This window comes from Coffea arabica, chromosome 4e, assembly GCF_036785885.1.
Source record: "Coffea arabica cultivar ET-39 chromosome 4e, Coffea Arabica ET-39 HiFi, whole genome shotgun sequence".
Classification (NCBI taxonomy): domain Eukaryota; kingdom Viridiplantae; phylum Streptophyta; class Magnoliopsida; order Gentianales; family Rubiaceae; genus Coffea; species Coffea arabica.
Window position 1 is genome coordinate 38,441,909 of NC_092317.1, and position 72,089 is coordinate 38,513,997.

At 38.5% G+C, this 72,089-nt stretch overlaps 2 protein-coding genes across 2 annotated transcripts; both read right to left on the minus strand.

Moving 5' to 3' along the window:
- Positions 1 to 31,555: 31,555 nt before the first annotated feature.
- LOC140006110 (PLASMODESMATA CALLOSE-BINDING PROTEIN 2-like) lies at positions 31,556 to 36,206 on the minus strand. The gene is made up of 4 exons (XM_072047851.1): positions 36,017 to 36,206; positions 35,187 to 35,426; positions 35,052 to 35,085; positions 31,556 to 32,072 (listed from the first exon to the last, which is right to left on the minus strand). The coding sequence occupies exons 1-4, from the start codon at positions 36,066 to 36,068 to the stop codon at positions 31,781 to 31,783; spliced, it is 618 nt and encodes a 205-aa protein (XP_071903952.1). The 5' UTR covers positions 36,069 to 36,206; the 3' UTR covers positions 31,556 to 31,780.
- A 7,459-nt stretch (positions 36,207 to 43,665) lies between these two features.
- On the minus strand, positions 43,666 to 44,292 carry LOC140005607 (uncharacterized). The gene is made up of 2 exons (XM_072046617.1): positions 43,956 to 44,292; positions 43,666 to 43,901 (listed from the first exon to the last, which is right to left on the minus strand). Exons 1-2 carry the CDS (start codon positions 44,290 to 44,292, stop codon positions 43,666 to 43,668), a joined length of 573 nt encoding a protein of 190 aa, XP_071902718.1.
- Between the last annotated feature and the right edge of the window lie 27,797 nt (positions 44,293 to 72,089).

The following is a 72,089-nucleotide window of genomic DNA, read 5'->3' on the forward strand; positions in this document are numbered from 1 at the left end:
TGTTGGAATTTTGTATTAAGTGATATTATTTTACAATGTGTTAAGATATTTGTATTGGAGAGACAAAAAGATAAGATTAAAACCCTAAAGGACCATTTGTCACAAAACCATTGGACCTTGACTTTTGACCAAGACTTTTCTAACTTTACTAAAACCAATTTGGACCCAATTTCTCTCCATTTTAGCTTGTCTTGGACGAAATTTTGAGAGAAAAAGAGAGAGAAAATCCATCATCTTGCACTTCAATTTCTTGTCCAAATCTTGAGTTCCAACCGATTAAATTGCAAATCACTCCATAAAACTTGCTAGCTAAGGAAGATTGAAGCTCTTGGTGGAGTTGTTTTGGAAGAAAAATCCCTAAGTCATCACCTTTCTTGATATTTGAAGGTATCATGTCTAGCCATCCTTTCTTTGTTCTTGATTATGCTAAATTAGAGACTTGTGATGGCTAAAGAGATGGTTTGATGGATTATATTTTGAGTTGTGGTTGGATGGATGAACTTTTATTATTTTTGGGGATTTTTCTGTTTTAATATGAGTATGATTATGTGGTTATGTATGATGATTGGAAATGATGTCTAATGATTCTAGAAGGTGGAAAAAGTGGAAGATTGCAAGTAAATTCTGTTTTGGAAGAAATCTGGAAAATTAGGGTTCTTGGTTCTCCATTCTGTCCGAAATTTTAGGTCCTAGATAGAGGCCGAATTGGCCTTTCCTTAAAACATGAAAGTTGTATGGAATGACATTTTAAAGGTGCCTACAAAATTTCAGGTCAATCGGAGTAGCGTAGTGTGAGAAAAGTCAAAATTACTATTGCTGTTCTGGTTTACCCGAAATTGGGATTTGCGACTGTAATTGGTTGTTTTGGCTGGAATTGCTTCCGAATTGGTTGTTGAGGCCTTCTGATGAAATTTGTCCCTGTTTCTTAGCTTTTATCTGGTTTTGGAATTTCTGGATTTGGACTTGGATAGCCTGCTTTAAGATGTTTCCGCTAGAATGCGTTCTGTGAATCTATTTTTGTGATTCTGGTATGGTATCTTGCATTTTTGACCTGGTTACACTCGAAACTGGGTTGAGTGACCTTCTGTAATGTTGTCGCCCTGTCTTTTAGCTTCGAAACAGTGGGTCTTGTACCTTCATCCGACAATCGTAGCGCCTTTGGTACCATTACCGCAAAATGACGTCAAAACTATTTTTCTGGTTTTGAGCTTAACTTTCATTTCCGGACTTTTCCCTAGCTTTACTTGGAGTTCGCTGAATGGCTATTGGATGAACTTGTTGTTGTGTGTGTACCTTTGGGTTGGAATGAGGAAATAATGAAGCCATGATGGCTGGAAAAGTTAGCAAATTCAGGGGAAGTGCTGTCCGAACTTTGAAGGGATTTGTTTGCATTGAGTTTGTGATCTAAGACTTGGATTTGAGCAAGGCAATGATATTTGATGGATGATTTCTGAGCCATGGAGGTGAGTGACCCTAAACTATTTCCAAAGTACTTGTGAAATGTTTCTTGCATTATGTACTCGATTGCATCTCATGCGTGCTTGCATGTGAATTCATGACATGATTTGGCTTCAATGAGTTCTGGGAAAGTCTTGTGCTGGACACCAACGTCTCCACCATTTTCGTGAGTTCGTGATATGACGGAGCAAATGGCTCCGGAGCTCAAAAAGGGGCTCCCTCCTAATATTAATGTTAATGTTAAATGATCTATTTGAGCGTTGGGTGTTCAAGTGCTGTGATTTCACCGGCTCACGAGAGCACTAAACGTACATTTGATCTCTGAATCATGACATCATCAAAATGATCGAAATGCAACATTGTGAAATATATTTGTTTAATGATTTTCCTGGTTACTCGATGAGCTTCTAGCTCACCCCAAAAATATTTTATTCCCCTCCACAGGGCTCAAAGCGAAGGAAAGACTTGTTGTGCTTATTCACATGTCTGGATGGCCTATATCTTGTACAGTTTGGATTTGAAAATCATTTTTATGTATAGTTGAGAATTGTTTCCGCTTCGCTTATGACATGTAATTTTTGGAGAATTTGATGTATTTTGGAGATTTATATTGTAATATTTGAGGTTTATTCTTGTAATTCATTTGAGAACTGTAGTGAACGACTGAGTCCCGACGAGAGCTGGGCAGGCGGCCCGCCGTACCCTCTGGTTCGCCTTAGGGGGAGGTGGGGCTGTCACAGTTGGTATCAGAGCTTAGGCTTCAGATCTCTGTAGTGTATCCTAGGTTTGAAGTTTAGGATGTCGGACTGTGGGTTTGATTTGACTCTTAGTGTTTACTTGGAATGCTTGAGTGATTCTTGCGGGATGTCTGGGATGTCTTGACATGATTGGTACAAGATGGAATGTCGAGGACGACATTCTTTTAAGGAGGGGAGTTTGTGACGCCCTGAAAAGTACGAGTGTGAGAATCCGAAAAATTTTCTAATTTTCTAGGGTTATTTTATTTAATCGCCCGCCTTTTCTGCATTTTCTTTATTAGAAAATTTCCCCAGATAAAGTTTATGAGCAAAGATAGTTTTAAAATGATTTTTCTAGTATCGGTTAGTTTTTGAGAAATTAAGAGCGTATTTTGAACGTGGGACCCGCAAGTGCGGTAAATGCATTATATTTTTGACAACTTGTTGGAATTTTGTATTAAGTGATATTATTTTACAATGTGTTAAGATATTTGTATTGGAGAGACAAAAAAGATAAGATTAAAACCCTAAAGGACCATTTGTCACAAAACCATTGGACCTTGACTTTTGACCAAGACTTTTCTAACTTTACTAAAACCAATTTGGACCCAATTTCTCTCCATTTTAGCTTGTCTTGGACGAAATTTTGAGAGAAAAAAAGAGAGAAAATCCATCATCTTGCACTTCAATTTCTTGTCCAAATCTTGAGTTCCAACCGATTAAATTGCAAATCACTCCATAAAACTTGCTAGCTAAGGGAGATTGAAGCTCTTGGTGGAGTTGTTTTGGAAGAAAAATCCCTAAGTCATCACCTTTCTTGATATTTGAAGGTATCATGTCTAGCCATCCTTTCTTTGTTCTTGATTATGCTAAATTAGAGACTTGTGATGGCTAAAGAGATGGTTTGATGGATTATATTTTGAGTTGTGGTTGGATGGATGAACTTTTATTATTTTTGGGGATTTTTCTGTTTTGATATGAGTATGATTATGTGGTTATGTATGATGATTGGAAATGATGTTTAATGATTCTAGAAGGTGGAAAAAGTGGAAGATTGCAAGTAAATTCTGTTTTGGAATAAATCTGGAAAATTAGGGTTCTTGGTTCTTCATTCTGTCCGAAATTTTAGGTCCTAGATAGAGGCTGAATTGGCCTTTCCTTAAAACATGAAAGTTGTATGGAATGACATTTTAAAGGTGCCTACAAAATTTCAGGTCAATCGGAGTAGCGTAGAGTGAGAAAAGTCAAAATTACTATTGCTGTTCTGGTTTACCCGAAATTGGGATTTGCGACTGTAATTGGTTGTTTTGGCTGGAATTGCTTCCGAATTGGTTGTTGAGGCCTTCTGATGAAATTTGTCCCTGTTTCTTAGCTTTTATCTGGTTTTGGAATTTCTGGATTTGGACTTGGATAGCCTGCTTTAAGATGTTTCCGCTAGAATGCGTTCTGTGAATCTGTTTTTGTGATTCTGGTATGGTATCTTGCATTTTTGACTTGGTTACACTCGAAACTGGGTTGAGTGACCTTCTGTAATGTTGTAGCCCTGTCTTTTAGCTTCGAAACGGTGGGTCTTGCACCTTCATCCGACAATCATAGCGCCTTTGGTGCTATTACCGCAAAGTAAAGTCAAAACCTGTTTTTTTTCAGGGCCAAAGTTAATTGCATATCCGAAATTTCTGGTTTTCTTTAATGTTTGTATATGTTTATGGAACCCTATTGGGGTCATACTTGCCATTGGTTTATGACTCGTTATCGAGTCTCCTTGTACTTGTTTGCATGTTTTAGGGCTTGCTTTCATTCCGGTCATTTCCTAGCTAACTTTTGTACTTGTACTACTTTGAGCCTCGTGAACGGCTTTTGGAAAATAAGATGACTTTTGTGTGAGATGTTGGGATTGATTTGAGGAAATAATGAAGCCTTAATGGCTGGAAAAGTTAGCAACTTCAGGGGAAGTGCTGTCCGAACTTTGAAGGGATTTGTTTGCATTGAGTTTGTGATCTAAGACTTGGATTTGAGCAAAGCAATGATATTTGATGGATGATTTCTGAGCTATGGAGGTGAGTGACCCTAAACTATTTCCAAAGTACTTGTGAAATGTTTCTTGCATTATGTACTCGATTACATCTCATGCGTGCTTGCCTGTGAATTCATGACATGATTTGGCTTCAATGAGTTCTGCGAAAGTCTTGTGCTGGACACCAACGTCTCCACCATTTTCGTGAGTTCGTGACATGACGGAGCAAATGGCTCCGGAGCTCAAAAAGGGGCTCCCTCCTAATGTTAATGTTAATGTTAAATGATCTATTTGAGCGTTGGGGTGTTCAAGTGCTGTGATTTCACCGGCTCACGAGAGCACTAAACGTACATTTGATCTCTGAATCATGACGTCATCAAAATGATCGAAATGCAACATTGTGAAATATATTTGTTTAATGATTTTCCTGGTTACTCGCTGAGCTTCTAGCTCACCCCAAAAATGTTTTATTCCCCTCCACAGGGCTCAAAGCGAAGGAAGGACTTGTTGTGCTTATTAACATGTCTGGATGGCCAATATCTTGTACAGTTTGGATTTGAAAATCATTTTTATGTATAGTTGAGAATTGTTTCCGCTTCGCTTATGACATGTAATTTTTGGAGAATTTGATGTATATTGGAGATTTATATTGTAATATTTGAGGTTTATTCTTGTAATTCAATTGAGGACTGTAGTGAACGACTGAGTCCCGGCGAGAGCTGGGCAGGCGGCCCGCCGAACCCTCTGGTTCGCCTTAGGGGGAGGTGGGGCTGTCACAGTTGGTATCAGAGCTTAGGCTTCAGATCTCTGTAGTGTATCCTAGGCTTAAAGTTTAGGATGCCGGACTGTGGGTTTGATTTGACTCTTAGTGTTTACTTGGAATGCTTGAGTGATTCTTGCGGGATGTCTGGGATGTCTTGACATGATTGGTACAAGATGGAATGTCGAGGATGACATTCTTTTAAGGAGGGGAGTTTGTGACGCCCTGAAAAGTACGAGTGTGAGAACCCGAAAATTTTCTAATTTTCTAGGGTTATTTTATTTAATCGCCCGCCTTTTCTGCATTTTCTTTATTAGAAAATTTCCCCAGATAAAGTTTATGAGCAAAGATAGTTTTAAAATGATTTTTCTAGTATCGGTTAGTTTTTGAGAAATTAAGAGCGTATTTTGAACGTGGGACCCGCAAGTGCGGTAAATGCATTATATTTTTGACAACTTGTTGGAATTTTGTATTAAGTGATATTATTTTACAATGTGTTAAGATATTTGTATTGGAGAGACAAAAAGATAAGATTAAAACCCTAAAGGACCATTTGTCACAAAACCATTGGACCTTGACTTTTGACCAAGACTTTTCTAACTTTACTAAAACCAATTTGGACCCAATTTCTCTCCATTTTAGCTTGTCTTGGACGAAATTTTGAGAGAAAAAAAGAGAGAAAGTCCATCATCTTGCACTTCAATTTCTTGTCCAAATCTTGAGTTCCAACCGATTAAATTGCAAATCACTCCATAAAACTTGCTAGCTAAGGAAGATTGAAACTCTTGGTGGAGTTGTTTTGGAAGAAAAATCCCTAAGTCATCACCTTTCTTGATATTTGAAGGTATCATGTCTAGCCATCCTTTCTTTGTTCTTGATTATGCTAAATTAGAGACTTGTGATGGCTAAAGAGATGGTTTGATGGATTATATTTTGAGTTGTGGTTGGATGGATGAACTTTTATTATTTTTGGGGATTTTTCTGTTTTAATATGAGTATGATTATGTGGTTATCTATGATGATTGGAAATGATGTTTAATGATTCTAGAAGGTGGAAAAAGTGGAAGATTGCAAGTAAATTCTGTTTTGGAAGAAATCTGGAAAATTAGGGTTCTTGGTTCTTCATTCTGTCCGAAATTTTAGGTCCTAGATAGAGGCCGAATTGGCCTTTGCTTAAAACATGAAAGTTGTATGGAATGATATTTTAAAGGTGCCTACAAAATTTCAGGTCAATCGGAGTAGCGTAGAGTGAGAAAAGTCAAAATTACTATTGCTATTCTGGTTTACCCGAAATTGGGATTTGCGACTGTAATTGGTTGTTTTGGCTGGAATTGCTTCCGAATTGGTTGTTGAGGCCTTCTGATGAAATTTGACCCTGTTTCTTAGATTTTATCTGGTTTTGGAATTTCTGGATTTGGACTTGGATAGCCTGCTTTATGATGTTTCCGCTAGAATGCGTTCTGTGAATCTGTTTTTGTGATTCTGGTATGGTATCTTGCATTTTTGACTTGGTTACACTCGAAACTGGGTTGAGTGACCTTCTGTAATGTTGTAGCCCTGTCTTTTAGCTTCGAAATGGTGGGTCTTGCACCTTCATCCGACAATCGTAGGTCCTTTGGTGCTATTACCGCAAAGTAAAGTCAAAACCTATTTTTTTTCAGGGCCAAAATTAATTGCATATCCGAAATTTCTGGTTTTCTTTAATGTTTGTATATGTTTATGGAACCCTATTGGGGTCATACTTGCCATTGGTTTATGACTTGTTATCGAGTCTCCTTGTACTTGTTTGCATGTTTTAGGGCTTGCTTTCATTCCGGTCATTTCCTAGCTAACTTTTGTACTTGTACTACTTTGAGCCTCGTGAACGGCTTTTGGGAAATGAGATGACTTTTGTGTGAGAAGTTGGGACTGATTTGAGGAAATAATGAAGCCTTAATGGCAGGAAAAGTTAGCAACTTCAGGGGAAGTGCTGTCCGAACTTTGAAGGGATTTGTTTGCATTGAGTTTGTGATCTAAGACTTGGATTTGAGCAAGGCAATGATATTTGATGGATGATTTCTGAGCCATGGAGGTGAGTGACCCTAAACTATTTCCAAAGTACTTGTGAAATGTTTCTTGCATTATGTACTCGATTACATCTCATGCGTGCTTGCATGTGAATTCATGACATGATTTGGCTTCAATGAGTTCTGGGAAAGTCTTGTGCTGGACACCAACGTCTCCACCATTTTCGTGAGTTCGTGACATGACGGAGCAAATGGCTCCGGAGCTCAAAAAGGGGCTCCCTCCTAATGTTAATGTTAATGTTAAATGATCTAATTGAGCGTTGGGTCTTCAAGTGCTGTGATTTCACCGGCTCACGAGAGCACTAAACGTACATTTGATCTCTGAATCATGACATCATCGAAATGATCGAAATGCAACATTGTGAAATATATTTGTTTAATGATTTTCCTGGTTACTCGCTGAGCTTCTAGCTCACCCCAAAAATATTTTATTCCCCTCCACAGGGCTCAAAGCGAAGGAAAGACTTGTTGTGCTTATTCACATGTCTGGATGGCCTATATCTTGTACAGTTTGGATTTGAAAATCATTTTTATGTATAGTTGAGAATTGTTTCCGCTTCGCTTATGACATGTAATTTTTGGAGAATTTGATGTATATTGGAGATTTATATTGTAATATTTGAGGTTTATTCTTGTAATTCATTTGAGGACTGTAGTGAACGACTGAGTCCCGGCGAGAGCTGGGCAGGCGGCCCGCCGAACCCTCTGGTTCGCCTTAGGGGTAGGTGGGACTGTCACAGTTGGTATCAGAGCTTAGGCTTCAGATCTCTGTACTGTATCCTAGGTTTGAAGTTTAGGATGTCGGACTGTGGGTTTGATTTGACTCTTAGTGTTTACTTGGAATGCTTGAGTGATTCTTGCGGGATGTCTGGGATGTCTTGATATGATTGGTACAAGATGGAATGTCGAGGACGACATGCTTTTAAGGAGGGGAGTTTGTGACGCCCTGAAAAGTACGAGTGTGAGAACCCGAAAAATTTTCTAATTTTCTAGGGTTATTTTATTTAATCGCCCGCCTTTTCTACATTTTCTTTATTAGAAAATTTCCCCAGATAAAGTTTATGAGCAAAGATAGTTTTAAAATGATTTTTCTAGTATCGGTTAGTTTTTGAGAAATTAAGAGCGTATTTTGAACGTGGGACCCGCAAGTGCGGTAAATGCATTATATTTTTGACAACTTGTTGGAATTTTGTATTAAGTGATATTATTTTACAATGTGTTAAGATATTTGTATTGGAGAGACAAAAAGATAAGATTAAAACCCTAAAGGACCATTTGTCACAAAACCATTGGACCTTGACTTTTGACCAAGACTTTTCTAACTTTACTAAAACCAATTTGGACCCAATTTCTCTCCATTTTAGCTTGTCTTGGACGAAATTTTGAGAGAAAAAGAGAGAGAAAATCCATCATCTTGCACTTCAATTTCTTGTCCAAATCTTGAGTTCCAACCGATTAAATTGCAAATCACTCCATAAAACTTGCTAGCTAAGGAAGATTGAAGCTCTTGGTGGAGTTGTTTTGGAAGAAAAATCCCTAAGTCATCACCTTTCTTGATATTTGAAGGTATCATGTCTAGCCATCCTTTCTTTGTTCTTGATTATGCTAAATTAGAGACTTGTGATGGCTAAAGAGATGGTTTGATGGATTATATTTTGAGTTGTGGTTGGATGGATGAACTTTTATTATTTTTGGGGATTTTTCTGTTTTAATATGAGTATGATTATGTGGTTATGTATGATGATTGGAAATGATGTTTAATGATTCTAGAAGGTGGAAAAAGTGGAAGATTGCAAGTAAATTCTGTTTTGGAAGAAATCTGGAAAATTAGGGTTCTTGGTTCTCCATTCTGTCCGAAATTTTAGGTCCTAGATAGAGGCTGAATTGGCCTTTCCTTAAAACATGAAAGTTGTATGGAATGACATTTTAAAGCTGCCTACAAATTTTCAGGTCAATCGGAGTAGCGTAGAGTGAGAAAAGTCGAAATTACTATTGCTGTTCTGGTTTACCCGAAATTGGGATTTGCGACTGTAATTGGTTGTTTTGGCTGGAATTGCTTCCGAATTGGTTGTTGAGGCCTTCTGATGAAATTTGGCCCTGTTTCTTAGCTTTTATCTGGTTTTGGAATTTCTGTATTTGGACTTGGATAGCCTGCTTTATGATGTTTCCGCTAGAATGCGTTCTGTGAATCTGTTTTTGTGATTCTGGTATGGTATCTTGCATTTTTGACTTGGTTACACTCGAAACTAGGTTGAGTGACCTTCTGTAATGTTGTAGCCCTGTCTTTTAGCTTCGAAAGGGTGGGTCTTGCACCTTCATCCGACAATCGTAGCGCCTTTGGTGCTATTACCGCAAAGTAAAGTCAAAACCTATTTTTTTTCAGGGCCAAAGTTAATTGCATATCCGAAATTTCTGGTTTTCTTTAATGTTTGTATATGTTTATGGAACCCTATTGGGGTCATACTTGCCATTGGTTTATGACTCGTTATCGAGTCTCCTTGTACTTGTTTGCATGTTTTAGGGCTTGCTTTCATTCCGGTCATTTCCTAGCTAACTTTTGTACTTGTACTACTTTGAGCCTCGTGAACGGCTTTTGGGAAATGAGATGACTTTTGTGTGAGATGTTGGGACTGATTTGAGGAAATAATGAAGCCTTAATGGCTGGAAAAGTTAGCAACTTCAGGGGAAGTGCTGTCCGAACTTTGAAGGGATTTGTTTGCATTGAGTTTGTGATCTAAGACTTGGATTTGAGCAAGGCAATGATATTTGATGGATGATTTCTGAGCCATGGAGGTGAGTGACCCTAAACTATTTCCAAAGTACTTGTGAAATGTTTCTTGCATTATGTACTCGATTGCATCTCATGCGTGCTTGCATGTGAATTCATGACATGATTTGGCTTCAATGAGTTCTAGGAAAGTCTTGTGCTGGACACCAACGTCTCCACCATTTTCGTGAGTTCGTGACATGACGGAGCAAATGGCTCCGGAGCTAAAAAATGGGCTCCCTCCTAATGTTAATGTTAATGTTAAATGATCTATTTGAGCGTTGGGTGTTCAAGTGCTGTGATTTCACCGGCTCACGAGAGCACTAAACGTACATTTGATCTCTGAATCATGACATCATCAAAATGATCGAAATGCAACATTGTGAAATATATTTGTTTAATGATTTTCCTGGTTACTCGCTGAGCTTCTAGCTCACCCCAAAAATATTTTATTCCCCTCCACAGGGCTCAAAGCGAAGGAAGGACTTGTTGTGCTTATTCACATTTCTGGATGGCCTATATCTTGTACAGTTTGGATTTGAAAATCATTTTTATGTATAGTTGAGAATTGTTTCCGCTTCGCTTATGACATGTAATTTTTGGAGAATTTGATGTATATTGGAGATTTATATTGTAATATTTGAGGTTTATTCTTGTAATTCATTTGAGGACTGTAGTGAACGACTGAGTCCCGGTGAGAGCTGGGCAGGCGGCCCGCCGAACCCTCTGGTTCGCCTTAGGGGTAGGTGAGACTGTCACAGTTGGTATCAGAGCTTAGGCTTCAGATCTCTGTAGTGTATCCTAGGTTTGAAGTTTAGGATGCCGGACTGTGGGTTTGATTTGACTCTCAGTGTTTACTTGGAATGCTTGAGTGATTCTTGCGGGAAGTCTGGGATGTCTTGACATGATTGGTACAAGATGGAATGTCGAGGACGACATGCTTTTAAGGAGGGGAGTTTGTGACGCCCTGAAAAGTACGAGTGTGAGAACCCGAAAAATTTTCTAATTTTCTTGGGTTATTTTATTTAATCGCCCGCCTTTTCTACATTTTCTTTATTAGAAAATTTCCCCAGATAAAGTTTATGAGCAAAGATAGTTTTAAAATGATTTTTCTAGTATCGGTTAGTTTTTGAGAAATTAAGAGCGTATTTTGAACGTGGGACCCGCAAGTGCGGTAAATGCATTATATTTTTGACAACTTGTTGGAATTTTGTATTAAGTGATATTATTTTACAATGTGTTAAGATATTTGTATTGGAGAGACAAAAAGATAAGATTAAAACCCTAAAGGACCATTTGTCACAAAACCATTGGACCTTGACTTTTGACCAAGACTTTTCTAACTTTACTAAAACCAATTTGGACCCAATTTCTCTCCATTTTAGCTTGTCTTGGACGAAATTTTGAGAGAAAAAGAGAGAGAAAATCCATCATCTTGCACTTCAATTTCTTGTCCAAATCTTGAGTTCCAACCGATTAAATTGCAAATCACTCCATAAAACTTGCTAGCTAAGGAAGATTGAAGCTCTTGGTGGAGTTGTTTTGGAAGAAAAATCCCTAAGTCATCACCTTTCTTGATATTTGAAGGTATCATGTCTAGCCATCCTTTCTTTGTTCTTGATTATGCTAAATTAGAGACTTGTGATGGCTAAAGAGATGGTTTGATGGATTATATTTTGAGTTGTGGTTGGATGGATGAACTTTTATTATTTTTGGGGATTTTTCTGTTTTAATATGAGTATGATTATGTGGTTATGTATGATGATTGGAAATGATGTTTAATGATTCTAGAAGGTGGAAAAAGTGGAAGATTGCAAGTAAATTCTGTTTTGGAAGAAATCTGGAAAATTAGGGTTCTTGGTTCTCCATTCTGTCCGAAATTTTAGGTCCTAGATAGAGGCTGAATTGGCCTTTCCTTAAAACATGAAAGTTGTATGGAATGACATTTTAAAGCTGCCTACAAATTTTCAGGTCAATCGGAGTAGCGTAGAGTGAGAAAAGTCGAAATTACTATTGCTGTTCTGGTTTACCCGAAATTGGGATTTGCGACTGTAATTGGTTGTTTTGGCTGGAATTGCTTCCGAATTGGTTGTTGAGGCCTTCTGATGAAATTTGGCCCTGTTTCTTAGCTTTTATCTGGTTTTGGAATTTCTGTATTTGGACTTGGATAGCCTGCTTTATGATGTTTCCGCTAGAATGCGTTCTGTGAATCTGTTTTTGTGATTCTGGTATGGTATCTTGCATTTTTGACTTGGTTACACTCGAAACTAGGTTGAGTGACCTTCTGTAATGTTGTAGCCCTGTCTTTTAGCTTCGAAAGGGTGGGTCTTGCACCTTCATCCGACAATCGTAGCGCCTTTGGTGCTATTACCGCAAAGTAAAGTCAAAACCTATTTTTTTTCAGGGCCAAAGTTAATTGCATATCCGAAATTTCTGGTTTTCTTTAATGTTTGTATATGTTTATGGAACCCTATTGGGGTCATACTTGCCATTGGTTTATGACTCGTTATCGAGTCTCCTTGTACTTGTTTGCATGTTTTAGGGCTTGCTTTCATTCCGGTCATTTCCTAGCTAACTTTTGTACTTGTACTACTTTGAGCCTCGTGAACGGCTTTTGGGAAATGAGATGACTTTTGTGTGAGATGTTGGGACTGATTTGAGGAAATAATGAAGCCTTAATGGCTGGAAAAGTTAGCAACTTCAGGGGAAGTGCTGTCCGAACTTTGAAGGGATTTGTTTGCATTGAGTTTGTGATCTAAGACTTGGATTTGAGCAAGGCAATGATATTTGATGGATGATTTCTGAGCCATGGAGGTGAGTGACCCTAAACTATTTCCAAAGTACTTGTGAAATGTTTCTTGCATTATGTACTCGATTGCATCTCATGCGTGCTTGCATGTGAATTCATGACATGATTTGGCTTCAATGAGTTCTAGGAAAGTCTTGTGCTGGACACCAACGTCTCCACCATTTTCGTGAGTTCGTGACATGACGGAGCAAATGGCTCCGGAGCTAAAAAATGGGCTCCCTCCTAATGTTAATGTTAATGTTAAATGATCTATTTGAGCGTTGGGTGTTCAAGTGCTGTGATTTCACCGGCTCACGAGAGCACTAAACGTACATTTGATCTCTGAATCATGACATCATCAAAATGATCGAAATGCAACATTGTGAAATATATTTGTTTAATGATTTTCCTGGTTACTCGCTGAGCTTCTAGCTCACCCCAAAAATATTTTATTCCCCTCCACAGGGCTCAAAGCGAAGGAAGGACTTGTTGTGCTTATTCACATTTCTGGATGGCCTATATCTTGTACAGTTTGGATTTGAAAATCATTTTTATGTATAGTTGAGAATTGTTTCCGCTTCGCTTATGACATGTAATTTTTGGAGAATTTGATGTATATTGGAGATTTATATTGTAATATTTGAGGTTTATTCTTGTAATTCATTTGAGGACTGTAGTGAACGACTGAGTCCCGGTGAGAGCTGGGCAGGCGGCCCGCCGAACCCTCTGGTTCGCCTTAGGGGTAGGTGAGACTGTCACAGTTGGTATCAGAGCTTAGGCTTCAGATCTCTGTAGTGTATCCTAGGTTTGAAGTTTAGGATGCCGGACTGTGGGTTTGATTTGACTCTCAGTGTTTACTTGGAATGCTTGAGTGATTCTTGCGGGAAGTCTGGGATGTCTTGACATGATTGGTACAAGATGGAATGTCGAGGACGACATGCTTTTAAGGAGGGGAGTTTGTGACGCCCTGAAAAGTACGAGTGTGAGAACCCGAAAAATTTTCTAATTTTCTTGGGTTATTTTATTTAATCGCCCGCCTTTTCTACATTTTCTTTATTAGAAAATTTCCCCAGATAAAGTTTATGAGCAAAGATAGTTTTAAAATGATTTTTCTAGTATCGGTTAGTTTTTGAGAAATTAAGAGCGTATTTTGAACGTGGGACCCGCAAGTGCGGTAAATGCATTATATTTTTGACAACTTGTTGGAATTTTGTATTAAGTGATATTATTTTACAATGTGTTAAGATATTTGTATTGGAGAGACAAAAAGATAAGATTAAAACCCTAAAGGACCATTTGTCACAAAACCATTGGACCTTGACTTTTGACCAAGACTTTTCTAACTTTACTAAAACCAATTTGGACCCAATTTCTCTCCATTTTAGCTTGTCTTGGACGAAATTTTGAGAGAAAAAGAGAGAGAAAATCCATCATCTTGCACTTCAATTTCTTGTCCAAATCTTGAGTTCCAACCGATTAAATTGCAAATCACTCCATAAAACTTGCTAGCTAAGGAAGATTGAAGCTCTTGGTGGAGTTGTTTTGGAAGAAAAATCCCTAAGTCATCACCTTTCTTGATATTTGAAGGTATCATGTCTAGCCATCCTTTCTTTGTTCTTGATTATGCTAAATTAGAGACTTGTGATGGCTAAAGAGATGGTTTGATGGATTATATTTTGAGTTGTGGTTGGATGGATGAACTTTTATTATTTTTGGGGATTTTTCTGTTTTAATATGAGTATGATTATGTGGTTATGTATGATGATTGGAAATGATGTTTAATGATTCTAGAAGGTGGAAAAAGTGGAAGATTGCAAGTAAATTCTGTTTTGGAAGAAATCTGGAAAATTAGGGTTCTTGGTTCTCCATTCTGTCCGAAATTTTAGGTCCTAGATAGAGGCTGAATTGGCCTTTCCTTAAAACATGAAAGTTGTATGGAATGACATTTTAAAGCTGCCTACAAATTTTCAGGTCAATCGGAGTAGCGTAGAGTGAGAAAAGTCGAAATTACTATTGCTGTTCTGGTTTACCCGAAATTGGGATTTGCGACTGTAATTGGTTGTTTTGGCTGGAATTGCTTCCGAATTGGTTGTTGAGGCCTTCTGATGAAATTTGGCCCTGTTTCTTAGCTTTTATCTGGTTTTGGAATTTCTGTATTTGGACTTGGATAGCCTGCTTTATGATGTTTCCGCTAGAATGCGTTCTGTGAATCTGTTTTTGTGATTCTGGTATGGTATCTTGCATTTTTGACTTGGTTACACTCGAAACTAGGTTGAGTGACCTTCTGTAATGTTGTAGCCCTGTCTTTTAGCTTCGAAAGGGTGGGTCTTGCACCTTCATCCGACAATCGTAGCGCCTTTGGTGCTATTACCGCAAAGTAAAGTCAAAACCTATTTTTTTTCAGGGCCAAAGTTAATTGCATATCCGAAATTTCTGGTTTTCTTTAATGTTTGTATATGTTTATGGAACCCTATTGGGGTCATACTTGCCATTGGTTTATGACTCGTTATCGAGTCTCCTTGTACTTGTTTGCATGTTTTAGGGCTTGCTTTCATTCCGGTCATTTCCTAGCTAACTTTTGTACTTGTACTACTTTGAGCCTCGTGAACGGCTTTTGGGAAATGAGATGACTTTTGTGTGAGATGTTGGGACTGATTTGAGGAAATAATGAAGCCTTAATGGCTGGAAAAGTTAGCAACTTCAGGGGAAGTGCTGTCCGAACTTTGAAGGGATTTGTTTGCATTGAGTTTGTGATCTAAGACTTGGATTTGAGCAAGGCAATGATATTTGATGGATGATTTCTGAGCCATGGAGGTGAGTGACCCTAAACTATTTCCAAAGTACTTGTGAAATGTTTCTTGCATTATGTACTCGATTGCATCTCATGCGTGCTTGCATGTGAATTCATGACATGATTTGGCTTCAATGAGTTCTGGGAAAGTCTTGTGCTGGACACCAACGTCTCCACCATTTTCGTGAGTTCGTGACATGACGGAGCAAATGGCTCCGGAGCTCAAAAAGGGGCTCCCTCCTAATGTTAATGTTAATGTTAAATGATCTATTTGAGCGTTGGGTGTTCAAGTGCTGTGATTTCACCGGCTCACGAGAGCACTAAACGTACATTTGATCTCTGAATCATGAAATCATCGAAATGATCGAAATGCAACATTGTGAAATATATTTGTTTAATGATTTTTCTGGTTACTCGCTGAGCTTCTAGCTCACCCCAAAAATATTTTATTCCCCTCCACAGGGCTCAAAGCGAAGGAAGGACTTGTTGTGCTTATTCACATGTCTGGATGGCCTATATCTTGTACAGTTTGGATTTGGAAATCATTTTTATGTATAGTTGAGAATTGTTTCCGCTTCGCTTATGACATGTAATTTTTGGAGAATTTGATGTATATTGGAGATTTATATTGTAATATTTGAGGTTTATTCTTGTAATTCATTTGAGGACTGTAGTGAACGACTGAGTCCCGGCGAGAGCTGGGCAGGCGGCCCGCCGAACTCTCTGGTTCGCCTTAGGGGGAGGTGGGGCTGTCACAGTTGGTATCAGAGCTTAGGCTTCAGATCTCTGTAGTGTATCCTAGGTTTGAAGTTTAGGATGCCGGACTGTGGGTTTGATTTGACTCTCAGTGTTTACTTGGAATGCTTGAGTGATTCTTGCGGGAAGTCTGGGATGTCTTGACATGATTGGTACAAGATGGAATGTCGAGGACGACATGCTTTTAAGGAGGGGAGTTTGTGACGCCCTGAAAAGTACGAGTGTGAGAACCCGAAAAATTTTCTAATTTTCTTGGGTTATTTTATTTAATCGCCCGCCTTTTCTACATTTTCTTTATTAGAAAATTTCCCCAGATAAAGTTTATGAGCAAAGATAGTTTTAAAATGATTTTTCTAGTATCGGTTAGTTTTTGAGAAATTAAGAGCGTATTTTGAACGTGGGACCCGCAAGTGCGGTAAATGCATTATATTTTTGACAACTTGTTGGAATTTTGTATTAAGTGATATTATTTTACAATGTGTTAAGATATTTGTATTGGAGAGACAAAAAGATAAGATTAAAACCCTAAAGGACCATTTGTCACAAAACCATTGGACCTTGACTTTTGACCAAGACTTTTCTAACTTTACTAAAACCAATTTGGACCCAATTTCTCTCCATTTTAGCTTGTCTTGGACGAAATTTTGAGAGAAAAAGAGAGAGAAAATCCATCATCTTGCACTTCAATTTCTTGTCCAAATCTTGAGTTCCAACCGATTAAATTGCAAATCACTCCATAAAACTTGCTAGCTAAGGAAGATTGAAGCTCTTGGTGGAGTTGTTTTGGAAGAAAAATCCCTAAGTCATCACCTTTCTTGATATTTGAAGGTATCATGTCTAGCCATCCTTTCTTTGTTCTTGATTATGCTAAATTAGAGACTTGTGATGGCTAAAGAGATGGTTTGATGGATTATATTTTGAGTTGTGGTTGGATGGATGAACTTTTATTATTTTTGGGGATTTTTCTGTTTTAATATGAGTATGATTATGTGGTTATGTATGATGATTGGAAATGATGTTTAATGATTCTAGAAGGTGGAAAAAGTGGAAGATTGCAAGTAAATTCTGTTTTGGAAGAAATCTGGAAAATTAGGGTTCTTGGTTCTCCATTCTGTCCGAAATTTTAGGTCCTAGATAGAGGCTGAATTGGCCTTTCCTTAAAACATGAAAGTTGTATGGAATGACATTTTAAAGCTGCCTACAAATTTTCAGGTCAATCGGAGTAGCGTAGAGTGAGAAAAGTCGAAATTACTATTGCTGTTCTGGTTTACCCGAAATTGGGATTTGCGACTGTAATTGGTTGTTTTGGCTGGAATTGCTTCCGAATTGGTTGTTGAGGCCTTCTGATGAAATTTGGCCCTGTTTCTTAGCTTTTATCTGGTTTTGGAATTTCTGTATTTGGACTTGGATAGCCTGCTTTATGATGTTTCCGCTAGAATGCGTTCTGTGAATCTGTTTTTGTGATTCTGGTATGGTATCTTGCATTTTTGACTTGGTTACACTCGAAACTAGGTTGAGTGACCTTCTGTAATGTTGTAGCCCTGTCTTTTAGCTTCGAAAGGGTGGGTCTTGCACCTTCATCCGACAATCGTAGCGCCTTTGGTGCTATTACCGCAAAGTAAAGTCAAAACCTATTTTTTTTCAGGGCCAAAGTTAATTGCATATCCGAAATTTCTGGTTTTCTTTAATGTTTGTATATGTTTATGGAACCCTATTGGGGTCATACTTGCCATTGGTTTATGACTCGTTATCGAGTCTCCTTGTACTTGTTTGCATGTTTTAGGGCTTGCTTTCATTCCGGTCATTTCCTAGCTAACTTTTGTACTTGTACTACTTTGAGCCTCGTGAACGGCTTTTGGGAAATGAGATGACTTTTGTGTGAGATGTTGGGACTGATTTGAGGAAATAATGAAGCCTTAATGGCTGGAAAAGTTAGCAACTTCAGGGGAAGTGCTGTCCGAACTTTGAAGGGATTTGTTTGCATTGAGTTTGTGATCTAAGACTTGGATTTGAGCAAGGCAATGATATTTGATGGATGATTTCTGAGCCATGGAGGTGAGTGACCCTAAACTATTTCCAAAGTACTTGTGAAATGTTTCTTGCATTATGTACTCGATTGCATCTCATGCGTGCTTGCATGTGAATTCATGACATGATTTGGCTTCAATGAGTTCTGGGAAAGTCTTGTGCTGGACACCAACGTCTCCACCATTTTCGTGAGTTCGTGACATGACGGAGCAAATGGCTCCGGAGCTCAAAAAGGGGCTCCCTCCTAATGTTAATGTTAATGTTAAATGATCTATTTGAGCGTTGGGTGTTCAAGTGCTGTGATTTCACCGGCTCACGAGAGCACTAAACGTACATTTGATCTCTGAATCATGAAATCATCGAAATGATCGAAATGCAACATTGTGAAATATATTTGTTTAATGATTTTTCTGGTTACTCGCTGAGCTTCTAGCTCACCCCAAAAATATTTTATTCCCCTCCACAGGGCTCAAAGCGAAGGAAGGACTTGTTGTGCTTATTCACATGTCTGGATGGCCTATATCTTGTACAGTTTGGATTTGGAAATCATTTTTATGTATAGTTGAGAATTGTTTCCGCTTCGCTTATGACATGTAATTTTTGGAGAATTTGATGTATATTGGAGATTTATATTGTAATATTTGAGGTTTATTCTTGTAATTCATTTGAGGACTGTAGTGAACGACTGAGTCCCGGCGAGAGCTGGGCAGGCGGCCCGCCGAACTCTCTGGTTCGCCTTAGGGGGAGGTGGGGCTGTCACAGTTGGTATCAGAGCTTAGGCTTCAGATCTCTGTAGTGTATCCTAGGTTTGAAGTTTAGGATGCCGGACTGTGGGTTTGATTTGACTCTTAGTGTTTACTTGGAATGCTTGAGTGATTCTTGCGGGATGTCTGGGATGTCTTGACATAATTGGTACAAGATGGAATGTCGAGGACGACATTCTTTTAAGGAGGGGAGTTTGTGACGCCCTGAAAAGTACGAGTGTGAGAACCCGAAAAATTTTCTAATTTTCTAGGGTTATTTTATTTAAGAGCAAATTATCCGGTTGGCCATTAAACTTTTGTGATCGTCGAGTTTTGGTCACTCAACTTTTAAAGGTCTGGTTTTGGCCACTAAACTGTATAAAGATGAGACGCGAGACCATTCTGTTACATTTAGCCGTTAAGTACTTTGATCTGTCCGTTAGCGTGGTTTCTAAGACAAAAGACAGGGTCTTTTTAGGAAGTTCAAAATAGCACTTCTTCTTCTTTTTGCATAAACCTAAAGAAGGCAAATTCACCCGAGAAACTACAAGAGAGAAGGAAATGGAAGAAGCCTAGCTTGGAGCGCTGAACTCCGGCGATCTGGTCCTGGCGATTGACATAATGCAGTATAACATTTGGAGCTCAAGGCCCATGAACTCGTTCGCATCTGCTACAAGGACTACTTCTCTAGCTTTCACTTTTTTTTTCCTTTTCCAACCACTCGATTCGACCTTTCCATATAGACAGGTCATTGGTCCATTAGCATGGTGGAGAAACCGAGAAATCATTTTTATCCCTGGAAGATGCTATTGCAACCCAAGATGCAGTTTAATCAGAATTGATCGGAAAGGTTCGGAAAAATTCTATTCAGAATTAGATCAAAAAGGTTAAAAGACAAAAATAATTCTAATTCTGGCCAAATCCTTCATGTCTATTCTTCCTGAATTATCCTAATTTTCGACAAGCATTTTCCAGATAGGAAACTGATTTCAAGCTTTATCCACGCCCATCCTTGCACCGGCAGCCACATCCAAAGTCCAGATGGAAGAAACAGAGCGGAAAAAGCAGATGCAGAAACTTAACTTTGAAACTTGTACACATTTTTTTCCCAGCCCACAGTAAAAAGGTACAGGTGTATGCCGTAATAATCCAAGTGGACACCGCTCAATCTTCAGATCTATCTGCCATTGTAGATTATGCTGCAAAGCTCCCATAACAATTTGATTTAAATGATGGGTCACCCCACAAAGGTTTTGACGCAGGGTATAAAATTACCCCACTGGCTTTCAAAGTAGAACGACTTCTCCGGGATGGCGGGCATTTGCAGGTGCAGTGAAGAATTTGACGCTCGGAAATCCACTGGTGGCGTTGGAGGAGTGATGCCTGCGGTGGATGAAAAGGGTCTGACGAAGATTTGAGGAGGGGGAGGAAGAAAAGCGACAATTTTTGAGAGAAGCGTTGAATGCTACCATGAACTTCCTAAAAAGACCCTGTCTTTTGTCTTGGAAACCACGCTAACGGACAGATCAAAGAACTTAATGGCTAAATGTAACAGAATGGTCTCGCGTCTCATCTTTATACAGTTTAGTGGCCAAAACCAGAACTTTAAAAGTTGAGTGATCAAAACTCGACGATCGCAAAAGCTTAATGGCCAACCGGATAATTTGCTCTTTATTTAATCGCCCGCCTTTTCTACATTTTCTTTATTAGAAAATTTCTCCAGATAAAGTTTATGAGCAAAGATAGTTTTAAAATGATTTTTCTAGTATCGGTTAGTTTTTAAAAAATTAAGAGCGTATTTTGAACGTGGGACCCGCAAGTGCGGTAAATGCATTATATTTTTGACAACTTGTTGGAATTTTGTATTAAGTGATATTATTTTACAATGTGTTAAGATATTTGTATTGGAGAGACAAAAAGATAAGATTAAAACCCTAAAGGACCATTTGTCACAAAACCATTGGACCTTGACTTTTGACCAAGACTTTTCTAACTTTACTAAAACCAATTTGGACCCAATTTCTCTCCATTTTAGCTTGTCTTGGACGAAATTTTGAGAGAAAAAGAGAGAGAAAATCCATCATCTTGCACTTCAATTTCTTGTCCAAATCTTGAGTTCCAACCGATTAAATTGCAAATCACTCCATAAAACTTGCTAGCTAAGGAAGATTGAAGCTCTTGGTGGAGTTGTTTTGGAAGAAAAATCCCTAAGTCATCACCTTTCTTGATATTTGAAGGTATCATGTCTAGCCATCCTTTCTTTGTTCTTGATTATGCTAAATTAGAGACTTGTGATGGCTAAAGAGATGGTTTGATGGATTATATTTTGAGTTGTGGTTGGATGGATGAACTTTTATTATTTTTGGGGATTTTTCTATTTTAATATGAGTATGATTATGTGGTTATGTATGATAATTGGAAATGATGTTTAATTATTCTAGAAGGTGGAAAAAGTGGAAGATAGCAAGTAAATTCTGTTTTGGAAGAAATCTGGAAAATTAGGGTTCTTGGTTCTCCATTCTGTCCGAAATTTTAGGTCCTCGATAGAGGCCGAATTGGCCTTTACTTAAAACATGAAAGTTGTATGGAATGACATTTTAAAGGTGCCTACAAAATTTCAGATCAATCGGAGTAGCGTAGAGTGATAAAAGTCGAAATTACTATTGCTGTTCTGGTTTACCCGAAATTGGGATTTGCGACTGTAATTGGTTGTTTTGGCTGGAATTGCTTCCGAATTGGTTGTTGAGGCCTTCTGATGAAATTTGGACCTGTTTCTTATCTTTTATCTGGTTTTGGAATTTCTGGATTTGGACTTGGATAGCCTGCTTTATGATGTTTCCGCTAGAATGCGTTCTGTGAATCTGTTTTTCTGATTCTGGTATAGTATCTTGCATTTTTGACCTGGTTACACTCGAAACTGGGTTGAGTGACCTTCTGTAATGTTGTAGCCCTGTCTTTTAGCTTCGAAACGGTGGGTCTTGCACCTTCATCCGACAATCGTAGCGCCTTTGGTGCTATTACCGCAAAGTAAAGTCAAAACCTATTTTTTTTCAGGGCCAAAGTTAATTGCATGTCCGAAATTTCTGGTTTTCTTTAATGTTTGTATATGTTTATGGAACCCTATTGGGGTCATACTTGGCATTGGTTTATGACTCGTTATCGAGTCTCCTTGTACTTGTTTGCATGTTTTAGGGCTTGCTTTCATTCCGGTCATTTCCTAGCTAACTTTTGTACTTGTACTACTTTGAGCCTCGTGAACGGCTTTTGGGAAATGAGATGACTTTTGTGTGAGATGTTGGGACTGATTTGAGGAAATAATGAGCCTTAATGGCTGGAAAAGTTAGCAACTTCAGGGGAAGTGCTGTCCGAACTTTGAAGGGATTTGTTTGCGTTGAGTTTGTGATCTAAGACTTGGATTTGAGCAAGGCAATGATATTTGATGGATGATTTCTGTGCCATGGAGGTGAGTGACCCTAAACTATTTCCAAAGTACTTGTGAAATGTTTCTTGCATTATGTACTCGATTGCATCTCATGCGTGCTTGCATGTGAATTCATGACATGATTTGGCTTCAATGAGTTCTGGGAAAGTCTTGTGCTGGACACCAACGTCTCCACCATTTTCGTGAGTTCGTGACATGACGGAGCAAATGGCTCCGGAGCTCAAAAAGGGGCTCCCTCCTAATATTAATGTTAATGTTAAATGATCTATTTGAGCATTGGGTGTTCAAGTGCTGTGATTTCACCGGCTCACGAGAGCACTAAACGTACATTTGATCTCTGAATCATGACATCATCGAAATGATCGAAATGCAACATTGTGAAATATATTTGTTTAATGATTTTCCTGGTTACTCGATGAGCTTCTAGCTCACCCCAAAAATATTTTACTCCCCTCCACAGGGCTCAAAGCGAAGGAAAGACTTGTTGTGCTTATTCACATGTCTGGATGGCCTATATCTTGTACAGTTTGGATTTGAAAATCATTTTTATGTATAGTTGAGAATTGTTTCCGCTTCGCTTATGACATGTAATTTTTGGAGAATTTGATGTATATTGGAGATTTATATTGTAATATTTGAGGTTTATTCTTGTAATTCATTTGAGGACTGTAGTGAACGACTGAGTCCCGACGAGAGCTGGGCAGGCGGCCCGCCGAACCCTCTGGTTCGCCTTAGGGGGAGGTGGGGCTGTCACAGTTGGTATCAGAGCTTAGGCTTCAGATCTCTGTAGTGTATCCTAGGTTTGAAGTTTAGGATGCCGGACTGTGGGTTTGATTTGACTCTTAGTGTTTACTTGGAATGCTTGAGTGATTCTTGCGGGATGTCTGGGATGTCTTGACATGATTGGTACAAGATGGAATGTCGAGGACGACATTCTTCTAAGGAGGGGAGTTTGTGACGCCCTGAAAAGTACGAGTGTGAGAACCCGAAAATTTTTCTAATTTTCTAGGGTTATTTTATTTAATCGCCCGCCTTTTCTGCATTTTCTTTATTAGAAAATTTCCCCAGATAAAGTTTATGAGCAAAGATAGTTTTAAAATGATTTTTCTAGTACCGGTTAGTTTTTGAGAAATTAAGAGCGTATTTTGAACGTGGGACCCGCAAGTGCGGTAAATGCATTATATTTTTGACAACTTGTTGGAATTTTGTATTAAGTGATATTATTTTACAATGTGTTAAGATATTTGTATTGGAGAGACAAAAAGATAAGATTAAAACCCTAAAGGACCATTTGTCACAAAACCATTGGACCTTGACTTTTGACCAAGACTTTTCTAACTTTACTAAAACCAATTTGGACCCAATTTCTCTCCATTTTAGCTTGTCTTGGACGAAATTTTGAGAGAAAAAGAGAGAGGAAATCCATCATCTTGCACTTCAATTTCTTGTCCAAATCTTGAGTTCCAACCGATTAAATTGCAAATCACTCCATAAAACTTGCTAGCTAAGGAAGATTGAAACTCTTGGTGGAGTTGTTTTGGAAGAAAAATCCCTAAGTCATCACATTTCTTGATATTTGAAGGTATCATGTCTAGCCATCCTTTCTTTGTTCTTGATTATGCTAAATTAGAGACTTGTGATGGCTAAAGAGATGGTTTGATGGATTATATTTTGAGTTGTGGTTGGATGGATAAACTTTTATTATTTTTGGAGATTTTTCTGTTTTAATATGAGTATGATTATGTGGTTATGTATGATGATTGGAAATGATGTTTAATGATTCTAGAAGGTGGAAAAAGTGGAAGATTGCAAGTAAATTCTGTTTTGGAAGAAATCTGGAAAATTAGGGTTCTTGGTTCTTCATTCTGTCCGAAATTTTAGGTCCTAGATAGAGGCCAAATTGGCCTTTGCTTAAAACATGAAAGTTGTATGGAATGACATTTTAAAGGTGCCTACAAAATTTCAGGTCAATCGGAGTAGCGTAGAGTGAGAAAAGTCAAAATTACTATTGCTGTTCTGGTTTACCCGAAATTGGGATTTGCGACTGTAATTGGTTGTTTTGGCTGGAATTGCTTCCGAATTGGTTGTTTAGGCCTTCTGATGAAATTTGGCCCTGTTTCTTAGCTTTTATCTGGTTTTGGAATTTCTGGATTTGGACTTGGATAGCCTGCTTTATGATGTTTCCGCTAGAATGCGTTCTGTGAATCTGTTTTTGTGATTCTGGTATGGTATCTTGCATTTTTGACTTGGTTACACTCGAAACTGGGTTGGGTGACCTTCTGTAATGTTGTAGCCCTGTCTTTTAGATTCGAAACGGTGGGTCTTGCACCTTCATCCGAAAATCGTAGCGCCTTTGGTGCTATTACCGCAAAGTAAAGTCAAAACCTATTTTTTTTCAGGGCCAAAGTTAATTGCATATCCGAAATTTCTGGTTTTCTTTAATGTTTGTATATGTTTATGGAACCCTATTGGGGTCATACTTGCCATTGGTTTATGACTCGTTATCGAGTCTCCTTGTACTTGTTTGCATGTTTTAGGGCTTGCTTTCATTCCGGTCATTTCCTAGCTAACTTTTGTACTTGTACTACTTTGAGCCTCGTGAACGGCTTTTGGGAAATGAGATGACTTTTGTGTGAGATGTTGGGACTGATTTGAGGAAATAATGAAGCCTTAATGGCTGGAAAAGTTAGCAACTTCAGGGGAAGTGCTGTCCGAACTTTGAAGGGATTTGTTTGCATTAAGTTTGTGATCTAAGACTTGGATTTGAGCAAGGCAATGATATTTGATGAATGATTTCTGAGCTATGGAGGTGAGTGACCCTAAACTATTTCCAAAGTACTTGTGAAATGTTTCTTGCATTATGTACTCGATTACATCTCATGCGTGCTTGCATGTGAATTCATGACATGATTTGGCTTCAATGAGTTCTGGGAAAGTCTTGTGCTGGACACCAACGTCTCCACCATTTTCGTGAGTTCGTGACATGACGGAGCAAATGGCTCCGGAGCTAAAAAATGGGCTCCCTCCTAATGTTAATGTTAATGTTAAATGATCTATTTGAGCGTTGGGTGTTCAAGTGCTGTGATTTCACCGGCTCACGAGAGCACTAAACGTACATTTGATCTCTGAATCATGACATCATCAAAATGATCGAAATGCAACATTGTGAAATATATTTGTTTAATGATTTTCCTGGTTACTCGCTGAGCTTCTAGCTCACCCCAAAAATATTTTATTCCCCTCCACAGGGCTCAAAGCGAAGGAAGGACTTGTTGTGCTTATTCACATTTCTGGATGGCCTATATCTTGTACAGTTTGGATTTGAAAATCATTTTTATGTATAGTTGAGAATTGTTTCCGCTTCGCTTATGACATGTAATTTTTGGAGAATTTGATGTATATTGGAGATTTATATTGTAATATTTGAGGTTTATTCTTGTAATTCATTTGAGGACTGTAGTGAACGACTGAGTCCCGGTGAGAGCTGGGCAGGCGGCCCGCCGAACCCTCTGGTTCGCCTTAGGGGTAGGTGAGACTGTCACAGTTGGTATCAGAGCTTAGGCTTCAGATCTCTGTAGTGTATCCTAGGTTTGAAGTTTAGGATGCCGGACTGTGGGTTTGATTTGACTCTTAGTGTTTACTTGGAATGCTTGAGTGATTCTTGCGGGAAGTCTGGGATGTCTTGACATGATTGGTACAAGATGGAATGTCGAGGACGACATGCTTTTAAGGAGGGGAGTTTGTGACGCCCTGAAAAGTACGAGTGTGAGAACCCGAAAAATTTTCTAATTTTCTTGGGTTATTTTATTTAATCGCCCGCCTTTTCTACATTTTCTTTATTAGAAATTTTCCCCAGATAAAGTTTATGAGCAAAGATAGTTTTAAAATGATTTTTCTAGTATCGGTTAGTTTTTGAGAAATTAAGAGCGTATTTTGAACGTGGGACCCGCAAGTGCGGTAAATGCATTATATTTTTGACAACTTGTTGGAATTTTGTATTAAGTGATATTATTTTACAATGTGTTAAGATATTTGTATTGGAGAGACAAAAAGATAAGATTAAAACCCTAAAGGACCATTTGTCACAAAAGCATTGGACCTTGACTTTTGACCAAGACTTTTCTAACTTTACTAAAACCAATTTGGACCCAATTTCTCTCCATTTTAGCTTGTCTTGGACGAAATTTTGAGAGAAAAAGAGAGAGAAAATCCATCATCTTGCACTTCAATTTCTTGTCCAAATCTTGAGTTCCAACCGATTAAATTGCAAATCACTCCATAAAACTTGCTAGCTAAGGAAGATTGAAGCTCTTGGTGGAGTTGTTTTGGAAGAAAAATCCCTAAGTCATCACCTTTCTTGATATTTGAAGGTATCATGTCTAGCCATCCTTTCTTTGTTCTTGATTATGCTAAATTAGAGACTTGTGATGGCTAAAGAGATGGTTTGATGGATTATATTTTGAGTTGTGGTTGGATGGATGAACTTTTATTATTTTTGGGGATTTTTCTGTTTTAATATGAGTATGATTATGTGGTTATGTATGATGATTGGAAATAATGTTTAATGATTCTAGAAGGTGGAAAAAGTGGAAGATTGCAAGTAAATTCTGTTTTGGAAGAAATCTGGAAAATTAGGGTTCTTGGTTCTTCATTCTGTCCGAAATTTTAGGTCCTAGATAGAGGCCGAATTGTCCTTTCCTTAAAACATGAAAGTTGTATGGAATGACATTTTAAAGGTGCCTACAAAATTTCAGATCAATCGGAGTAGCGTAGAGTGAGAAACTTTGAAATTACTGTTGCTGTTCTGGTTTACCCGAAATTGGGATTTGTGACTGTAATTGGTTGTTTTGGCTGAAATTGTTTCCGAATTGGTTGTTGAGGCCTTCTGATGAAATTTGGCCCTGTTTGTTAGCTTTTATCTGGTTTTGGAATTTCTGGATTTGGACTTGGATAGCCTGCTTTTTGATGTTTCCGCTAGAATGCGTTCTGTGAATCTGTTTTTGTGATTCTGGTATGGTATCTTGCATTTTTGACCTGGTTACACTCGAAACTGGGTTGAGTGACCTTCTGTAATGTTGTAGCCCTGTCTTTTATCTTCTAAACGGTGGGTCTTGGACCTTCATCCGACAATCGTAGCGCCTTTGGTACCATTACCGCAAAATGACGTCAAAACTGTTTTTCTGGTTTTGAGCTTAACTTTCATTTCCGGACTTTTCCCTAGCTTTACTTGGAGCTTGCTGAATGGCTATTGGATGAACTTGTTGTTGTGTGTGTACCTTTGGGTTGGAATGAGGAAATAATGAAGCCATGATGGCTGGAAAAGTTAGCAAATTCAGGGGAATTGCTGTCCGAACTTTGAAGGGATTTGTTTGCATTGAGTTTGTGATCTAAGACTTGGATTTGAGCAAGGCAATGATATTTGATGGATGATTTCTGAGCCATGGAGGTGAGTGACCCTAAACTATTTCCAAAGTACTTGTGAAATGTTTCTTGCATTATGTACTCGATTGCATCTCATGCGTGCATACATGTGAATTCATGACATGATTTGGCTTCAATGAGTTCTGGGAAAGTCTTGTGCTGGACACCAACGTCTCCACCATTTTCGTGAGTTCGTGACATGACGGAGCAAATGGCTCCGGAGCTCAAAAAGGGGCTCCCTCCTAATGTTAATGTTAATGTTAAATGATCTATTTGAGCGTTGGGTGTTCAAGTGCTGTGATTTCACCGGCTCACGAGAGCACTAAACGTACATTTGATCTCTGAATCATGACATCATCGAAATGATCGAAATGCAACATTGTGAAATATATTTGTTTAATGATTTTCCTGGTTACTCGCTGAGCTTCTAGCTCACCCCAAAAATATTTTATTCCCTCCACAGGGCTCAAAGCGAAGGAAGGACTTGTTGTGCTTATTCACATGTTTGGATGGCCTATATCTTGTACAGTTTGGATTTGGAAATCATTTTTATGTATAGTTGAGAATTGTTTCCGCTTCGCTTATGACATGTAATTTTTGGAGAATTTGATGTATATTGGAGATTTATATTGTAATATTTGAGGTTTATTCTTGTAATTCATTTGAGGACTGTAGTGAACGACTGAGTCCTGGCGAGAGCTGGACAGGCGGCCCGCCGAACCCTCTACTTCGCCTTAGGGGGAGGTAGGGCTGTCACAGTTTTCTTTAACCTGGGTTGAAACGTGGAATCGAGGAATAGTGAGCTCTAGAGTGGAAGTCTTTGCTTTAAGTAAATTGCCATCCTATTTGTATTTAGTGAATTGATTGAACAACTTGTATTTTGATCCGTTTAGTAAAGGACGGGTGTGGTGAGTAGCCAAAATTAAGCCTGAGACTTGAATTGTACTTGGATGAATTTTTTTTACTTAATGTTATAACTTTACCGACTTTATTATCTTGAAGAATTGTACATATTAAATGTTGTAGGCTAAGACAACTTTACTTTTGTGGGAATGTATGATGGGCTGTTAATGACTTTAGTTAATGAAATGTTATCTCTCAAGTTAAAGTGAGTGAGTGAGTCTTGACGAGAGTTAAGCAAGCGGTCCACTAACCCTAGGATACGCCCTAAAGGAAAGTGGGGTCTTCACATTTTCTTGTTTATTTCATTTCAAATTTTATATATTTTTTATGTTGTTTGGGTTATTTCTTCTTCTTTTTATGAGTTTACTACCTTTATTCTATTGAATTATTTTTTATAATAATTTATGCATAATCAAATAGCATATATTAGTATGAAGAAGTCATTATGATTGCATGTTCTACCTTCAAAATTGCAAAGACTTTAATTTTTTAGAATTGGAATATATAGATATTGTTATTTATATGCTTAGTCGTTATTGAAAAATGTGGAATGCTAAATTATATTTAAATTACAAATTAATATTCTTAAGTGTGTATAAAATGTTTCAAAATATTCTTTTATACAATGTAAACATGTTATCCCTCTTTTTTTTCCATCAGTATATGATTCTTAGAACTATAAGAAGCATTAAATAAACTTAATAAATGAGGGGATTATTGTCTAATGAATGGATGAGGTGTGAATTCAATATGGAAGAGTGTGAATTTAGTTCTCTCTCCAAAATTTTTTTATTTCAAATACATCACATCATAAAAAATTTGTTACAGTAATTATTTTAAATAATATTCCAAATAATCTCCTATCCAACATGCTAAAGTCTTCAATCTATGAGTACTCGTTAGTGCACATAGATTATACTTATTATGTGACTACATACAATTACAATTATTGCACCCACTGTATTTAGATATTTTTTGAAATCAACTACACTTTACAAACTGATTGTAATTATCCCAAACAGTTAAATAAAAATTTTAGATGACCGCAGGAAGTGAATCCTTACTCCTAGAGGTTAAAGTCTCTCCGAAGAACTCAAGTATATTTGCTAGGTCTTACCCTATTTTTCTATAATATAAAAGCTTACCACCTTCACAGAAAAAAAAAAAAAGGTAGTTTGAACTTGAACTAGATGTTTTAGTTATTTCATAAAAACCCAACAATAATTATCAGATCACCGAAAACCGGCCAACAAACACCGTTATTCTAACTAGACAAAGAACCAGGTGCCTCATCAATTGCCTTTTTTTAAAAAGAAAAATCTTTGAACCAGCTTTTTTTTTTTTCCGATAAAAAGAGTTAACTGCTCGAGAATATTGGCCCATGCTATCGAGGCATTTTAGGCCGCACATTTGAAACTAAAAGAGAAACTTTTCCTTTTCTGTTTTTGTAGACTTGAATTCAATAGTCGGATCCATCCATGTCAACATAAGCCAGCCCGGGCCTCAAACCACGTCATGCAATAAAGGGTTATTATGACTTTACCTCTTAAAGTTTAACGTCACTATCAATTTCTCTCTTAACATTATTTTTTAGTCATTTTACTTTTAAGACTAACGGTCAAACTTAACGTAGTTTATTAATTCAAGTGATAAGACATGTTTAACCTTTAAAATTATTACCATTTTACTCTCATAAACTATAACTTTATTATCAATTTACCCCCTAGACTTATTGTTTAGGCAATTTACCCTACCATTAAACCAATTTAACAAGTTAAAAAATTTTAGAAAATAGAGCCCTCTTTTTTGTATAATAAAAACAATAAAAAATTTAGAATAACTCTTCTCCTTTTTAGTATAAAAAAAAAGTCAAAACATTAATCGCTTTTTTTTGGCAATCTTATAAATATTGCAAAAAATAGGGGAGGGAGAGAGATAGCTCAATTCTTTTTTTTAATACAAAAAAAAGAATTAAATATTTTTATTATTTTAAAATTACTTTACTTTTCTGTTTATTACTCAATTGCAATCCTGAGGACATTAAAGTAATACGATAATATTAGGTTTTCTTTATTTTCTTTCTTAACAAAATCTAATTTTCTGTTTTCTTCTATCCTATCTCCTTTTCTTTTTTAAGTATTAATAAGTGTGAAAAAAGAATTTTGAGAAAACTCTTTTATTTTTATGTTTTTGGAGAGTGAAAAAAAGGAAGAATAATTATTCCAACTTTTTTATTTTTAATTATATATAAAAAGGGTAAATACGTTTAAACATTTTTAACATACTTTTTAGATTAACGATAGGATAAAATATTTAAAGAAAAAAACAATTATATCACTATAATTTAAAGGGATAAAATGATAATAACAATGTAATAATGTTATAAATAAAATGGTACTTTTGTCAAAAAAAATTTAACATGCTGAGTTGAATTACCTATCGATAAAATGACGAAAAGATAATATTATGGAGTAAATTAATAGTAATGATATATTTTAAAAATAGGAATATGTAAGAGGAATATTTTGTATTCAATCCCATGAATAAATAAAAATATATTATTAAAAAAAATGATATATTTTAAAGGAATAAAATAATAATAACCCTGCAATAAATAATTAGTTGTTTGCATAGTAGATTGTTTATCAATTTTATTTATTTGCATCATCAATTTATTTTTCAATCACTTTTTATTTCTTTTTATTTCACATGCATCGTATAAAAAATATGTCATAATATTTTTTTTAAAAAAAAAAGAATTGTTGCAAATAATCTGCCATCCGAACACAATTCCCGGAACTTAACAAATGCAATAGGAAAAGTTAGGAGAGACGAGATGACACATCAGAAAGCATCCAGCAGTAGCAGCACCATCCAAAAGGAATCCGAAGCCCATAATAATTTGCATATAACAGGGGCAAGCAAGACAACAAAATCAAGCTGGCTGGATTAGCTTATACAACATATTCCCCTGCATAGTACTCTTTAACATTTCATGCCACTAGTAGTTAAAATTCACATGCACTGTGCATACAAGAGAAACTGCTTCTGGACATAACTTTTTTTTTTTTTTTTTGTCACGCATTATCTCCTCACTACAATTTGATCAAGCCCACCAAAATACAAGTCCATAAAACAGGAGAGTGATCAAGGAAGAGGATGTTGGGCAAATCTTGGCTAGTAAAACCCTGCCTGCAGCTTCACTCATGTCTTGGTTGGTGCCAGATGGACCTAAGCCATTGTTGAATCCTCCAGCTCCGAGTCCTGATGATGTTGATGGAGTTGTGACTAGAGGAGAAGTGCCTGTGGGACTATTGATAGTGGGGGTGGCGGTGGTCGGGGTTGCAGTGGTCGGCGTGGCAGGGGTGGTGGTTGTCCCAGGAGGAGCAATTGTGCCACTGGGCCGAGTAGATTGGAGCAATTCAATGTGTCATGAAGGGAAAATTAGTAGCTCAACAAATTGGCCAAAAAGAAATGATAACGGTAATAATTTTTTTTTAAAATTTTTTTTTTTTTTGGGTACGAAATGAACAGCAACAATAATGTTAAACACTTGAGATATTAATAAGCCAAGTCCCAAATTTTGAACGGGGAAAACAAAGAAAAGGGAATGTTTATATTTGTTTGTCATTCAAGTCAAGGTTTAGAGGAGTGAGTTTTCTCAGAGAAATTTATATTGAACATATCTGTTTTTTTCTTTCCTTTTTTTACAAAAATTAAGATAGGACAAAGAAGGCATGTGGCCAAATAGGAATTGTAAAAATGAACAGAAAAAAGGAGAAAACCATGATATTATTTTCCACTCTTTGTCCTAAGCTGATATGGTAGAAAGAGCCCAAATTGCACAAGCAAGCCCAAATTGTACAAGCAAGATAGTCAAATTTACAGTTTTGCAGATGTACTTCCACTAATTAAATCCAATTTGTCTCTTCCAATTTATAAACATCGATCTCTCTACTACAAGATTTAGTCAATTTACACTTCCAGCAACAAGTTAATATTCTCGTTGGACTTAACATATATTTGAAAGTGAAAAGTGGAAAAATAAAAAAAAGACTCATGCAGTAATTTCTGGATAAAAAGAAATATATTTAGGACTCCATTTTATTTTGTTCAAAAATTGTTCTTTTTCAAAAAGATGTGTACTGATATTTCAGCAAGAGTTTCTCAAATGGTCCAAAAAGTAAAGGCCAAATTCAAGGAATATACCAAAAATTACTAGTTAATAGTGCTATGTTACTACTTTATTCATTTGGACGTCTCGATAAAAAGAAGCAATTTGGAAATCGGGCCCGACCAAAACCAAATACCTGTGGGATAAAAGTTAAAACGTTCCCCAAAGAAAAAAGTTTTGGGATAAAAATATCACAGTACCCAAGAAGATATCAACCATTTAAAGTAGATCTAACGGCTTTTAGCAACCTGGCATAAATTCTTGAGCCAGCAAAGATTGATGGTGCCCTTTCAGTACGGTCCAAAATTTATCTGCAACAGAGGATTCTTTGGCTTCCCATACATACCCCACCACCCCAGACTCAAAAATGAAAAAAAAAAGGACCAGAAATGGAGAAACATAAAATTACTTTTTCAATCCCCAAAAGACACAAAACTCCCCGGAAGATTTTTTTTATCTGAATAAAGTTATGTGAAATGTTTAAAACTGGGAAATTATTATTTGCAAATTTTATTTAAACAGGAACAGGAAACGAATGTTTGTAGCTTTTTAATTTGTCTATGACAATGACACTTCCGTTGGTTGTTTAACAAAAAAAATTGACACTTCCTTTGGTCATTTGACATATAAATTAGACAATTATTATAATTCTTCACGATAAAATTGTAATTAAAATCAAGATTTAAGAATATTTTTTCCTTTTTCAAAAGTAAAAATGTTAAAACAAATAAATAATACATCAAAAGCTTGTGCCGCAATATGAAATGTTTTACCACAGTTACTGTGAAACAGTGAAAGGTAAAAACTTTAGATGCTATGAGCCTATGATGAGTCATGACAATAATTGCGCCATCTTTAGAAACAGCAGTACAATCAATAATAGGCGGTATGGTCAGAGACACCATCATGCAATTACAACACACAGTCAAAATGACAAAAAGGGCACACGCAGTCACACACAAGAGAACAAAAGTGCAAAATAAGGTATACATGATTGGATCTTCAAATGCAGCTACAAAGTATGTTTCTTTTTTTTTTTCTCAAAAAAAAGTATGTTTCTTTTTTAAAAATGATAGTTGTATTTTGCTTTTTGTTAATCTCATTTTTACTATCATTTGTACTGAGAATACAATTAATAAAAAATAAAGTATGATTAACATTTTTCTTTCTTTTTTATAATTAAATAGCTACGAAGTATGATTACTAAAAGATAAGGAATCATCTGAATGAGCACGAAGGATTGATACTCAAGTGCTTTAACACAAAGGTATACTTTATGGAGAAAGAATAGGAGAGATGCCCATCCCACTAAAGCTGAAAAATATAAGAATATAGAGCACCTTAGGTGGAGGAAAAATAAACCATGTATACAATCCAAACACATCTAAGCAGCTAGAATCAATTTTTTTCTGATAACCAAATAAATAAGCATATTAACGTTATGTACCTTAGAATAAATTTTTGTACTGGGTCACCTAGGGGTTGCTGGGATGAAGTATATTAATTTTTTTTCAAAAAAAAAGTATATTAATTTGTACTACAGAAGAAGAATCAATTAGACAATAATAATATGTGTGAACTTTCAACTACTTGGATGATGCAAAGTGATTGACCACAATAATCCCTTTCATCATGGTGGTGGAGCCATGGAGGTGTAGCACTTTAACTTTATGGGAATGATGGAAAACTTTTGAAAATCCGGCAGACCAGGCTTGCATTTTTATTTACCTACATCAAATAATTTCAGTAGTTTGCTCTAATGAATTAAAATAAATGGTCCATGCTACCTACAAACTTTATCAGTACCTAGACAATAATTTCTTTATTTCCCTTCAAAAGAGTTTCACAACCAAGAATGAAAAGGACTAGGAAATTAAGATGACTTTTCAAAATTCTATTAAATGTTATATGTGACTACTAACAATTCTTTCAAGAAATAAAAAACATGACTATAAATTTCGTTTCTAAGTTCTCTGGAAACTTTTAAGGTTAGAATAGGTATTTCAGTCTTGGAACCAATGAAATGCAACATCACACCTCAGCGGTACTCAATGAAGTGTCACGCTCAAAGATGGATACAAGAATCCAAAACCCTAATATAGCATAATTAAATCCACTAGAGTATTATTTTAGCCAATAAACTAAATAAATTGATTAAACAAGATGAAATAAAACACGCACTGTGAAAATGAAGAAATCATACCTTGCACTAGCAGGATAAACGCAACCATTTGTGCCTGTAATAATTGGTCACAAGAACAGAAATTTCAGTAAAATTTTCTTTTTTGGGGAAAGAATGTTTACAATCATGGTAAATAATTTTTCTAGTGACACTCACTAGGATCACTTGTGACCACAGTGGCAGTGCCAGCAAAATCACAGGAGCCAGGAGTTTGGCCCTTCTTCTGAAAAAAACTGTTGACAGCATAGCTGCAATGAGCTCTAACAGAATTGGGGCTATAGCAAGCCCCATTTTGATGAGTAGCTGTGCAATCTGCCCCAGCTCCGCAAGCATAGTCCAGTGTTTTCTGTAGAGTTGCATCGTTCACTCCTTCCTTGCAAATGCACCACGTTGCACCTGCAGATCACCAGATCTTGAATGAGGATTTTGGCTGAAATAATATAGAGATGGGAGCACCAAGAAAAGAAAATAAAAAAAAAAGGGCTCTGTAAACATAAATTTTTTCTTGTGGAAAGATAAAAGAGATAAAAAATAATAACAAAATGGTCCAAACCAACAAAAGAAAATAAAATAAGTAAAGAAACGATAAGAAGAGAGAATAGATAGGAAGAGGAAGATTGAGCAAAGTTAGGAGTTATCAGTGAATTATTTGTATCCAACCGAAAAAAATAAAGAAATAAAAAAAAAAAAGATTAAACCACGTTTTGCAACATGAGCAGTAAGTAAAGTGGTACTAAATTATATTTAGTGCTGTTGTGTAAATTATATTTTGGCTGTAAGCAAGGAAAATCTATCCATAGACAACAGTTCAGAAGATGAAGTTCGAAAGGGCTGTGTGAATATGGCAAAGTTTATGATCAGAAAATTAATAAGACAACCTTGGAAAATGGAAATGCAGACGATATCATATGATGCGTTGCAGCTTTAGCAGCTGAAGAAAGAATGAATGAAAGGTAAATAGCAACAAAAGAAGTTAAAAATCTTACTTGAATGACCAGCCATGGCCAAAATAAGCATCCCTAACACCAAACCAGCCATGATATTGAGAAGAGAAAAATATAAGATTAAGAAGAAGAGTTATAATTTGGTTAACAGAAAATGTACTGAGCACTTGGGTGTGCTGTGAGTTTAGTGAGTTATCAGTAATGAGAAAGTGAGCGAGTAGGTGAGTAGAGTGACGTTCTGGGCTAGCAAATGGGTAGAATTCTAGATTTCGTAGACAGGAAAAAATCAATTGAGCAAGAGCTTGTTTATTATACATGGTGGGCTGGATGTGCCCGGGCTGAACGTGGCCCAGGCTGGTGTCGGTTCATAAGTCCAACCATTTTTTTCTTTGTTTTTTGAAATTTTCTAATCCAATGAACACTCGTTAACACACTTACAATTCACTTAATCTACCATGTATATATACATACTAATAATTATTATCTTTTCTTGTATTTATGAACTTTCTGTAATTAATCCACTTATATTTATGCATTTTCTCTAATTAATCATAATTGTTTAAAAATCTAATATCTGATATACATCTTAAATATATCTTTTTTCTTTTGACAAAGAAGGTAGGAAAGGGTCAAGACTAAGCCCCAAAAGTTTCATGTGATGTTATATCTTCTTCCTTAACGTTATTTTTGTTGTACATTCCTCTTACCCCTCATTTGGTATATAGGAATAGCCAGAATAGAAATGTCTTTCTATCCAAAATATCTTTCCACCCAAAATGGTAGGGAGAAAATTTTATCATTTCAGTGTGTGGTAAACAAATCAAAATAGAATATTAATTCATTTTTTGGTATTTGGTATAATCCATATTTAAATATCATAATAGAATACAATTAATACAAATTTGAATTAATTGCACTAAATTAGTTTAGAGGACATAATATTTGTTATTGTTATACTATGTTTTTGTTTGTTTACATGGAATTTTGACATTTTTTTGCTTTCAAAATAATTGATGATTGATATTAAAAATTTTCAATTGTAATATTTAATTCATTCTAGCATATAGATTTTTGTGTTAAAATTTTACGTCCACTAGCAATATAATTAATTAATTAGCAATGTAAACTATAAATTACATGAAGCCAAACAAATATAATATATTTTTAAAACATATTATTTTTATTTTTATATAAAATGCAAAAAAAAGTTCACAAAAATTTTCAAAAGTTTATAAGGATAAACTTGACATCCTGTTAATTTGAGCATTCTAGAATGAAATTAAAAAGAACTTTCCCAAGATTTCTTTTGAGGAATGTAATTTTAGAAAAAAGTTGGAAAGAGCATTTCAAGGAAAAAGGCCTTTCCCACTTAAATGAACCATGCTAAACTTGGAATTGAATGAACATGCTCGAAAGGACTTTCCTTTCTAGGCCATTCTTGCATATCAAACTTGGGGTTAGAGTTTATCACATTTTGTCCTCCTGAACTTTAGAGGTAATTATACTTTACCATCTTCAACCTTAAAAATATATACTTTGCCCCCCATAAAAACTGGTTAAACGTTAGAGAAGTCAACTCCATCAAAAAGTTGATTCTAATGACATTTTTCCTTTTATGAGAGTTGAAAATCCAAATTTAGGTATCATACTTATTTGACATTATAGCAAAAATTAATTACCTAAAAATTTAACGTGTTTTAAGAGTAATCAAACTTGAACATACAAAAATATACGTTTTTTTAGTATTATCAATTATTTCAATTAAGGATACAAAGAAAATGATTTCTGTTTGAATTGATATTGACAATTGTCTAAAGGCATGCTTTTATTATTATTGTTATTAGGGTAATATTATTTGCACTCCCACCACTCCATTTTTATCTTAATGAGACCATATTACCCATGTTCTAATTTCTTTCTTTTCATACCCTATCTTGTCGTACATGTCCAAAAGGTAAAAAAATTTAACATTTGCTTCTCTTTTTCTAAATCTACATAACTATTTTTTAATTTATTTTTCATATTCTTATTTCAATTTCAATTTTACAGATTTTTGATGAGCACAATTGAGGTTCCATTGCATCATCTGGATACCAGATGTTGTTGTGTTTTTCTTGAAATATATTAGAAAGTTTTACTCCCTCTATGGGGGTTATATGAGCTATTCTTGGTAGAATTTTTGAAAGTTTAGTGTCTTATTTATGAGACATTGTATTTATACTCAGTTTTTGGTCATCTTTGAAGGTTGAGATTTATTTATTTATTTGATCTTAAAGTTTGGAATCTGTTCATATTACATTGCTAGATTGATCTTTGACATCATATAATTTCATAAAGTTTTGTAGAAAAATACATAATATACATTAGTGACAATTTTAAATTGCCCATTTTAATGTGTAATGGAATAATTATTTGGTTTTAGAATGTAAGAAAAAATCTAGTAAAATTAACTCACAGGCAAGGAGAAGAAATTAGGGAGGGAATAATATGATCTCATCAAAATAAAAATGAGATAGTGGGAGTGCAAATAACATATGGGGAGTACAAATAATATTATGTTTATTATTATTATTATTATTAAGCATTTTTTTCTAATAAATATATTTTCTTGCTAAGGAGAAAGTTTTAAGTATAATAAAATATATCAATATCATTTTGAAATAACCAAAAATAAATAGCCATCAATTTTTGGTGATATTTTATGTACTATCATGTTTTATTACATAATCTTGACAAAGTGCTTTTTAAAAAAATAGCTTGAAACATTGTTTTAAAAAAATTGAAAAACGTTTTTTGATACCAAATCTGTTAAACCTTTTACGTACCTCAATTCCTTTCTTAGGTGTTCATTGAGATCAAAGATCTTGAGATTAATACCCATAATTTTTAAAAGATTCTTAAACAAATAAGGTTGTCTATAATATATGGTAAACAACATTAATAATGGAAGGCACTAACTCTATCTAGAATAAATTGTGAAATTAATGTTCAGAGATTTTGAATTTATTTTGAAGCTACATGAAATTGTCAAGAACTAGATGGGATTTTTGTTAAAAAAATTTTGAAATTAAACTTATTCCATGTAATTGAAATTATACGGTTACCTTATGACCGTTTGCATATAGTTAAAATGAACTATAAATTGTTAAGCGCAAAAATGAAAAAAAAAAATGGTGGGTTATTATCTTACAAATCGCCTATTTCTTAGATGTAATAACCTTTAAATTTTGAAAATATAAACTTTGCCTCTTTGAACTTTGAAAAAGTCACATATTACTATAGAGGCAATTTTGATATAAAATTGTTCATGTAAGTTGTCACTGTCAAGAAATACTAATGGTATTGCTTGGAAGTGATAAAGTGTGACTACTCCTGAAGTTCAGCGGACAAAGTGTGATTAACTCTTGTTCGATATCAATTTTGACAATTAGAGAATTTTTGGGGTTTCCCATGTTTCCATCTTCATTTCGCAGTCCAAGCTTCTCGTACGACCTATTGTTAGGTAGTTTTTTCTATCCCCTTTTTTTTTTTTCCAAATCAAGAACTAAGTTCCAAAAGTATTTTACTTCTATTCAAAAGCATGAAACAAAGTTCAATAAATTCAACAACTTACTACTAGCTATTTAAGATCTTCCACTACAAATCATGAACATCTATCAGAGGAGGGGAGCTATGAATGTGGTAAAATAGCTCACATGCTTGTAGTGAACAGCTAAAATTCTGAGAGGAAATATTTTGGTTACTAACTTTACTATATATGCTTTTTTGATAATAGTTTCGTGAGTATTTTTTACACAAAATAATTTTTATGTGTTTCCATTAACAAATTTAATGGCACGCGTTCTTTTCATGTAGTTAGATCCTGCTTTTAAGGCATCTTTCATTCTCCTTCTCCTTGGCATCTTTTCTATTAATTGCCAATACAATGATATTAATATTTATTTACTAAATCGTTAGCCATGACTATTATATTTTCTTGTTTCTTCTCATATCGAAATGTCTCTTGTACTTGTATTGATATAGACTTGTCTTTACAAGCATTTACAAATAAAGGGCACTCGCCCCAAAAGTAACTTATAAGTCTTTTGTTAGATATAAAGAACAAGATCTTAGTTTAGACTTGTGAACCATAGACAATAAATTTATAAAATATTTTTATGAGCGATAAGTTATAACTCCATAATGTGTTGATATTAAGCACCCACAATTACTCTATTAATATGGTTGTCTAGGCGATCAATTGATATTCTTGATCTTTCTTTTCTATCTTTCTTTTATGTTTATACTAAGTAATGGATAAACAGACGAACATAAATTTTCTTGAATAGAGAGAGAGAAACCAAGAGCTTGATTATATATAAAGATTAGAACCCCTCTTATCATGGGTCTAGAGTTGTAGATAGACTCCATCTACTAATTAGATGATCATAAAAGAGTCTAAATATATTTAACATACATCTCCTTTTTTTTTTAAAGAAAAACCATACTATTTTATTACTGAATAAAACCAGAATACAGAGTTCGTAGAAACCAATCGTAATTTAACGGAATCAGATAGCTGGAGTACTACTCCCGTACAACTTGCACACCCAGAAAGGAAAACTCCATTGAATCAAGTCGAATAGCAGCCCTAACATCCCCAGGCAGCTGCTAAAGAGAGGTACAAAAAAGATGTGGAGAAGATCGCAACGCCGCCAATCTATCCGCAGAGGTATTAGCTTCTCTGAAGATATGAGTAACAGACAAGGGAAAACCCCATAACAGAGCCCGAATTCTTCGCAAAACATTACAAAGCGGCCACTTAGATACCATTTTGGAGGTTACCAACCTTACCAAGCTTACCGAGTCCACTTCAACTAGCAAGTTATCAACCATCCTGTTTTTACAAATCTGAAGACCATATAGCAATAAAAATCTCTCTACCAGTACTACATTTGCCTCTCCAAACTCCTTGTAATAGACAAAAATCAAACGACCCTCATGATCCCGAAGCAATCCTCCCCCATAAGCACGCCCTTGAAAGACACTCGCATCAGTATTCAACTTGACAAAAGGATTTGCTGGCCGCCTCCACACCACTGAGACACTCCGTACAACCCACGACAAAGTGCCCAACAAATCTAGCCCAGGGGTCGCTACAGTCACCCTTGAAGCTGGAGACAACAAAGACCTTTGCCCTCCCTAATTGATCCACAAACCGATGTATCATAGCAATAACTTGATGCACTTCAAATTGAGCACCTTCACATTGCGCCTTGTTCCTTGCCTTCCATAGCATCCATAGAACTAGTATTGGCAACGCAACCCTAATATGATTTGCGGACACAAAAGTGGATGAATAAAACCAAGATAAAATCATGGCAGTGATCGATGTAGCCTTGACCTCTAAAATGCCAAATCTGCAATTATAGTGATTCCAAACCTCGGATGCTACAAGGCCAGCAAGAAATAGATGATCACAGACTCTTCATGCTTACCACAACAAAAATAGCGTGAAACCAAGTTGATTCCATGCTTTTTAAGGTTTAACCCCACTGGCACAAACCCCTGCACAACTTTCCAAGAGAAAAAGGAAACTTTTAACGGAACTAATTTATTCCATATAATTTTGCCAACTGTAGATCTATTCCTTCGTGGCCTTGGAGCCTCCTAAGCGGACTTAACTATGAAATCCCCAGAAGGTGAATCAAGCCATACCATGCAGTTCTCTTGGTCTGGGTACAACTGTATTTCCTAAATCTTAACGACAACTTCTGCTGGCAACCAAGCTTTCAACCGCTCTACATTCCAACCATTCTCCCTATAGAATTCGGCCAATAACATATGAGGGGGATCGTATATAGAAACCACATTAGCTAGTGGCGTCTCAAATAGCCATCAATGATACCAGAAATCAACAAAACCCTTACCCAAACACCACCAAATTTTACTCTCAGCCAAATCATGAACACCTTGTAACCTTCTTCAGGATGGTGGTGGTCTATTAACCTGAGCTATTAGAGGGTGACAACCATTAATATACTTCTCATATATAAATTCTGCCCATATAGATTCCTTCTTTCGCAATCACCACCACAACTTGCAAGCAAATGACAAGGACATATCTTCAAATGATCGAAATCCAAGACCCCCATCCTCCAGCGGATAGAAAACTCTCTCCCACAATATCCAATGTATGCCTTCAGTCTCCACAGATTTATCCCATAAAAATAAGTTGCAAAATTTTGGCCAATTGCTGGAAGACAGCCTTGGGCAGATGTAAAACTTATAACAAGTACATAGGCAGAGAAGAGATAACATGCCTCAACAAGACCAATTTGCCACCAAATGACAACAACTTAGCACTCCCATGAAATAACCTGTCTCTCATTTTGACGAGAATCAGATCAAACAAAATACACCTGGTTCTACCCCTTGCAATAGAAGTTCCCAAGTAAGTGAAAGGGAAAGATTGATGTCGAAAGTGCAGTTTTGTAATCACCATAGCCACCTGACCATTTGTTGCTTGATTCGAAATCAAAAATGAACTTTTATGAGTATTAATCCAATGACTCGAATATTCCTGATATTGGGAAAAGAGATCAACTAGGACGTCTAAGCAGTTCTCCGAACATATGGTAAAAATCAAAAAGTCATCCGCAAAGGCAAGATACGGCACTTTGGAACCTGCTGTAACATAAAATCTGCTCTAATTCTGCATAAGCAATTGCAGTAATCCCCGACCAAGAAATTCTGAGACAAGCAAAAATAATGCCGGGGAAAGCAGATGACCTTGACGAACAACCCTGGTAGATTTGAAAAACCCAACTAGAACCCCATTTATCAACACAGAAAAACCAGTTATTAGACCAGGTCCTAAACAAAAGGTCGATCACCTATTTATGAAACCTGAATTGGCACAACATAAATAAGAGGAAGCTCCATTCCACCATGTCATACGCCTTTTCCAGATCTAGTTTCAACATTAGATTTGGATTACCCAACTTTTGATCCAACTCCAGGGCCATTTCTTGTGCTAACAAAATATTATCAGTGATCCCTCTGCTAGGAACAAAATCGGACTGCCATGGAACTATTAACTTGTGCAGCAAGGAATTTAATCACTTGATCAGAATTTTAGAGAGTATTTTGGAGCTAAAATTACATAAAATTATTGGCCTAAATTCTTTCCAACAAGATGCTCCTGGTATCTTGGGAATCAAGACAATAGTTGTGTTAGAAAACCCCTAGGTTGCTGTACCCCATTAAAAAAATCCTGTACAGGCCGCAGCAAGTCCTCACGGATGATTTCCCAATAGCCCTGATAGAATCCTACACCGAACCCATCTGGCCCAGGAGCACTCTCTCTTGACATCGAGAACACCACCTCCTTCAATTCTTAGAAATATGGGTAACTTCTGCAAGAAATCGTTATCTTCTAGTAGCAAACCAGGCAAAGGAAAGTCCAACTGTGGAAACACCCTACCCACCCGGTTAGATTGGAACAACTTCTCATAAAAGCAAACCGCTGAATTAAAAATCTGATCTTCGTCCTCAAACCAGTGGCCAGACTTACGTTTTATTCTAGCAATGAAGTTCCTACTGCGGCATTGATTAACAACAGAATGGAAGAACTTTGAATTTACGTCACCCTCTATAATCCACTTAATTGCAGATTTTTGCCTCCAGTACTCGCACTCTATCGATAAAACTCAAGCATGGTCCGCCTTTGCCTCCGCCACTCTCGTCCTAGATTTCTCATCACAATATTGGTCATACTCCGCCGCCGTCAGCAGTAGAACCTTCTCCGCATCCTTTACAGCTGAAAAAATATTACCAAAAACTTGCACATTCCATTCCCGAAGTTTCCTCTTGGTATTCATCAGTTTCCAAAAAAATCCAGCCATCCCTCCAACTGGAACTGGCACCCACCAAGCTTCTCTTACCACTATTAGAAACTCCAGGTGCTTTTACCATACATTAAGAAAACGGAACGACAAACCTCTATTTCTCGGATTCCCATACTTGATCAGCAAAGGACCATGATCTGAACGCTCTCGCAGTAAGTGTGATACTTTTGTACAATCAAACAACCTTGCCCAATCTACATTCACCAGAGCTTGATCCAATTGTTGCCACACCTTTCCATTAGTCCATGTGAAAGATGACCCGTCAAAACTTACCTCAGATAAATTGCACTGAAAAATCGCTTCATTAAACTCCTCCATATTTCGCGGGTTCGGGGAGGCACCACCCGACCTCTCGTCAACCTTAAAGATGACATTAAAGTCCCCTGCCACCATCAAAGGACTAGAAAACTGAGCATGTACCATAGCCATCATCCCCCACAACTCACGTCTCCCTACTCTCGTGCATTTGGCATAGATAGCCGAAAAGTTGAAAAGAAAGCCTAACCGTCCTACCTCCATATGAACAAGTTGCTCACCAAAACATGAGGAACCATAGTCACCTCGTCCTTCCATAGAGCCTAGATTTTATTCTTCAAAAAGACTGGCTCTTAGAGACATGAAGCATTCGGCCAATTGAATCTATTTGAGCCATATCTGTCATAGGTTCAAGTAACACCAAAATCTTTACATTATTTTTAGAACATATATTTAATAAAAATTTTTGGGAGTGAAGAAGCGCTAAGCTTCCCCTGACCGAGCTGACCTGATGAGCTCGGGGTGCTGATGAGAAGAGCGCGTCCCAAGCCTACAAAGCGAACAGGAGAGTGATCTAACAGGGAAGCCCCGAGGTCGTCCCCGAGGGCACTCCGACAATCAAATTAGTTTTCCGGTGAGTGAGATTCACGGGAAATAAAACAGTCGGCTATAATTGGCGAATAGTGAGCGTACCTTGTGCAGTTGGTGTGTGTTACCATTTATACCTGCTTGGGAGTCCGACCTCCGTACGTTTCGGGACCTGCTCAGAATAGTCTCAATCCCGCACTGAGGAGGATCCTCCCCGCCCTCTACGGGATCGTTCCCTGGAGCTCCTCGGAGCCCTAGCAGCGAAGGGCCGCGGGACGGTTCCCATGGGCCCGGGGTCTAAGCACAGCTCAGGCCTCCCTGGGCTGCCACGTGTATAGGCCCATGACGGGGCCTCTACACTAGCCCCCTACATTAGGTAGGGCTTCCAGGCAGATCTAATCTATACCCTTGCCACGTGGGAGCCCAGCATCGCACTGCTCTGCTGTGGTCACCTCTGGCACAGTGCTGTCAATGAAAAGCTGCGCCCGCGTCCTTTCAGTTGTCGCCTCTCTTCGGTCTCCGTACCGCTCTTAAATGCGTTCACATGGGGCGGTTCAAATTCAAGCAGCCGTTTCCCCCTATTTTGCTCCCTATAAATAGGGATTCCCAGATTTTCTCAGATTCTATTTGCCATTTTCCTTTCTTCACGTATTTTTTCCTACTCCCAAAGGTTTCCGAGGCAAGACTTCCGGCAACAGTGCCCAGATTCCGGCGGTTCCTCCATCCCTTTCCACTCCAATCATCAGTAAGTTCTTTTTCCCCCTCCTTCGCATTTTCTTTTCCTCCTTTGCCACCTTCTGCATTTTATGTCGGATCGTTTCGGCGTTACCTCCATCGCATCCCAAACTCAGGTCTCTCGCAGAGCCCCCAGAATCCTCATTTCTTCCTCGTCTTCGTCCTCATCTTCATCTTCATCTTCTCCTCCTCCTCTCTCCTCTTCCTCCGCTTCTAACCCCAACTTCCACATTCCTGACCTGCTCGAGCCCATTGATATCATGTGCTCTCCATCTGCCCATTCTCCTTCCGCCCGCATCTTGGAAAAGGCGGCCGAGCTTGATGCTTTCATCGATCAGCAGGCCACTTCCATTCCTTCCCCCAAGTCCCCACCCCTGGCTTCGTAGCCATCTATAGGGAGCAGCTGGTCGCAGGGCTCCGACTTCCCATCCCTTCGCCCCTAGCCGAGATTCTGAGCTACTGGGGGCTCAGAATCACCCAAGTCCACCCCAACTCGATCAGGATCATCACTGCGTTCCTGATCTATTGCCAAATCTGCTCCATCCCCTATTCTCTCTCTCTTTTTCGAGCCTCTTACACACTCAAGCTCTCCCTTCCTGGGTGGTACTACTTCTCCCGCTGAACTGTTGGTAAAGTTCGGGGTGGGAAGGGCACCCAGGACCTGTTCTACGGGATTCCCTCTTCCGTGAAGAACTGGAAGGGGGACTTTTTCTTTGTCAAGTCAACACATTTTCCTCCTGATGTGTGGAAGGTTGGGGAGGTCGAATCCGACCCCTACCCGGAGGACCTGGACCCCGAAGCCCTTAGCCAGCTGGTGAGCTACAGGGTGAAGCTCTATGCGGGCAAGTTCTCCAGCGAGCAGATATCTGCAGCCGAGCTGATGGGGACTTTGTCCGGGTCCCCCGAAGGAGTGGAGCCCTCCCCCACCAACTACGACACCTGTAATGCCACCTCTATGCTCCTGCAGCCCGTTGCTTCCTTCTTTCTTTCACTGACCCTGCTTTTACTAACTTGGTGGTGTTTTACTGCAGTGAGAAAACTCTCTAGGCTACTGGGCGCGCCACCCGAGCAGGTCGCTCCCACCACGCAGCCAGAGGCGGCGAATAAGGCCTCCGAGGCCTCTCCGACTCCTGGGGGCAGCCCGGCCCCCCAGAAGGAGGCCTCCTAATCTCAGTCCCCTTCCAAGCAGGTCGCCAGCAAAAAGAAGGTGATAGGGCAGAAGAGGGGCCGAGAGTACGAGCCTTCCCAACCCGGAAAGAAGCTTACGCCAGCTCCGGCCCAGCGCCCTCTCCTGTTGACGTCGGGGGGCCCTGTTCACTTGGGGGTTGGCTCCGCGGAGGAGCACGCCCGGGAGAGCGCTCCCCCGAGCTTGTGGCACTTCCGCCACGTGGCCCCCGTGAAGCCGGGACAGGCCCCCCCATGCACGACCCCCGTCACTTCTGCCCGTCCTGGGGGCTCTCCATCAATGACCGAGCCCAGTTCCCCGAAGTGGCTCGCGAGTTGGTTGCGGGCTCAGTCCTTCCACGCGACAGGAGGTGGATGGAGCTGGCCAGCCCGTCCGAACTCCAGGACATGTAATATACCGCCCAGGCCCAAGTAAACCCTCTTCCGCTTAGGCCCCTTGGGTCCTTGTTCCTTCCCTTGGTGGAGTTAGTGGTGTGCTAATTTTTACTTTCCTTTCCCCAGGCCAATGCTGCCGGTGCTGCCCTGGTGACCCGCTTCTCCGAACTGTCTCCCGATCTAGAGAAGTTGCAAAAGAAGAATCGGGAGACCGAGCAAAATCTTGCCCAGGCCCTTAAGGGGGCGGACTCCCTTAAGGCCAAGTTGGGCAAGGCCGAGAAGGAGCTGGAGGCGGCTCAAGTCCAGCTCGCCTCCACCCGGTCCGAGCTGGACCAGGAGAAGAAGGACGTGGCGAAGCTGAGAGAGGAGCACGCCATTGAGCTCTCTGGCACTGTCAGCCGGGAGCGCAAGAAGGCTGTTCGGGAGTTCATTTCCTCCAAATAGTTTGCCGAGGACGTGGCCCTCCTCAACCAGCCCATCCTCCAGGTCGGCTTCACGCGGGCCCTGGACCAGGTGAAGGGCTTCAACCTGCCTGACTTCGACTTGGCCGCGTTCAAGGATTACAACCCTGCCGCCGAGGAGAAACTAGACTGACTCTTCGATGGGTACTGCAAGGGGCATGCCCTGAAGGACCTGGTGGGCAGGAGTGATGTGGGGGCCGAGCTGGTGGAGGTTTCCCTGGGGGAGGACGAGGCTCCTGGCAGGGCTTCCGGGAAGGAGCCAGTGGCTTAGGGTAGCGGCCACTCCAGAAACCCTTTCCATCTTCTTATAAGGATGTGGCCATGCCCCGCAACTCATGATCTCCATAGATATCTTTTTTAATAGCCTTCACCATACGCCTCTCAGCATGTTTAAGGTGTACCATCAGCTCCCGCCTCAAACAGGTCGCCAGTAAAAAGAAGGCATAGCTAGGTTTTCCCTTCCTTGTATAGCTCGGTAGGCTTTGTAATAGATAGGGTCTGAATGCATATATGAAATGATGTTTGAATGAAACTATCTGATTTTGACCTTCAATCCTTGCTAGCGCCGAACTCTAGCAACCGAAAATTCACACCGACCTCCCGGGTCGGGCGCCAAATAGATCCACCAAGGCAGCGTGCCGGCCTCTTGGGTCGAGCATCTATCACACTTTAAGCTAACAACTAAGTTGTCAGGGACACCAAACCATCAAACTATCAGGCTGATTTAGCAATCGAATTCTAATAACTGGAGCGACGTGCCGGCCTCCCGGGCCGAACACCAAACCTCTAGACTTTAAGTTACGCCGACCTCCTGGGTCGAACGTCAAACCTGATTTACTGAAGCAACGTGCCGGCCTCTTGGGCCGAGCATCCGCCAAACTATAAGCCAACAACCAAATTGTCAAAGGACGACAAACTGGGGTCCCATCAAATGATCAAACTAAGTTAACAACCAAATTCCAACAACCTGGGCTGCGTGCCGACCTCCTGGGCCGAGTATCAGACCCTAAGGTTTCTTGAGCTTCGCCGACCTCCTGGGTCGAGCGGCAAAATTTTAAAGTCAGTCCTGCCGACCTCCAGGGTTGAACGCCAGTTCTCGAACTTTAAAGGCATTCCATTGATTCATTATCTTACTTTGTCCGCTAGCCGCCGACCTCCTGGGTCGAGCGTCAAAATTTTAAAGATAATCATGCCGACCTCCTGGGTCGAGCGTCGATCTCTCAGACTTGAAAGGCATTCCGTCCGTTACCATTCATTCCCACTCAGGGCCCCCCACTAGGACACTTAGCATTATCTGAGTGTGCTAGTGTAGAAGTGAAAAGTTAAACGACATTGATAATGAGAATGGACTTAAAACTTGAAAGCCAAACATTTATTTAATGATGAACTTGCATGAGGATTCCCGAAAATACAGTAAGATGCCCTGGACCAATCTATCCTACGAACAACCGCAAATTCGAGAAGTGCCAAGTGCGGGGTAACTCTACTCCGTCTAATTTCGCAAGCTTACAGTACCCAACCCGGCTTGTCTCTAGGACCTTGTACGGCCCCTCCCAGTTCGGATCAAGCTTGTTGGAGCTATGAGCTCGGCTAACTGAGTTCTTTCTCAGGACGAGGTCTCCTGGCTGGTACTGCGTATTCCTCACCTTCGCGTTATGATAGCGGGCGAGTTGACTTTTATACTTAGCCATCCGTATCGCCGCTTCCTCACGCTTGGCCTCCAGCGTGTCCAAGTTGCACCTCAGTTCTTTTTCGTTGGCTGACGCGACGAAAATTCTGTGTCCGAGGCGAGGGGAGGCCGACCTCCGCGGACACCACCGCCTCCGCCCCGTAAGTCAGGAAGAACAGGGTCTCATGAGTAGCTGTCCTCGGCGTAGTGCGGTAAGCCCAGAGGACGCTAGGGAGTTCATCTAGCCAGTTAGATTGGGCCAGTTCCAGCCTAGTCTTCAACCCTTGCAGAATGGTTCGGTTAACATTTTCTACCTGGCCGTTGGCTTGGGGATGACCGACCGAGGTGAAGTGTTGGCTGATCCTGAGCTCCGCGCACCAGCTCCTGAAGGGGTTTTCGGTGAACTGTCGCCCATTGTCGGATATCAAGACATGCGGAATCCCAAAACGACAGACTATGTTCTTCCAGAAGAACTTCTGAATTGCCCTTCCAGAGATAGTGGCCAGAGGTTCGGCCTCCATCCATTTTGTGAAATAGTCGATGACCACCACGAGGTGTTCGTACCTTCCGGGAGTTCGGGGAAAGGGACCCAAGAGGTCTATTCCCCATTGGGCAAAGGGCCAAGAACTGTGGATTGGGACCATCTCCCGAGTGGGTTGGTGACGCAGCGGGGCGTGCACCTGGCAGGCTCGGCATTTCTGAACAAGAGCCGCGGCATCCCGAAACACCGAGGGCCAGTAGTAGCCTAGGAGCAGGCATTTTTTGGCCAACACTCGGGACCCCACATGTGCTGCGTACAGGCCTTCGTGAACTTCTCGGAGGACATAGTCGCCCTCTTCAGGAGTTATGCACTTTAGCCAGGGAGACAGATACGACCACCTGTAAAGGGTCCCCCCGGCGTAGGCGTACTTAGCAGTTTTGAACTGGAGTCAGCGAGTCTCGGTTTTGTTCACTGGGAGAGCACCCGAGTTGAGAAAGTCCACGAGGGGAGTCATCCAAGTGGCCGGGCTGTCTATAGCCAAGACCTGGACCTGGCCAATGCTTTTTAGCTTAATTACCTCCACCAAGACTTCATTGCTCAGGTGGGCAAACGAGGAGGACGCCAGTTTCGACAGGGCGTCCGCCCGCTTGTTCTGAGACCTCGGCACCCGCTCAACTTCGAAAATGTCGAACAGTTTTATCGCCTCCCGCACCTTAGCCAAATATTTTTTCATGACATCCTCCTTGGCCTCGTACTCCCCGCGGACCTGGTAGACTACGAGTTGAGAGTCACTCCGGACCCTGATCGCGGTTATACCCATCTGGTAGGCTATCCGCAATCCTGTCAATAGGGCCTCGTACTCAGCCTCATTGTTGGATGCTGGGAAGTCAAATCTGAGTGCGCAGGTCAGCTCCTCCCCGGTGGGCGAGGTGAGCAGCAGGCCGGCTCCGAGATCGATGTTCTCTACTGTTCGCTTGGAACGGGTTCTCGCCATCAACACAACTACTCGTACCTTCCCTGGTTCCCACAGACGGCGCCAACTGAAGAAGCGCTGAGCTTCCCCTGACCAAGCTGACCTGATAAGCTCGGGGTGCTGATGAGAAGAGCGCGTCCCAAGCCTACAAAGCGAACAGGAGAGTGATCTAACAGGGGAGCCCCGAGGTCGTCCCCGAGGGCACTCCAACGATCAAGTTAGTTTTCCGGTGAGTGAGATTCACGGGAAATAAAACAGTCGGCTATAATTGGCGAATAGTGAGCGTACCTTGTGCAGTTGGTGTATGTTACCATTTATACCTGCTTGGGAGTCCGACCTCCGTACGTTTCGGGACCTACCCAGAATAGTCTCAATCCCGCACTGAGGGGGATCCTCCCCGCCCTCTACGGGATCGTTCCCTGGAGCTCCTCGGAGCCCTAGCAGCGGAGGGCCGCGGGACGGTTCCCATGGGCCCGGGGTCTAAGCCCAACTCAGTCCTTCCTGGGCTGCCACGTGTATAGGCCCAGGACGGGGCCTCTGCAGGGAGTCTGATCGAGAAATACCCCATATGTTCCAAACAAGAATGTTTATGGCATTAATCATTAGAAAGCAAAGAGGACTTAGCATTCGAGGGGAACTGTTGCATCCTCTTATTATAATTGATTGGCTGACCCGATCTCTTATTATAACATACATCTCCTTACTTCCATTAATTATCTATTCCTTTCAGAATTGTGTAATTAGTTATTAATATCTTCTATTATGTAGGGCCCATTTGGAGCTGTGGTAGTTTATTGAAAATTACTTCCCTATTAGAGTTTTAATTAAAGTACTTATTAACTACTTAAGTGCTTTTAAATATATTGTTTGCAAACATAGTTCAATAAGTACTTATTATATTGAATAATATGTAATTTGAAAATTTTTAAAAGTATTTATCTCTTTATTTGGTTCATAATATAGGATAAAATGATTAAATTTGATGTTTTATTTTTTAAACCACAAAAACTATTCTAAAAGCACCAAATTTGAGCTTTTGCTAAAAGTACTTTTAACACCAAAAGCTCTACTCTTAATTTTATGGAATGATATTCATCAAACACTTTAAAAGCACTTTTAGCACCTAAAAGTGATTGTTTTACCAAAAGTACCGCAACCCCAAATGGGGCCATAGTTGTTTATCCTTCTAATTAATGACATAATATCTTAATAATATTACATGTAGTCATTGTAGGCCACTTAAATGCATAAGAAGTGTAGGAAGTGAAGTGTTGCATTGTACCATAAGTGTCTCTTATCAAATTTTATATAGGCACAAAGTCGAGACAAAATGCGTAGAGCTACATAGCATTGTTTTGTGTGTCTTTGTTGTTATTTTTGCATTTCTTGACTCATTGAAGTTTGTTTTGCATTTTCGTTTTTAAGGTACTACTAGTTATCAAGTGAAACCCGTGAAGATTTGGAATTAAGTAGACAATGAATCGTGTACTTCATGATTTTCCGTAAGACTTCAATCATATCGATAGGGGAGTATTCATTTTTTTATCTTATTTACTTGCTTTACACATTGAGCATAATGTGCGGTCTAAGTGTGGGGGAGGGAAAAACTTGTGCTTATATGCATTATATGTGATTGAATTTTGATTCAAAATATTGGATTTGAGCTTGGAAATGTTATTGTGATACAAAAATTTTCAAATTAGGGTTTGTTGGTAGGAAGTTTCTTCCAGTTATAAGGAGAAAATCTACCAAAATTTTTTCAAGAACTTGTCCAAAATTTCAAATTTGCCCAAAATTTTCAAATTTTTTCATTTTAATCCAAAGGACAATATGTTCCATACAATTAGTAACTCAAATTTCTTTTACTTTTGAGATAAATATATGTGACTTGAGAAATTTATTTCTTATTTAATTTAAAAATGGCTATTATGTGATTAGAAATTTTATATATTTTGGAAAGTATATCTTATAAAGTGGAGAAAATTATACCTAAATTTTACATGTTTGACGAAATTCCTTCCCTTTACTTGATTTTGCAAAGTTGATTGATAAATGCAGTTAATAAATGCATTATGCTTCCTATGATTATTCTTTTGAGAAAATGTTTATTTTATTATCTTTACTTTAGGAAACAAAGAAAAAAAATAAGAAAAAAGAAAAATGAGAAAAAAAGAAAAAGGAAAAAAAAGTGAAAAAGAGTTATTTTACTTCAATGGTTCTAGACTTAGTAATCGGAATTTTTCAGCTAAAAATGTTGACTTTCACGTGAAATGATACTTGAATTAATAGTATGCAAAACAACTCAAGAATGCAACTGTTGAGTAAACAGGGGTTTTCATTTAAAAATATCGATTTTTGTGTCGAAAGACACATTCACAACTTAAGTTTGAGAAAACATTTAGATATGTTATGTGAGGGATCTAAAAATTTTACTATTTTTGAAAGGTAAATAATAATGATGAAAATATTAATATTATGTGATTTTGCTAAATTTTTGTTATTTTCATCTATTAAAATTTCATTTTATATCTTAGTTGAATTGTTATTAATAATTGCCCGATTATCATTTGGCTAGCATTAAGTGTGAAACTTTGGAGTGGTGATGTGGAATTTAGTCTTAAGATGAAATCTAGAGCATGTAGAGACTTTAAAGAAATAAAAAAATGATAGGATAATGTTGGTTGAGGGAAATCTAGACATAAACGAGTAGGTGAGGTGGTCCCCTACCACACTTTAAAGGAAGAAACTAGACTTGACAGCTCATTCTCTCTCTTTCCCCTTGAGCCAACCGAAATTTTGAGAGAGAAAGAGAGACTTGAGAGCTCTCCATTTCTTCTTCCATCTTGCTCTTGAAAATCACTTGAAAACCTATCACCCACCACAATTTTTCCTCTTCTTTTTCTTCTTTTGTTGTTGAGGGCCGAGAGAGAGAGAGGACCGAGGGAGAGAGAGAAAGCCGGAGAACGAGAGAGAGAGAGAGAGTGTGTGTGTGTGTGTGTGTGTGTGCAACCAAGAGAGAAGGGACACCATCCATCTTGCTCCTTGTGGATTTGTGGAAGAAATCACCAAGCAACCTAGAAGATTTGACATTTCTTGAGGAAACTTGAAGGGGTGAAGTTTGGAAGGAAGTTTTGAGATTGAATCACACTAGATCTAGTTAGATCTTGAGGTAAGAACCAAAAATCACCCTTAATCTTTAATTTCTAGCCATGAAAATGTTAGATTCACTTGATTTAAGTAAGATCTAAGGTAGATCTAGTAAATTTCTTGTAGTTATACCACTAGATGTTCTAGTGGTTGAAATACTAGCATAGCTCTTGTTTTATTGGTTGGATTTACTTGAAAATTTTTCATTGATAACCAAGAGCTAATGATTGATGAATCCCATATGGATTTGAGTGAGTTTTGTTGACTAAATCGTTGTTTTGTTGGTGAAATTTTTGAGAAATTTTTGGAGGAGCTAGTCGAATGAAAAGGGTTAATTTTTCCACCTTCATTTTCGACATTTTTGTGTCCTTTTTGACTAAATCTCACTCAAGTGACTTGGTATTATGTTAAACAATGATTATATGTTGAATTGGAGTTGAAGGTTAGGAACTTTAATGGTTAAAAGTCACTTTATTTCACTATTTTTGGACTAAAAACTATCCTGGCAGCAATGGTGAATTCGAGTCTGTTTTGCCCTTGATTTTGTGTTTTCACGCGTCAAATTTTGGGGAAAACTATTCTAGATACATATTGCTTTCATAATTCGAGCTTACGTGTCGAGTTCAAGTGAATTTAATTTAGTTTCGCGAATTGTTGGGGCGAAACTTATTATCTTTTTTTACGTGTTCATAGGAGTGATTGAAAACTGTGATACCGATCCTAACTTGGAATCGGAGTTTTGATATATTGGTGAGTTTTCATGCATGTTATCTGTCTTGAATTTGCAAATGTGACATAGATGTGAAGTTGATGTTATGACTGATATGAATAGTGTTCTGAATTGTTGAAGTGTTGTGATGTCGCCTCGGTTGTTATCCCATCGATGATTAGTGATTGATTGTGCATGTTAATTTTTGGGAATTTCTAAGTCCTATAAGTAAGTCTGTCGATTTGAACCAGCCATGGGACTTGGTCGAGGAGATTTGACGAGCCATAGAAGAGTGTTTTATATTCACTGGACTTGGTGTTTAGACTTGTCCCTTTTGAAGTGAAAACTATGATATGTTCGAGCAATTCCCATTTTAAGTGTTTTGGATTGCGAACCCGGTTGGGGGAGTCATTGGAAGGAGAATGAAGTAAGTGGAGTTCTACATGGTGATGATACTTGAAAGTCAACGGAGTGTCGATTACGTGAAATAAGATCAAGATTTGTGGACATTGGCTCCTGAGAACCACCCGTATCCTACCCCTTGATATTGTGAATCGGTTTATTTACTTGCTTGAATTGTGAATTTGAACTGCTCTATGTGACTGTATGCTTTTTTAGGAACTCGCTGGGCGTTAGTTCATTCTTTCCAATTTGTTTTCCTTAACAGGAAGCGAAAACCAGAGTGAAGCCACTGTTAGTTAGGGTGTGATCCTGTTTTTTCTGTATTTTCTTTTGGGTTGTTAAACTTTGAATTCGATAATTTGGAAGCTTGTAAGATGAACTTTGATTGTATCTTAAGTACGTTGGATCATATTTTGTTAGTAGAGTTGTAAGTTGAACTTAGTTATGTTATAAGTTGTGGAATTGTTATTTTAAGTACTTTGGAAGTATTTTATTCAATCGTATGAGTGAGTCCTGGCGTAAGTTGGACAGGCAACCCGCCAAACCCTTTGGTTCGTCTTAAGGAAAGGTGGGCCTGTCACAGGTGGTATCAGATCCTTGGTTTGAATGATCTAGGTAGTGTTAGAGTTATTAAGATATTTATTTATGAGTTTTCTTAGGATAGAACGAAGTGTTAGACAAGAGGGACTAGGTGTGTCTGAGTTTTAGAATGTTTAAGTATCTAATCCAGTTTATTCTTGTAGGGTATGGATCAACAGGGTAATGGTGAGCATCCTAGGATTCATCGTCCAGTGATCGGCTATCGCATAGGACCAGGAGGTTCTCGTGTGGCCTATAACCCCATGACTTGAGCTAGGTGCCAGTGTGAGAGTTGGAGAACTCATGCCTACCCTGACCATGTGGTCCTATCACTCTACCATGAGAGGAGACGTCTGACTAGGATCAATAGGGAGTTACGAGAGGAAGTTGATAGATGTTTGGCTGTGGAGGAGGCTCAGACAGCTAAGATTCGTGAGCTCGAGGCTGAGATTCGCGCGACCACTGAGCGATTGATTAGAGTTGTGAGGGTTGCTCGCGATCGAACTGGTGGCATTGTAGCTGAGTGCGAGAAGTTGATTGGACGAGTACTCGAGGCTAGTCGAGAGGAGGTGAACCCTGCGGTAGGACCTCCTAGTGATGTGGATATGGGAGGAGATCCTATGACCGAGTCGCCTGGGGCTGCAGCTGTGGTTGAGGCGGATCTACCTTAAGAGGAGGGGACTGCCAGTTCCGAGTCTTCAGAGACTTCCGCATCTGAGGCAAATTAGGCTAGTAGGGATGGAAGCAGTGCTTTGGTGTACCCTTCTTTTGTGAGAGAAACCGTTAGAGTGGTTCTCATTCCTGTAAATACATGCTATCATAACTGTTTTGATTGCTAGTTTCATGTTTACTTTTGGTTGTGACTTTCGTATCTCTTTTGTAGAAGCATGCTCATATGATATATTCGTACGCTTTTCTAATATGAATATAAAGTATTTCGATTATCTTTAGAGTTTGACTTGCTAATACTTTATCTTTATAATTATTTTAAAAAGTTTGCCCTCTAGAAGACCAATGGAAGGTAGAAGAGGTCGAGGGCGAGGAGTTAGACAATCTCATAACGTGGAAGGCGATCAAGAGTCGGGTGCAGACCAAAATTTTGGATCTAGAGGCGAGGTTGAGGAACAAGTGGCTACTGCCATTAACCAAATGACAGACATTCTAGAACGTTTAGCTAACCAACCAGGTCCTGTAACTGTAAACCAAACTGTTAACCCTGAAGGTGGGGAGGATAGAGCTCTAGAGAGCTTCCAGAGGTTTTCCCCATCTAAGTTCTCTGGAGGGTCTAATCTGGAAATGGTTGAGGGATGGTTAGAAAGAATTACTGATATTTTTGCTGCTCTAAATTATATGGAGGAAAGGCAAGTGGCCTTTGCCGTGTTTCAGTTTGAGAGAGCTGCCCGATCATGGTGGAACATGATAAGGGTTAAGTGGGATAGAGAACAGACTCCTAGAACTTGGGTGAACTTTACTCTGGAGTTTAATGCTAAATTCCTCCCTCCGCTAATCCAAGAGAAAAGGGAAAATGATTTTATCAAGTGTAAACAAGGATTGTTAAGTATCGCGGAATACGAGACACTATTCATCAAGTTGTCAAAGTTCACCCCTGAGTTGGTGGCAACCGAACAGAGGAGGATAAGGAGGTTTATTCAAGGTTTAAATGTGGAAATAAAAGAAGGTCTAGCAGCGATCCAAATCACCAGTTTTAGTGATACAATTGAGAGGGCTCAGAGAATTGAAAGTGCAAAGACTCAAGTGAGAGCTTTTAATGCAAGAAAAAGGAATGCTCCTAGTGGTAGCCTTGGTCCAGTGGACACGAATGCTCCACCTCCCAAGTTTGGGAGAGGAGTGAACACCTCGGGAGCACCAAGAGAAACGATGACGAGAGGAGCTACGTCGAGAGGGGCCTTTTCTAGAGGGACATCAAGTGGAAGGGGACAGTCAAGGAATGTTCCACAAGGAAGCCAAGCATCAACTCCTAGTATGATTGTAACTATTGTGGGAAGACTAATCACACGGAGGATAGGTGTTAGAAAAAAGAGGGGAAATGCTTGAAATGTGGAAGTAGTGATCATCAGCTGGCTGCGTGTCCTAAGACTCAAGAGAGAAGTGGACTTCGTCAGATGGACAAGCCAACACCCAGTCAAACTAGTGTAGTGGGGAATCGATCGAGAGTTCCAGCTAAGGTTTATACCCTAGATCATCAGCAAGTTCCCAATCCAACGGAGGTTGTCGAATGTACTATTCCTATTTTTCATCGCTTAACTAGAGTCTTAGTTGACCCTAGTGCTTCGCATTTGTTTGTGAATTTTGCTTTTATGTGTGGGGTAGATATAAAGCCGGCAAAATTACCTTATGACCTAGAGGTTAGAACACCTACGGGAAACCAAAACCTGATTACGAATCTGGTGTATAGGAACTGTGAAATCTGGGTTGGAGAAAGGAAGTTATTGGTAGATCTAGTAAGTCTGGACATCAAAGAGTATGATGTTATTATAGAGATAGATTGTTTAGCCCGATATCATGCTAACTTCAATTGTGGGACGAAAATTGTGAAATTTTGCATTTTGGGGGAAGCAACGTTAAGATTGGATATGAAGGAAAGATTAGGTTCGTCTGCCCTTATTTTAGAATTTCGGACTTGTGACGGCCCCACCTCCCCCTAGGGCGTACCCCAAGGTTCGGCGGGTCGCCTGCCCAACTCTCGCCAGGACTCAGTCGATCACTTCAGTTCTCAATTAAAATCGGAATAAAACCACAAGAATAAATAGGCAACTATCCAAAACTTAAAACGGAACTTATATACATTGCCATCCCAAAAGAGAGTATAAACATCGAATATACAAATGTTCTCAATCCTTCATACGTCCAGCCCGTGCCAAGCACTAGGGCGAGAACCATTACAACAGAACTAAACTGGCTAGTCTATGCTCTCATCCTGCTCGCCGTCCCCTGTTAAGGAAAACAAAACTAAAGGGATGAGCTTGAAAGCTCAGTGAGGTTCCGAACACATATACAAGTAATAAACCCAATACATTAACCCATAATTCAAGAAAACATTTACATTACAAAGCGATAAACACATTCATTAAAAGGATACGTTCGTTCATTCGTTCGTTCGTTCGTTCTCCTGTCATTCCCCTTTCCTTCATTCATTTGAAAATGTATTTTTCGTTTATACATAAAACCCTCGTTCGTTCGTTCGTTCGTTCATTTCATTCACCCTCTCCTGGACATTGGCCAGGCTCCACCAACCTCCACCAACCTACAAGGTAATACTCGAGTATACCAAACGTTCACCCAGGTCACCAAATCGCCCGACCGAGTCCGCTTCTGGCTCGAGTCGATCGGTAACAAGGGGCAGTGGTCAGTTCAGCCAAAAGGCTTACATTCATGCACAAGTAACATTTCAATCGTTCAATCATTGAAAATTTCACAATCATTTAGGCTGAGTGCGATAAAGTACACACTCGCCTAGAAAACTCGTTTTGGCCAATCATTGAAAGCACTTAACACATTATCAATCAATAATAACAAGCCAATAAGTCAAGGAAATATAACAAACAAGGAACACTCACCTATACAAGCAAAATAACGTCCAATTCCTCAATCACCAATGAAACCTAAAATTAAGCAAGAGAACATATTACAAGTTATCTAGTAAATCAACTAGGAAAAATTAAAGGAAGTCCGACTAATTACTAGTAGGACGTATAAAGATGATTCTTAAGTGAAAAGAGGGTATTTGAATCTGTGGTCGGAAATAATTAGGGTTTCGTAATCCAAGCGAGAAACCAAATTCAAAAGGGTTATAAAATTTTTCAATGGAAATCCTTGAACTAACAACAAGTCGGAATCCAACTAGATAGGCTAAGAAATACTGTTTTCGGAATCGTTTATATGGTTCAAAATCATCTCATATTCAAGTAGATATTATAGACTAAATGCCTTAATGAAATTCATGTAAAAGGGAGGACAAAATACCCAAAAAAAACCCTAAACCACTCCTCTTTATTTGGGTAAGAGTAAGTAAATATTTGGAGTTTCCAATCGAAGAAGGATCATGTTTTAAGATGGAAAAACAGTCATAGGATTTGCCAATCGAAAATATATAAGTTCAAATAGAAACTTAGCTCTTAACCGAAAATTTGGGCAGCACGCCCTTTGTGTTTACCTATTTTCCAGCCATTTATGGCTTCATTATTTTTCCTCAACCAATCCCAAAGTCATACATATCATAGATTCAAGTCAATAGCCATTCCATAGGCTCAAAACAATATAAGAACAAGAATTAAACTAATAACAAGTGCGGAAATGAAGTTTACAAAAGACAGTTTTGACGTGTGGTTGCGGAAAGAACACATCCGGGGCTACGCTTATCGAATTGGAATGAATCTTATTCCGTTTCGAAGCTAAGATACAGGGCTACAATTTTCATGAAGATCACTTAGTCCAGTTTCCAATGGAACCTAGTCAAATTCCCAATTTACAGAACCAAAATCCAACTAGTCGGCTAATTAACCGCACTACCTTTAAATGGCTATATCTCAGGTTACCAAGGTCCGATTAAGGTGTTCTTGGAGGCGTTTAAAATCTAATACAGAACACTAAAACTTTAATGTTTTGACCATTGGCTAAATCAGTACGTATCATAGTGAACAAACACGATTAACTGGATGAATTTGCGAACACGAGTCACTGGAATGCATCCTAGGGCAGCGAGAGTATTTTGCCCTTTTCTCAGTCTACGTTACTCCGATTGGGTTGAAATTTTGTAGTAACCTATAAAATACCATTATATACAACTTTCATGTTTTAGGCCAAGCCTAATTCGGCCTCTAAATATGAGTACTAAAACCGGGCAGAACTGAACTGAAATTTTCCAGAAATCTGGGATTATTGCAATCAATTGCTAATTTCCTTATTTTTGGCTTGTTTCACTACCTTAACTTCCCATATCAGATTATAAACATCAAAGCCCAATTTTTAAGCACTAGAAAAATTATAGGAAAGCTGTAAAAATTCCAATAAAAATGGAAAATCATGATCCAAGCCTCTATTTCACCACATACATCAATAATTCAACCATATGTGACATATTTAGCAACTAATCGCGAATTTAATCGGAGAGTCAAGGTTCTAGCATGTATACCTTTCCAAGGAGACTAGAAACAAGTGTTTAAGGCCTTTGTTCCTCAAGAAAATTACACCGGTAGGTAGCCCTTGTGCTAGATAACAACTTAATCATAGTAGATTTGCGCGAATAGAAGAAACTTTTCAAGATTTGGAGAAGAACAAGATGAACTCTCTTTGTCTTTCTCTCTCTCTCTTGTCTCGGCTATGGAGCAGAAAAAATGAAGAATAAAGGCTCTTCTTAGGGAGTTAAGAAGACAAGAGATTAGGATTAATCTAAGCCACAAGTTTGGCCAACACTTGGCTTAATTACAACCATAAAAATTTCTCTTTCTGCTCCTTGCATTTTGGCCACATATTTTGGTCAAGAGATAACCATGAGAGGGGAGATATTTTGCTCAATTAGTGATAAGCTTGTATGGCAAGAAAGTGGTGATCAAGTGGTGGTTAAATTGGTAGTACACGGTACGCGTCGGTTCGAGCCGTTTTTCCTTAAATCACACGTACTAGGGTTTTTTTTTCTTTTCTCTAAATTTTTATCATTGCTTCTAATCACATATTATTTCTCACTTAAAAGTCACTCTTAAGCACCAAATTTGATCCGTACTCTGTACCAGATAATTACACTGCGGATACACGAAAATTCTTATTTCACCTTGAATTGAAAATGAATAGGAAAACCATAATTGATGTGAGACGGATCTAGACGAACACCAAGTTGGGATGATTGGCGGAACTTTGACCCTTCTATAATCACGAGCCACGAACTAAGGAGATTCCTTAACCCACGACTAGCAAATTTAGTGAACCAAAAGTATGGATAGAAGAACGCCACAATCAAGGAGACTACTTGATTGATAAGTTCGATGAACAACTTGAGATTAATTCTCAAGTATTCAAAGGAAATTCTCTTGAGGCAAGAGAGAGTGAAATAACTCACATATATCTTATAAAATCTGAATTGTCCCCCTAATGAATGAAAACCTAGGCTATATATAGCCTTACAAGACAAAACCCTAACTCGGCTAGGCTAGGCCTTTGGCCCGATTCCACTACTCAAATCCACTATCTAATGGTCAGCTTATAATTGATCCAATGAAGGCTTTAAGCTGGCCCAACATAACCCAATAAAAGCTAATTAACCAACTTAAGTTATAGTGAGCCTAGACTCTATAAATCGGATCCAACTCAACATGAGGTCTTGGACCGAATTTATTCCTAGCAAATAAAATAGGAATCTAGAAAATAAACTACTAACTATTACTAAAAGATTCAATCTCTTGCAGCCCAAAACATGGCCCATAAGCGGCCCATATTTCGTATCATTCCCCTCCTCTTGAAAAAGATTTGTCCTCAAATCGTGTTTGGAAATGAATAGTACTACAAGAATTGGCAGTATGAAACTTCAAATCTCCACATATTGGCTCTCTTAGAATGAATGATACTTGCATACGTCATGATTATTGTAATTCGGTGCACATGTCTCTTGGTCAGCTTGAAAATGCTCATAATCTGCCATGGAAAACTCAAGGCTTGACTCCAACCACTCCAAAGCTCTCTAATCAGTCCTGTGTCATGAATGGTCGACTTTGGACCTACACAATAAATCACACGATTAGCATTTGTAGGTATAAAATCACTTGATAGCTTACCATTCACATTCACAAGATAAGGATCTTCATAGTGATGCTCAATCAGGTTAGAAAAGTCCCGGACATGATGTTGCAACGTTACAAAATTCATTGCAAGTTGTTGTTGGTATGGCCTATCTTGCACAAATGGAGTAAGATCGAGATAGGCAGCTTCTGAACCTTCAAATTGAAGAATAAAATCAGGTTGTAAGGAATCAGAATTTGGACCAATGAGGAAAGGATTGTCACCAACAAAATAAGAAGGAAATTTATAACAAGTTTCAAGTGTAGAAACTCCCTTTGAAACTTCATTATTCCTCCCAACAAGCAAATCAGACTCATGGTTGACGTTGAACATCAGTGGATGACAAAGAGAGACAACACTTAAGGTGCAAACTCCATGAAAAGTTTGATATTCACCAATGGATTTAGGCATAGAACATGCCAAGATCAACTCAATTTTTCCTTGCTTAACCTGCATAAAAGTAGAAACACTAAACAAAGTAGAGTCAAGATCGTTAGAAAAAACATATGGTCTCACATCCTTTCTCACAATCAGCTTACTCTTAGAATTTTTAATCTCTTGTTCATGCTCAGTAGCTGACTTTTTCCCCTCATTATTCTCAACCTCTTTCTCCTTTTCAACTCCCTCGAATTTTACCTCTTCAGTCACAATTCTCTCCTCCAGCTCTTTCTTCATACTATAACGCTCATGCTCACTCTTCATGTATGCTAGATCAATACAAAGTTGCTTAGAGTTAAGCGACACAAGCCTGGTACGACGGCCATTAAATGTGAAGGAATACTTATTAGTATATCCATCATATTTGACTTCTCGATTAAACATCCACCATTGTCCTAACAGCACATGCGTCACTTGAATGGGAACCACATCACACAACACCTCATCCACGTATTGACCAATATGAAAAGGAACAAGTGTGTGCTTAGTAATCCAAATATCACCACTATCACTTTGCAACTTGTAAGGGCGAAGATGATCAATGGTTGGAAGATTCAATTTCTCAACCAAGACAGTACTTGCGAGATTAACTTCACAACCCTTATCAATGGCTAAGCTGCAAACTTTATCCTTGATATGGCAACTTGTATAAAACCAATCATTTTTTTGAGCTTTGATGATTTCCAATTGCTCAGTTATCTCACGCAATGCCACAGTATTTACTCCTTTAGGCACAAGATGGTGGAGCTCCAGTTGAGCATTCGTTTGTCTCATACCTTTATTACCTGCAAAACTCAACAAAAATTAGTAGAACAGTCCTCACTCGCTCCCTTACGTGTTTCACTCCTCTCGTGTTTTCACTCAAGTGTGTATGGCACTCTAATGCTCTCACCAATTCACTTCTCAAACCACTTGTTTGTTTCCTTTGAAGAAATCAGAAATTTTCTCAAGGAAGTTCAATCAAACTTTAATCAATATAGCTCCCAATTGTATCAAAGGAACAAGGAAACAAAAAGTAGAAATGGAAAGCTCAAGTAATGAATAAGGAATGGAAGAGGAAAAAATTGATGTATAAAGAAAAAGAAAGTCCAAGTACGATGATGGAGTTCCCAAGTGCTTTACTTAATTGCCCAATTGATTTTTGGAAACAAGTTAGGTGTTGGACTTATTTGGAAATTTCCTTAAAGTCGGCTAACCAAACAGAATTATTACCAAAATTTTTCCAGATTCCCTCTCCAAAAACCTTCCTAAAGTCGGCTATAACAAATCAGAATTTGGTAGCTAAAAAAAATTTCCAGATTTCTGCTCCTTTTAAACCTTCCAAAGTCGGCTGCAAAACAGAATTTGGTAGCTTCCTAACCGCTGAAAATTTCCAGATTTGTTACCTTATCAAATCAGAATAGCTTCCATGAAAAAAATTCCAGATTTCTTGTCTTTTTAAATTCCCCTCAAAGTCGGCTGGAATTTCCTAAAAATTTTTCCAGATTTGGTAGCTTCCTAACCCCAAAATTTTCCAGAATTGCCTCTTCTTAAATCCCCTCAAAATTTTCGTCCCTTACTCTCCCTCAAGAACAACAATTCGGCCCTCCCCTCTTTGCTCCACACAAGGACAGTTTTGACGCTTGGTGCTAAACAATGGCTTCACAAGATGACACAAGCAACGTCACCCAAGAATACCCCAAGCGGCCTGCTCAAGAAACTCCCAAGAGGTTTACTCCTAAGCCAAGAAAGCCCCGTATGGATGCAAGGACGTACAAGAAACTGTTTATACGTAGGGAGGTGCAAATCTTCAAGAATCAAGATGGTCAAGATCCTCAAAAAACTCAACGGGTGATACAAGTGATCAAGGCTCAAGGTGTGCAAGATTTTCAAGAGGAGGTTGGTCAAAACTTTTGAGTAGTCTTTTCTTGATGTAATTTTCTGGTTTGTTGGAACAAGTGCAACAAGACAGAATTTGGCAAATAAAAGTGCGGCTTCCTTCTTTGTTGTTTGCTACCCGAATGCCTTTTCTCTTTTCCTTTTTCTGTTTGTTTTTTTTTTTTTTGACTCTAAGAACACACAATTACTCGGCTATTTTTTTTTTGGGTAGAATTCCAGAATTTAATGTCAATCCAATGTTCTCCTTCAATCCTCCAATAATTATCAAGACATGTATCAAAGTTTCAAGACTTCAAGATTAGTTTCAAGAAACTCAAGAAACCCTAGATTATGGTAGTCCCTCTCCAAGATTCCAACCCCAAACAAGTTCAACCACAAAATCAGTTTAGGAAATTAATGAAAACAACTTGGTGGAATAAACTAAAGTTTGGACAGATTCGGTAAGAAACTTGTGCCCAAGGAAAACCCTAGTTGCAAGTGAAAACCCTAGCGTCGCAGAATTTTTTTTTTTTTGTTTGATATTTAAACAGAATATGCAACGAACAAAACACGGCTACACTTGAAGGCAGGCTTCAAGACAGAATCACACAACAAGTAATGCACGAAGTGGACACGAAGCAAAAGAAATCAAAGAGTGACTCAACAAGACAACAAAGGCGGACATAATTTTTTTTTTTTTTTGTAATAATGACCGGACTTGACACAAAGGAAGACCCGACCAGAATTGCAAAATAAAATTGACTAGAAAGCTTACGAACAAACTCAACGGGATATACTTGATGTCGTCGACTAGCTCTGGATACCAACTGATGTGAGACGGATCTAGACGAACACCAAGTTGGGATGATTGGCGGAACTTTGACCCTTCTATAATCACGAGCCACGAACTAAGGAGATTCCTTAACCCACGACTAGCAAATTTAGTGAACCAAAAGTATGGATAGAAGAACGCCACAATCAAGGAGACTACTTGATTGATAAGTTCGATGAACAACTTGAGATTAATTCTCAAGTATTCAAAGGAAATTCTCTTGAGGCAAGAGAGAGTGAAATAACTCACATATATCTTATAAAATCTGAATTGTCCCCCTAATGAATGAAAACCTAGGCTATATATAGCCTTACAAGACAAAACCCTAACTCGGCTAGGCTAGGCCTTTGGCCCGATTCCACTACTCAAATCCACTATCTAATGGTCAGCTTATAATTGATCCAATGAAGGCTTTAAGCTGGCCCAACATAACCCAATAAAAGCTAATTAACCAACTTAAGTTATAGTGAGCCTAGACTCTATAAATCGGATCCAACTCAACATGAGGTCTTGGACCGAATTTATTCCTAGCAAATAAAATAGGAATCTAGAAAATAAACTACTAACTATTACTAAAAGATTCAATCTCTTGCAGCCCAAAACATGGCCCATAAGCGGCCCATATTTCGTATCAATAATTTCCTATGACTTTTGGCACTTTTCTAGGGTGATTTAGCCGTAGGATGGTATGAATAATAATTACCAAATATTTTTCAAATAAAAGGAAATTTGAGAAAATATAAGGAATTTGCAAGTCCTCACAGGATTAGAAAGTTAATAAGTAAGGGAGTTCGAGATTATTTGGCTTTTCTAATAAACCCTCCAAGTGATAAAATAAAGTTGGAAGATGTGCCAATAGTGAGAGATTATCCCGACATTTTTTCTGAGGAGTTAGAATCCTTACCTCCCGAGCGAGAGGTGAAATTAAGATCCCATTTCTAATAACCCGTATCGGATGGCCCCTGCAGAACTTAAGGAGTTAAAGATTCAATTGCAACATTTGTTACAGTGGGGATTCATTAGGGAAAGCGATTCGCCTTAGGGAGCGCCCGTATTATTTGTCAGGAAAAAGAATGGGAGTTTGAGGTTGTGCATAGACCACTGAGGGCTGAACAATGTGACAATAAAGAACAAGTATCCTTTGCCGCTTATTGATGAATTGTTTGATCAGTTGCAAGGATCGGTAGTATTTTCTAAATTAGATCTCAAGCAAGGGTATTATCAGTTAAGAATTAGGAAGGAAGATATACCGAAAACTACTTTTAACTCGAGGTATGTGCACTTTGAGTTTGTGGTGATGCCCTTCGGATTGACTAATGCTCCTGCCGTATTCATGGATTTAATGCAGCGAGTTTTTAAACTATATTTGGATCAATTTGTGGTGGTATTTATAGACGACATTTTGGTATATTCTAAAACCCGAAAAGATCATGTCTGACACTTGAAGATAGTGCTACAAACCCTAAGAGAGCACCAATTGTATGCTAAATTTACTAAGTGTGAATTTTGATTGGAGGAAGTGTTCTTTTTAGGGCATAAAATTTCTAAAGATGGGATTTCTGTAGACCCGACTAAGGTTGACGCCGTTACTCAATGAAAACAACCAGACACCCTATGGAGGTTAGAAGTTTCTTGGGTTTAGCGGGATATTACCGCCGGTTTATTAAGAACTTTTCGAGGATTGGTGGGCCACTGACTCATCTGACCAAGAAGCATGACAAGTTTATGTGAAATTTTAAGTGTGAATTTAGTTTTTAGGAGTTGAAGAGACGTTTGACAATGGCCCCGATATTGATATTACCAAATGAGAAGAAAGGATTTACGGTTTACTCAGATGTCTCTAAGGAAGGATTGGGTTGCGTTTTGATACAAAATGGAAAAGTTATTGCTTATACCTCTCGAAAATTCCCCATGAACAGAATTACCCAACTCATGATTTGAATTTAACTGCAGTTATTTTCGCATTGAAAAAGTAGAGACATTATTTATATGGGATGACATTTGAGGTTTTTACGGACCATGAGAGTCTTAAGTATCTATTTTCTCAAAAATAGTTGAATTTGAGATAGAGGTGATGGTAGAATTTCTTGAGAATTATGACTGTACAATTAATTATCACCCTGGAAAGGTTAATGTAGTAGAGGATCCGTTAAATCGAAAAGCTCAAGTGGCAGGGTTAATAGTTAGAGAGTGAAGTATGTTGGAGAATGTGAGCGAGTGGAATCCTCGCCTAGAGGGACAAAAGGTTGTATTTGAGAATTTGACATTAAAGTCTCCATTGTTAGAATGCATTAAAGAGGCATAAAAGAAGGATGATATGGTGCAGAAATGGTTGAAAAAAGTACAGAAAGAGGGAACCCAAGATTTTAAAGTAAGGTCTGAAGGAATACTGAGATTTTGAGATCGAATCGTGGTGCCCGGTGATGAAGGAATAAGAAGGAAAATATTAGAGGAAACACACTGATCTAAGTATACGATACACCCTGAGAGTAATAAGATGTACCAAGATTTAAAAGGGTTGTATTGGTGGGATGACTTGAAAAAGGAAGTGGTTAGATTTGTTCAAACATGTCTTGTTTGCCAGCAAATTAAAGCTGAGCATTAGAAACGTTCGGGACTTTTGCAACCTCTAGAGATACCCGAGTGCAAGTGGGAACATATTATCATGGATTTCGTGATAGGGTTGCCAAAGAGTCAAAAGGGGCATAATGCGGTTTGAGTGGTAGTAGATCGGCTTACTAAGACTGCACATTTCCTGCTGGTGATATATGAAATACCCTTTGGAGAAACTAGCAAATCTTTATATGGATGAAATTATGAGATTATATGGAATTCCTGTATGTATCGTTTCTGATAGAGATCCGAGGTTTGTTTTCCGATTTTGGCAAAAATTTCAAGAGATTTCGGGGACCAAGTTAAACTTGAGTACAACATATCATTCCCAAACGGACAGACAGTCAGAGAGGACAATCCAGATTTTGGAGAATATGTTAAAATCATGTATAATGGAATTCGGAGGAAGTTGGAGTCACCATATGACATTGGTCGAGTTTGCGTATAATAACACTTACCATGCTTCAATTCAAATGGCACCTTACGAAACACTTTATCGAAGAAAATATCGATCGCCGATCCATTGGGATGAAATAGGAGAAAGAAAAATTTTGGATCCGACCACTATACCCTGGGTTGAGGAAGCATATGAGAAAGTAAAAATAGTTTGAGAACGGCTCCAAATCACTCAGAGTAGACAAAAGAGTTATGCGGATAATAGGAGAAAAGATTTGGAATTCGAAATGGGGAATAAGGTCTTCTTGAGAGTTAAACCCATGAAAACAAGAGTTATATCAAAGAAAGGGAAGAAATTAAAACCCAAGTATATTGGACCTTTTGAAATTCTTCGACGAATTGGAAAAGTGACATATCAGTTGGATTTGCCTACTAGTATGTCTAAGATCCATAACGTTTTTCACGTTTCTATACTCAAGAAGTATGATCCGGATCCAAGTCATATGATACAGTTGGAAAATATTGAACTAGATGAGTCGCTTTCGTATGAAGAACGTCCTGTGAAGATTCTTGATCGAGAGGCAAAAGACTTGAGAAACAAGAAAATTCCTTTGGAAAAATAATGACATCGAGGAAGAGACTTGGGAGGTAGAAGAGGAGATGTAGAAAAAGTATCTTAAGTTGTTCGTTTAGAAAAGTGAGAATTTGATGACAAAATTCTTTTAAGGAGGGAAGGATGTGAGGGCTCTAAAAATTTTACTATTTTTGAAAGGTAAATAATAATGATGAAAATATTTAAATTATGTGATTTTACTAAATTTTGGTATTTTCATATATTAATATGTCGTTTTATATCTTAGTTGAATTGTTATTAATAATTGTCCGGTTATCGTTTGACTAGCATTAAGTGCGAAATTTTGGAGTGGTGAAGTGAAATTTAGTCTTAAGATGAAATTTAAAGCATGTAGAAACTTTAAAGAAATAGAAAAATGATAGGATAATATTGGTTGGGGGAAATCTAGTTATGGATAAGATGTCGCATGAGAATGCGACACATAAACAAGTAGGTGAGGTGGTCCCCTACCACATTTTAAAGGAAGAAACTAGACTTGAGAGTTTATTCTCTCTCTTTCCCCTTGAGCCAACCGAAATTTTGAGAGAGAGAGGTGTTACATCCGAAGACAACCTAAGAGGGGGGTGAATTAGGTTGATTAAAAAGCTAATCAAGTAATGGGCACTTTTTGCTCAATATGAAATTTACCCTCTTTTCTAAGTGATCACACAATGAATCAATCAATGAATGAACAATATCACTTGAGAGAAGTAGAAGAGGATAATCAATTTAAGGATCACAATATAACAATAAGTAAATGAGAAGAAAGGAATTGCAAACCAATTGACTACCAAACTCCTCTTGAGTTTCAAGATCAATTCAAATAAGTTTTTTCAAGTTGATAAAATACAATCAATTTTGTGTACAAAGGAAGGTTCACTTCCTCCTTGTCCCAAGCTCCACTCGGTCAAATTAGAAAGTTTTACTATCCCTCAAGACAACCCTCACAGAACTACACTATTGAAGTATTCACTTACAAATGAAAAGTTTACAATGAATTTCATACCACCAAGACTACAAATCTTTTTTGGAGAGTGTTTTCTCACTAAAACTACTCTATATCTTTTCTATCTTCAGTGTGCAAAAGTTATTTGAAAATTTTGACCATGCACTATTTATATAAGACCAAGAAAGTGATTCATTAATACTTCCAATGGATAGAAAGTAGTTGAAGAGTCAACTAGCCGTTGGGAGTATGGGACGCTCGGTACTTTCGATGCTTGTGTCCGATAGTAGACAAAGAGTTTGAAGGATTTTATCGGACGTCCGGTACTTCCGATTCTTGCGTTCGATAGCAGACAGAGAGTTTGAAGGATTATCTCAATTCTATCGGACGTCCGGTGAGAATGTTCTGCGTGCGATATGATCTGCGTTGTTTATCAGACGTCCGGTATTGATTTTGTGAGCGTCTAACAGCTTTCGACAACCTTTATCTTCTATCAATTTGCTCTTGTTCTTTGAATCAAATTGATTCAAAACTGAAAAGATTTCTTATTGAAAAGAGATTAGTAATATCCAATTGTTTTGTAAATATCAAAAGACAGGGATCAAGAATATCATTCTCCCCCTTTTTGATGATAACAAAGTAATGGATGATGATAAAAAATTATCAATCTCATAGCATCTCCCCCTTACACATTGCATCCCTTACTTAGCCAAAACATCAAAATTCAAAATATCCAAAATAACTTCCCTTACATCAGAATAACACCCCCTTACATATTGCATCTCTTACTCAGCTAAAACACCAAAACCATTAAGATCATCAGAATATCATTAGATCATTATTATTCTTCCCCTTTTTGTCATCATAAAATTAGAGAGTAATTGCCATCAAAAAAATAACAACAGTTGCAACCATCATCAGTCAATAACAGAAAAACACCACCAAAAGAGAACATCCAATTGGTCAAGAATTTTTGAAACCAAAATTGTGATGGATCACTGGTCATGTGTTTTGAATATTCACTGTCTATGAACCACTTTAATTCCTTAATGATGTTCACCAGGTTCACCTACTCAAGAGTCCAAGAACTAATAATTGGTACCTTTTAATTTTTGGGTCCTTGAGAATTAACATCATATCTAACTATCCACAACCATTTCATACCTCTTCTCATGTTCTTTCTCACATAGCAGTTGCTTTTCATGTGAACTTTTTGAACAATCACACACAAGTAATTTTACTAACATAGCCCTTCAATTAGGCTCCAAAATCATCCAATTACAACACAAGTGTAATCATACAATCGGAAGATTGGCTTCTTGTGAGCTTTTCTTGAAGTCCTTAGATTAAATCCCTAGGATCTTCAAGTTGACTTATCAATCTAAGAGCGGAAATAGGGAACAACCGGACACAGGACTTAACTTTTTTGCATGCATGGTACGTTACCGAAAATAGAATAACCCTAATACTAGTTGGTGCATGGCGGGGCCGTCGTGGCCGCCGCCGGCCACTGGGGATCCTCATGGAGGAGCGGCAGTGGGTAAGTCTTTTGTCGATGCGCTCGCGGGTTCTCGGAGGGAGGGGGAGGCAGTGCCGGATCTGGGGTGGTGTTCGACTCATCGAGGAGAACCTGCGCTGAGGTTATCCCATCAGGAGATGACCTTGCTTTCATCCCCATTCCAGAATGCTTTGGTGGGTCGTTTTCCTTTTCGTCGGCCGCCTATGGAAGTAATTCGCGGTTTCTTTGTGTCGCTGGGGCTCAAAGGGGATTGTGATGTTGGTCTGTTGGATTTGAATCATGTTCTGATCAGACCATCGTTAGAGGAGGATTTTACACGCCTTTTTGTTCGACGTTCCTAGTTTGTGAAAGGGGCGCAAATGCTGATATCGAAGTGGACACTGGATTTCAAAGCGAACCAGGATTCTAGGTTTGCGCCTGTGTGGGTGTCCCTGCCGTTCCTGCCGTTGCCTTTGTTCAATGCAGTGTACATCGCTAAACTGGCTGGTTTGCTGGGCAGATGTTTGAAGATTGATTCGGCGACGTTGTCTCTCAGGCGGCCGTCCGTAGCGAGAGTGTTGGAGATGGATGTCTCCAAATTGCCACCCAATCGGGTGTGGATTGGGGAGGAGCAGGAGGGTTTTTGGCAGGAGGTGGTGTATGAGAGTTGGCCAAAATTCTGCGA

What these genes read in the sequence shown, in the direction of transcription:
- LOC140006110 (XM_072047851.1), bottom strand. Translation starts at nt 36,068, where the DNA reads ATGGCTGGTTTGGTGTTAGGGATGCTTATTTTGGCCATGGCTGGTCAT. An exon ending in GGCCATGGCTGGTCATTCAA is followed by an intron (nt 35,427 to 36,016) that starts GTAAGATTTTTA and finishes GGTGATCTGCAG; the next exon opens with GTGCAACGTGGTGCATTTGC. An exon ending in TGTGGTCACAAGTGATCCTA is followed by an intron (nt 35,086 to 35,186) that starts GTGAGTGTCACT and finishes CAATTATTACAG; the next exon opens with GCACAAATGGTTGCGTTTAT.
- LOC140005607 (XM_072046617.1), bottom strand. Translation starts at nt 44,292, where the DNA reads ATGGCTATGGTACATGCTCAGTTTTCTAGTCCTTTGATGGTGGCAGGG. An exon ending in TGGGAATCCGAGAAATAGAG is followed by an intron (nt 43,902 to 43,955) that starts GTTTGTCGTTCC and finishes AGTTTCTAATAG; the next exon opens with TGGTAAGAGAAGCTTGGTGG.